The 71,180-nt window shown below is 40.6% G+C and overlaps 4 protein-coding genes and 1 pseudogene across 8 annotated transcripts; 2 read left to right on the plus strand and 3 right to left on the minus strand.

Annotated features, from left to right (window-relative positions):
* Positions 1-8,689: 8,689 nt before the first annotated feature.
* Positions 8,690-18,432, plus strand: LOC103706911 (multiprotein-bridging factor 1a-like; annotated as a pseudogene). The gene is made up of 5 exons (XR_016398114.1): positions 8,690-8,773; positions 8,932-9,132; positions 11,315-11,398; positions 17,940-18,022; positions 18,105-18,432. The product of XR_016398114.1 is annotated as a multiprotein-bridging factor 1a-like (transcript).
* A 2,976-nt stretch (positions 18,433-21,408) lies between these two features.
* On the minus strand, positions 21,409-27,173 carry LOC103706886 (tubby-like F-box protein 1). 2 transcript variants are annotated; one of them, XM_088706197.2, is made up of 5 exons: positions 26,678-27,173; positions 26,281-26,368; positions 24,346-24,399; positions 23,239-23,368; positions 21,409-22,170 (listed from the first exon to the last, which is right to left on the minus strand). In XM_088706197.2, the coding sequence occupies exons 1-5, from the start codon at positions 27,029-27,031 to the stop codon at positions 21,609-21,611; spliced, it is 1,188 nt and encodes a 395-aa protein (XP_088562323.2). In that variant the 5' UTR covers positions 27,032-27,173; the 3' UTR covers positions 21,409-21,608. The 2 variants fall into 2 exon arrangements, with proteins under 2 accessions (XP_088562323.2, XP_008789372.4); XM_008791150.5 differs by lacking the exon at positions 24,346-24,399 and having other exon boundaries at positions 26,678-27,171.
* A 4,574-nt stretch (positions 27,174-31,747) lies between these two features.
* On the plus strand, positions 31,748-41,188 carry LOC103706885 (protein MALE DISCOVERER 2-like). Of its 2 annotated transcripts, none has more exons than XM_008791149.5 (14): positions 31,748-32,188; positions 32,387-32,773; positions 32,882-33,014; positions 34,129-34,200; positions 35,653-35,796; positions 35,881-36,021; positions 37,865-37,960; positions 38,044-38,141; positions 38,244-38,690; positions 39,422-39,612; positions 39,723-39,855; positions 39,950-40,104; positions 40,172-40,360; positions 40,522-41,188. In XM_008791149.5, the coding sequence occupies exons 2-14, from the start codon at positions 32,668-32,670 to the stop codon at positions 40,780-40,782; spliced, it is 2,166 nt and encodes a 721-aa protein (XP_008789371.4). In that variant the 5' UTR covers positions 31,748-32,188; positions 32,387-32,667; the 3' UTR covers positions 40,783-41,188. The 2 variants fall into 2 exon arrangements, with proteins under 2 accessions (XP_008789371.4, XP_017698210.4); XM_017842721.5 differs by having other exon boundaries at positions 32,051-32,188; positions 38,062-38,141.
* Positions 41,189-48,920: 7,732 nt separating this feature from the next.
* LOC103706883 (protein DOG1-like 3) lies at positions 48,921-49,959 on the minus strand. Its single transcript, XM_026804546.4, has one exon. The coding sequence runs from the start codon at positions 49,824-49,826 to the stop codon at positions 49,053-49,055; it is 774 nt and encodes a 257-aa protein (XP_026660347.4). The 5' UTR covers positions 49,827-49,959; the 3' UTR covers positions 48,921-49,052.
* Positions 49,960-57,568: 7,609 nt separating this feature from the next.
* On the minus strand, positions 57,569-60,489 carry LOC103699782 (translocon-associated protein subunit alpha-like). Of its 2 annotated transcripts, XM_039129911.3 has the most exons (5): positions 59,995-60,489; positions 59,299-59,376; positions 58,907-59,110; positions 58,160-58,231; positions 57,569-57,908 (listed from the first exon to the last, which is right to left on the minus strand). In XM_039129911.3, exons 1-5 carry the CDS (start codon positions 60,121-60,123, stop codon positions 57,858-57,860), a joined length of 534 nt encoding a protein of 177 aa, XP_038985839.2. In that variant the 5' UTR covers positions 60,124-60,489; the 3' UTR covers positions 57,569-57,857. The 2 variants fall into 2 exon arrangements, with proteins under 2 accessions (XP_038985839.2, XP_038985840.2); XM_039129912.3 differs by lacking the exon at positions 59,299-59,376.
* Between the last annotated feature and the right edge of the window lie 10,691 nt (positions 60,490-71,180).

The raw sequence follows: 71,180 nt of genomic DNA on the forward strand, positions 1-71,180 counted from the left end.
TAGACCATATTTATTTCCACCTAGGCTTGTTGTTCTAGTTGGTCCGAATAGGTCCATGTGTAATAATTCTAGAGGTCTAGAAGTAGAGACACATTTTATGGATTTAAAGGAGTTCCTAGATTGTTTGCCATATTGACAAGCTTCACATATTTTATTCTTTTCAAATCTTAGTTTTGGCAAACCTATCACGGAATCTCTTTTAACTAGTTTAGAAATTGTGTCCATGCTTGCATGACCTAACTTACGGTGCCATAACCAACTAGCATCATTGTCCTTAGTTTCATTAACAACTAAGCATGGGTTGTGTTTGGCAAGATCCTCAAGATCTACAACATACACATTCCCACGTCTTATTCCTTTAAAAACTAAACTATTATCATTTGGGTTTGTTATGATGCATAGTGATGGTTTAAACATAACGTTATAACCTCTATCGCATAGTTGGCTAATGCTCAATAAGTTATGCTTAAGACCATCAACATATCTAACATTATCAATAAAAGTAGAAGGGGTAATTTGTACTTTACCTATACCAATGATGTGACCTTGGTTGTTGTCTCCAAAAGTCACAGCACCTCCCTTCTTAGCTTCAAGGGTGAAGAATTGATCCTTGTCACCCGTCATATGTCTTGAGCAGCCACTGTCCAAGTACCAGCAATTTTTGTTGACCTTGGCTGCAAGACACTCCTACACAAGCAAATCATATAATCTTAGGTACCCAAGTTTTCTTGGGTCCTTCATGGTTAGTCATGTTGGTTCCTTTTGGAACCCATACCCTTTTAATTTTTCTTTTTGTTTTTTCTTTTCTATAATTGCACACATTTGCTTTATGTCCTAGAGTTCCACAACAAAAGCAGGTTATTTTCTTAGTTTTACTTTCTCCTGCTTTAACAAAGAAGTTACTAAGAAGTTTCTGCTTATTTTTAGGTTTATACCCTAAACCCGCTCTATTAAATACCGCTCGTTGACTATTAAGTATCATATTTAATTTTTCAGAACTATATGTAAATTTTTCTACCAAAGGTTTGTATTTTTCAAGTTCTTTAGTTAGTGTTTGTTTTTCTGCTTTTAGATCATTTAGTTCTTTTGTGAGATCCTTGTTTAAGATTTGTTTATGGCTTTTAAGCTCTAAAATTTCCTTAGTTAATTTTTCATTATCTTTACTTAAGGTATTAGTCTTTTTAGTTAAAAGTTGATTGCTTGTCTTAAGTTCTAAATTTTCTTTGGTGATAGAGTCCTTATCCTTAACTAATTTATCGTATTTATATAAGTAAGATTGATTAGCTAGCTTTAGCTCTTTGTTCTTAAGGTTTATAGCCTTATATTCTATCATTAATTCATTAAATGCATCATAAAGTTCATCAAAAGTAAAATCAAGATGTGTATCGGACGTTACCTCATTCTCATTGGCCATGAAGCAAAAGTTGGCCTTTTCTTCTTGTTCATCATCCGATGATGATGATGATGCGTCGGAGTCCGATAAGGTGGTGACGAGAGCTTTCTTCTTCTTGTATTTGCTTCCCTTCTTTAGTAAGGGACACTCAGCTCGGATGTGCCCCGGTTTCTTGCACTCATAACACCCAATCCCCTCATTTTTCCTTTTCTTACCTTTATCCTTTCGATAGGAATTTGAGGGTCCTCTCCTTTGATGATAGGACTTCTTGTTGTTGATGAATTTTCTGAACTTGCGCACGAGGAGAGCCTCATCATCATCTCCCTCATGATCTTCTTCTTCACTGCTGCTACTGCAAGACAGATCTTTGTTAGATGATGTAGATTTAAGAGCTATTACCTTTTTCTTATGGTAGGACTCTTCTTCGCTGTGCTGCTTCATTGTTAGCTCGTGAGTCATTAGGGATCCAAGGAGCTCTTCAAGTGGGAGCTTGTTCAAGTCCTTAGCTTCTTGGATTGCCGTCACCTTGGCTTCCCATGACCTTGGTAGACAGCGAAGAATTTTCCTGACAAGATCACTGTTAGTATAATTTTTGCCAAGGCTTTTTAGGCCATTGACAATGTCAGTAAACCTAGTGAACATGCATGTGATTGATTCATTAGAATCCATTTTAAATAGTTCATACTTATGAACCAATATATTTATTTTGGATTCTTTGACTTGATTCGTGCCCTCATGGGTCACTTCAAGTCTATCCCAAATCTCTTTTGCAGAATTGCAAGTAGAGACTCTATTGAATTCATTCCTATCTAGTGAACAATAGAGCACATTCATTGCTTTCGCATTGAGTTGTGCCTTCCTAAAGTCATGGTCATCCCAATCCTTTTCTAGTTTGGGTACATTGACACCCTCTACATAGATGGATGGGATGTATGGTCCATTCACTATAATGGTCCACATCTCATAATCTTGGGCTTGGATAAATATTCTCATCCTAGCCTTCCAATATGAGTAGTCGGATCCATTAAAGAAAGGGGGTCTTTGGGTGGACTGACCCTCAATGTGGGAAGATCCAAATGGGGTTGTCATTTTGATCTTTGACTCTAAGGTAGAAGAGTTTAGGCTCTGATACCACTTGTTGCCCAGATAGACAACCCAAGAGGGGGGGTGAATTGGGTTTTAAAATACTTTAGCTATTTAAAAACGTTGAGGATGACTAATTAATGCTTTACCAAGATGATTAATTAATTGCTATATGCTGTGAATGAAATGAGAGTAAAGAAAGAGACAAACAATCACAAACACAAGGCCTTTTATAGTGGTTCGGAGCTAACCCTTGCTCCTACGTCCACTCCCCAAGTCTCACTTGGGAATTCACTATAACCCCTAGGATTACAGCCGGTTGTTTTACAAGCTCACAACCAAACTTGTTGTTTTACGAGCTCACAACGAACTCGGTCGGTTTTTCCTGGCTCACCGACTAGAACCGCCCCGATTGTTTTCCCGGGATCACAATCGAACCCTTACACGTTGGTTTTACACTCGGCTCACCAACAAACCTCTACACCCTTGATTCAATCCCCCGATTGAACCAAGCAAAGACAAGTTGTAAATAAAAGGGACAGACAGAAAACACAGCTTCTCAAAAAGCAGATAAATAACAATATAAACTGAAGAGAAGTTAGAAGCCCTCAAACACGTTTGAGTTGGAGTTGAGTAGGGCTTCTCGAACTTCGGGTCTCCTCTTGAATGTGTGGTCGACTTGAATGCAGGAGGAGGCTCTTTCAATGTTGGAAAGAAGTAGTTGGATGCAGTTAATGCCGCTCTTCCCTCTTTTTCGTTGAAGAACAGGTTGCAGAGATTGAAGGCTTGATTTCTTTGAGTGGAATAGTTGTTCCTGCCTTGCTACAGTCCTCTGTGGCTATTTAAGCCATCCCCTACGGAAACTAGCCGTTAGAGACCTTTTTCTGCCCGTTCTGCACACTCTGCACAGCCTGACAATATGTCCGTTGGTGGGTTGGAGTCGACTCGCGCGATCAGGAGTCGACTCGGCTGTAGCGGGAGTCGACTCATGCTTTTCTGGAGTCGACTCGGCAACTGTTCCAGATTTGAATTAAAGTCGCCTCTTCGACTGGGAGTCGACTCGACTTGACCCGGAGTCGACTCGCCAACTTCTGGAGCTGACTTGGCATTTTCGGAGTCGGCTCATCCCATGGAGTCCGTGGATCTATTTTTGAACTTGGTCCACTCGAGTCGACTCGTTAATCCTGGGAGTCGACTCGGCGCTCAGAGCCCGAACTCCCGATCTTCTGTCTTTTGGCTCGTCCAGTCTTGGAGTCGACTCGAAATTCTCTGGAGTCGACTCGGCTCTCAGTTTCCGAACCTTGGCCTTCTGTCTTTTTGGTGGAGCGCTGCCTTGGAGTCGACTCGTGCTGTCTTGGAGTCGACTCGGCGTTCAGAGACAGTAAATCGGTCCTCTGTCTTTTTGGGGTCGCGATGTCTCGGAGTCGACTCGGGCATTGCGGGAGTCGACTCGAATCTCAGAGTCCGAAAACTGCTCTCTGACTTTTTCTTTGTGTACCACTGAGAGTCGACTCGCGCTTTCTTTGGAGTCGACCTGCCAACCATCGGAGTCGACTCGAATCTCAGGGTCGAAAAACGCTCTCTGACTTTTCTGTCTGTAACTCCTTGGAGTCGACTCATACTACTCCGGAGTCGACTCGGTAAGCATCGGAGTCGACTCGCGCACTTCGGGAGTCGACTCGCTGACAGGTTTTAAGATGTGTCCTTCTGTCCATCTGTCTGTTCTCAGTCGGAGTCGACTCGTAATGGACCGGAGTCGACTCGAGCCCGTGCCAGTGATTCTGATACGCTTGGAGTCGACTCGTAATATCCTGGAGTCGACTCGAGTCTCAGACTTTGGTTCAAACTCACTTCTTAACTTATCCAAAATATCTTGAACCAAATCTAGAGACACTTAGACAAGATTTTCACTGAAACACTCAATTGAATTCATTAGTAAAACATAAGATATACTCAAATGCTTTGAGCTCATCAAAATCAAATAGGGTTTCAATCAATCACTCCACAGTTTAGCCATCAGTTGGTTCCCGTGGACGTCGCCTACCCCTTGGTTGGTAGGGAATCGCACGAGTAGGTGACAAGTTGAGACCACGGCCCGAAGGGCATTTAGCCCTGGTCGTCCGAGGATGGCGTTGTAGGCCGAGGGTAGGCGGACCACAAGGAAGTCCGTCCTTACTGTACTTTCTCGGGGGGCGAGGCCGACCGTCACAAGAAAGCTGATCTCGCCCTCGACCGGGACCGAGTCTCCAGTAAATCCGACCAGCGGGGCATTTATTTTCCAAAGCTGGCTTCCTGTTGACCCCATTTTTTGGTAGGCGTGGTAATACAAAACATTAGCTGAGCTTCCATTGTCAACCAAGACACGTTTTACATCAAATTTGTTTACAATCATAGAGATGACCACAGCGTCATCGTGAGGGGTCTCAACCCCTTCCAGGTCCTCATCCGAGAACGAGATGGCTTCAGAAGTGTGCTGGCGCTTTGGGGGGATTCCTTCCTGGGCGGGCTCTCCAGCCGAGGTCCCTCCAATTACATTGATGGTGCCGGCGATGGGCCTGTTGTCATTCGAATTTTCAGGCGGTATGGCATTTTCCACCGGCCTTCTTTCCCCACGTTGGTTCCTTACGAACCGATTGAGTACTCCGCGGTGAATAAGCGCCTCAATCTCATCTCGGAGCTGAAAACAGTCCTTCGTGTCGTGCCCGTGGTCTCGGTGGAAGCGACAGTACTTCCTGGGATTGCGCGGGACTCCCGTGTCCCGCATAGGAGGCGGGGGTCGGAAAAAATCTCGGCCTTCAATCTCCATCAGAATCTCGGCCCGGGGTGCGTTGATAGGTGTGTAATTTTCGTACCTCCCCAGGTGCATTCGAGGTCGTAATGGGGACCCCGGCCGAGACGAGGACCTCGGTCGAAGCTGTCCCCGCTGTCGAGGTGGGCTTCTCAGCCGGGGGAGGTTCTTCTCTCGGCGGGGGGACCGGCTTCTTTGACAGCCGCGCTCCTCGCGGCGTTTCTTCTGCTTCTTTGAAGCCTGTTCAGTTGTACCCCGCCTGGAGGCGATAGCCTCCTCAGCCTTAGCATACTTCCGAGCTCGGGCCAGCATCTCGGTGAAGTCGGCAGGGAAGCTCTTCTCGATAGAGAAGAGAAATCTGTAGGAACGAGCCCCAGTTTTTAGTGCCGACATGGCTATTGACTGGTCGAGCTCGCAAACCTCCCATGTGGCGGCGGTGAAGCGGTCAAGATACTCCTTGAGAGATTCTCCCTCCTTCTGCTTGATATCTAGGAGGGATTCCGACGTCCGCCGCTGGTGTCGGCTGGCAGCAAAGTTGGTGGCGAACTGTCTGCCGAGCTGCTCGAAAGAGGACACCGTGCTTGGCTTCAGCCCGGAAAACCAGAGCCGAGCTGTCCCTCGGAGGGTCGCTGAGAAGGCCTTGCAGAGCACGGACTCCGAGGAACCTTGCAGTGCCATGAGAGCCTGGTAGCTTTCCAGGTGGTCGAGGGGGTCGGTGGTTCCGCTGTAAGGCTCCACTGGAGGCATCTTGAACCTCGAGGGGATCGGCTCATCCTCAATCTGGCGGGAGAAGGGGGACTTGGTGGTGAATTCAAAGTCCCCCTCATGCCTTGCCTTCCTGCTGCGGAGCGCTTCAATCTGGCGCTCCAGGTTCTCGACTTTCCTGTCGAGCTCCCCAGCCCGGGGAATTGTCACCGTAGTTTGTTCCGGCTCGCGGTGGTCCGGTGCCGACTCAGCTTCGAAGAGCTGGGGTCTTCTGTCTAAAGATTCCCCCGGCAGCTCTCTCCGGGGAGACACTCGCTCTTCGTTGTTGGCTCTGAAAGAGCCGTGAAGGTTCTGGCCTTGGAAAATCGGGCCGTTCGGAGGAAGCACCGGTGGGACCTGGGCCTGCGGGGTAAGCGTATGTAGGGCTTCCTCGCGCCGCAGAACTTGGACGGTGGCGGCTGAGGCCTGGACTTGTTGTACCAGAGCGTTGAACTATTCCGGCAGAACTCGGGGATCCGGATCAGCCGGAGAAGGCGAATTCTGGACAGAGTGTCCAGGACTATGCGGGGGACGCCGGGAAGCATTGGAGGCTCCCTTACTTCTCAACTTCATGACCGCGACTCGGGCCCTTCCTCTAGCGCCAACTGTTGCTGGAAATTGGACCCGGGGGCGGCCGTCGACTGAGGAGGAGGAGCTTCGGCGACCTCCGACGGGCGGCGATCTATCGGCGAGCGGCGTCCTCCGTGGAGGGGGGGACCTGCAAAAAGCCGGTGGCCGGGGTTTCCGGCGCCGGCCCTCCGATGCTTAAGTTAGAGGGGGTTTAAATTTAGGAGAGAGGTAGAGGGAAGAAGCGGTCTGCTTCCTTTCTTCTGTGTCCAACCCCCATTGAGGAGGGGTTCCTCTTTATAGGGGGGTCGGATTACCTATGATGTGATGGGGCGAGGTCGCCGTACGGCTTAGCACGTCGCTCGAGTTGGTGCGCGATCAGGTGAATTAATGCTTCGATGTCGGAGGTGAGGCCGGGATCAGAGAGTTGTCATGGCTGGCTGAATGCTGCCGAGCCGATTTGCCATGGAGGACTGAGGATCCGTAGATAACAGGAGCCATGCGCATTGATTGTTGAGTGAGCCGGCGATACACATTAATTGTTGAGTAAGTCGGAGATACATATTAATTGTTGAGTGAGTCGGGGATACACATTAATTGTTGAGTGAGTCGGGGGTTTGCAGAGGTCATGCGCATTAAATGCCGGAGGCGGTGGCAGGGTATGGCCCCTGACCAGACTTTGACAGGATGCAACCGCGGCAGGTGGGCGGCGAGGGCGGACTTCCAAGGCCGGGAGCTCTTCGGGTCGGATGTTCCGGGGTCGGGCACCGAGCTCGGCCGTCCGAGGTCGGCCGCCATCCGGTCCTCTGACGGCAAGGTTCTCATGCACTCGGGGGGGAAGCTGCGCTCCCCCAATAAGGATGATCTTGGATTTTTGATCTCAAGGATGGTTGAATAATGTTGCTTATGCCTTGAGCGGCTGAGTTAGCTGCATTAAAGCTGGACGAGCAGGCCGGCACTTGTGCTGCACGGACCACGTTGAGACCGCTAAGTCCATGACAGCTAGCAAGTAAGCAGGCAAGCAAGAAATAAAAGCTAGGAAAACGTACTAAAGCGCGCTCTAACGCACAAGGGCGAAAATGGTGGCTCTACAGACCTATTATACTAGGGGAGACAGCATTGCGACTTAACCGCCACTCGCCAAGCTCCTTATGGTGGTGCTGTGAGAGTGAATTCCTAGTCTTCCGGACCAACTTCCAACAGCCGCGAGCCACTGCTTTCTTCCTCTTCGTTCTCCTTTCTTTCACGAGGTGTTATGCGTGATTTGGTTGGTGGTCAGTATCTCTGCTGGGTACTGGAGTGCGATCCCATAGCCAAGGGACCTAGTGACGATCTAATTGCATTTTCCATCGCCCTAAGTGTTCAGTTCCAACGCTACGATCATCCGTGCGCACTGGTTGCATGCGTTAGCTACATAGAGGTGTGTAGCAGAAGAATCGCCATGTGAAGCTTGCAAGCTTGTGATGGGCCGAGCCTAAGGCGTCCCTTCCTACATATGTATGTTGGACAACGCATATTTTCCGGATCTCTTTCGAAACTTGGTACTAGCTTTCTTCTCTATCTTACCTTGTTCTTGAGTTTCCAAGGCTCTTTCCCATCGAAGTCCTTGTTGGGCAGGTGCTATTCAAGCAGATTCAACATCAAACTAGGTTTTGCTGACTTGAAAGTCCAGGTGGAAGTAGCAAGAATTGCTGACAAGCGGAGCTCTATTGAACCTACTTTATAAATGCAATCGCCGGATGATTTCCCATCTTCTGAAAAATATCGTAAGTGAGGTGGACTTTATCCATACTATATTGGCAGGTACGATGAGGTTTCTTAAGAATACCAATTCTTTCGGACCGAAGCGCGCACAATGGCTTTTTGGGGCTTTTCGCGATGCCGAGATAACTAACTACCCCTCCTCCTAATATGAATAGGGGTTACGTCATGTACGAAACTTTCTTTATAGTATACCACTTCTAACTTTACTACTTAATAGTATACCACTTCTGGCTGATTTATGGCATCATCGACTTGCTTTTCAACCCCAACGATTTCATAACCAGAAAGAAAAACCTCTCTTTCGGGATCCCTAGATGTAGTAGTCAATCAGCGGGACATTTAAAGAAGCTATGGATGGGTATCCTATTATCGAATTGGATGGTGATTTGAAAAGTGAAGGTGATTTAGGAACACCATCTCATAGAATCTTCATGGTACAACCAAATACCGTGATCTCATCGTCTTCGTCCACGTCACCGATCACCCCTACCAAATGCCTCCAAAAGGCAACCTTTGGAGCTTCCCAACTTCCGTTTCCCCTGTTTCCCTTATCTCTCGAGTTCCGACCGCCTTCGTCCCCTTCTCTATATAGCCTCGGGTGCGAGCCATCGATCGAAGCGAGGGATCTAGCGATCGATCGGGGAGGGGCGTAAGGGCTGGGATTGGTCCGATCACCCAGGATTGGGAGCCCGTCGTGATCCGCAAGAAGGCCCCAACGCCGCCGCCAAGAAGGACGAGAAGGCTGTCAACGCCGCCCGACGTAGTGGAGCCGAGATCGACACGGTAAAGAAGTGTATGCGATTCTAACCTTCCCTTCTTTTCTATTTGATTGCCATGGATGCTAGGGTTTCTATCTTTCATCTCTTTGTTTTGCATGCCTCTCTCTTTTCTGTTGAAAATAATGGAATATCATTCGGACTTTGATTCCAAGTTTCTAGTTGATGCAATGAGTTCTCCTAGGTTTTGGGTGATTTCTGAGAACAATTTGTATACGAAAAATAGATTCTTCTTTCCCGATATGAGATTTTTTTTTGTTTGATTACTTGCTTTCTTATTCTGTGATTTTGGAGCTTTTTTCCCTTTTTTGGTTTATGCTCTTTTTGGTTGCCAAACAACTGAAAGCAAACAAAGATACATCACCGGAAGAAAAAAGAAAATTAAGAAGAAAGAGAGAAAAAGAAAATTAGGTATTTTATTAAGGAAAATTATGACGAAATTTGAAAGTGGTTATGTGTGAGGATCTGTCCGGGCATGTGTTTTGTCCATCGGTTGTGCACTAGCAGGTTTGCGTACAGGGTAATGAACTAAAATGAGACTTTACGGCTAACTTTCTTGGGTGAAGTATGTGACATTGCAAATTGTATCAAAGGGGATCGGGCCCATTTGGAGCTAACCATGGACCGATTATGATAGGATTTGGTTGGATTTGGATCCTGACGAGGACGTCAAGGTTTAAATGGGGAGTATATAAGAACCAGCGATAGCATATGCTTAGTCCCCACATTAATTATGCATTAGAGAGTTCTTGGTTATATATACAGGCTAACGAGCTCAAATAATACCTAACACTTTCTAGCTAGCACTTTTAGGTGAGGTCCTAATTGTTACATATTATCTTGAACCACTTATTTACCTTTATTTTCTATTAAAATCACTACCTACCTTCTGGAGAAGAAAAATTTCAGGTTTGTTAGTGAAAATTTGGGTTTTATATGTTTCCTTTGATTTTCTCTTTGTGGATTTTCGTTCCAGTACCAAACAACTGAAAAGAGGATAAAATTGCCGATTTTCTCTTGATGGATTTCCTTTGATTTTCTGTTCATGGACTTCTCCAATATAGTTTCTTTTATTTCACTTTCCCAGCAACCAAATAGAGCCTAACTGTTGGCAATGGTTCTCTGTAAAGTAAACAGGCACACAGGAAGAAGATAAAATTGATGGTTCATAGGTTATTGTCAGCATATTACTATGATTTACTCCTCTTAACATTTCTTTCAGTTATGGGTATCGAGTGGGGAAAAAGATTTGACCAAGAGCAGCGCACTAGGATTGAATTTCGGGAGTAAATTCTTCTCTACCCAATCAAAAGTAGCCAATTTTCAGTCTCAACTCTTTGAGAATATTCAAATTCATTCAAAGTGTTATCTTTAATCATGAAGGAAAATGGCTACCCAAATGCAAAGTCAGAGGCTTTCTCTCCTCTAAATTAAAGGGGAAGCTGATCAACCCAGAACTTGCTAAGAATTTAAAGGCAGTTGCTGATTATTTTAATCCATTTATGAAAATGAAGTTTGAATTGGACATATGGAAAATTGTTGTTCTGTATTGTAAACATTTGATTGGGGAGAGTTTCCAACATTTCTCCTGTTTTTTTTCCATCTTAAGTCCCAAAACCTTTTCATCATCATTAATTTATTATTGGAAATGTCATGTTTATTGTTAGCTCTTCAATTTTGTTGTTGGATATCAGCTTTTGCTCATCCTACTGTTGAAGTTCTAACTTTATACCCTCATGAAATTTCACATGTATTTGTCTTTTAAAAGTACTATTGTTTTTCTTAATATCACCATATGCCCCCAGGATTGTTATGCCCTGATTGTTAATACAAGTAAGAAGATTTATACTTTTATCTTGTTAAGAGTTCATGTGAAAGTGTTCTGTTTGGCAGTCAATTCAAGAATTTTGTTTATTCAATTGAGTGTAGTTGCTTATGCACTGGTGCACAAAATTTTATTTTTTGGCAATAATATTGTTAAGATAATATTTCTCCATATTATTTCAAAACTTTCAAATTCTACACACCGAAGATAGTAGCTGTATGCTTATGATAGTTGTGAAATGATTCTCTGTTTTGCTGCTGTGCATTGTCCATTTTCAAATAATGTATTCCTTGATATCCAGAATATCTAATGAGCTAAACTATAACAGGATGTCAGACTTATAGGTTTAATTTTACTCTTCTTTATTCCTGTAGCTAATGCTGGTACAAACAAGGCTGCTTCTAGCAGCACAACTTTAAACACAAGGAAACTGGATGAGGAATCAGATAATCTCTCTCGTAAGTGCTCTTAGCTTAGTGGCAAACATTGTATTTGGTTCTTTATCGCCTTCTTTTTATTATTCTAATTTGCAGATTAATTTTTTGATTTAACTTTCCCATGTCAGAGTTTTGCATCCTAATTAACATGTCTTGCTTTTTTTCCTTCTCTGCCAATCATAATGCGTAATGTTGGTCTAAAAGAGAAGAGGGAAGGAGACTGCAGAATCATGTTAATTAACTTTTCTTTGACATGCTAAAACATTGTCTCTTGTTGCTAGAATTTAGTTTATTTCCTTCATTCCATTCCATATTCCATTATATAGGGATTTTGTGTTATGCTTTCTTTGCAAACATTAATTGTCTCTTCACATTTTTTAGTCCTGCAGGGAGTTATGATTATAATCTGAAGTATTACTTTATAAACAGTCTGAATGACAATGCGGGATTAAATTATGCTCCTAATCAAGTAGTCATTTGTATTATTTCCATATCATGTACTATGCAACATTCTTCTTCACCCTTTTGTTGTTTAATTATTTTGTAGCCCTTCTATCTTTATTTTGTACAAACAAATAACTACCTTGAGTGCAATATCTAGAATCTTAAGTACTACCAATATATAGGAACATATTGGACATTCTAGGGATCTTGATAACTATTGCAAACAGGTGTTCTCAACTCTATGAAACTTGACTTGGCAGTACCTTTTTAATGGAGGCATAAGAAAACATCTTTTTGCTTGTTTCATGACGACCCCGAGCAATGTTTTGGAGTTTTGAGTTCAATCTAGTGAAATACACCTATATAGAGTTTGGAATGTGCATTGTAACAGTACATCTACAAATTGGGCATGTACAAAAAGAAATAAATAGAGGATTTATATTAAAGTTGATCCAGAAGGATCACCATACTTGATGTGGACTACTTTGGCTATTATCGGTAAGGCTGAACAGAGTCTAAGAGTGAAATCTACCACATCGAGAAATCGAATTGCGCGCCAAACTTTCGGAGGCCATAACTTGGTCATACGATCCCCAATTGAGATGATCTTTTTTTTTTTTTTTTTTTTGAAATTCGGTAACTTTTCGAGATCTACAACGTGGTGCCACCTCCTAAGAGGGGTCGTGCCCCTAGCGGTTGACTCAAATTTTATCATTTGGGCTTTGAAACGTGTTGATGAAATCGAAAAATTTCTTAATGGAAAAGATTTTGACTAGGTATATCTTCCAATTCGAGAAAAATTAGGTAGAGCGACAGAATGTAAAGTTGATGCAGGAGTCGAGATCAATTAAGTAGAGGATTTTAGCTTTTTCGTGTTTATTTCTACTGGTATGTTTATTTTTGGAAAGCTATTTCTATTCGAATTAGGAGAGAAATCCCATCCGGATTGTGCAAGGACATACTCCACCATTATAACTAGAGGCAAAAGTACCTCAGTTTTGGGGTTATCAATGATCAATGAAAGAAAATGGCATGTAAACACTACCTTCACTATTTTTTCTACCTTTTTCTAAATTTCTTTTGAGATATTTAAGTTGACCGGGTTGAGGAAATTATTCCTTTCCCCCGATCGAATCAACAGTGGACCATTGTAAATTTCAAAGTAGTGATAGAAAAGGCCTTAAACAAAGACATCTGACTGTTAGTTCCTTTTGAGCTCTAGTTCGAGCTAGTCTTGATCACAGTGACAAGCGTCAGTAATTAGTCCTAGGCCTTAACAAAGACATCTGACTGCAAGTTCCTTTTGAGCTTTAGTTTGAGCTAGTCTTGAAGGGAATATAAGCTGTAATTAGTCCTAGAAAGGTATTACGTTGACCTTTATACAAGTACAGACTTACTGAAGGGAATATAAGCTGTAGAATCTGTTAGTATGCTCGTCCAGATTCATTAGTAGCTGGTTTCTCTCCATCAACAAACGGGTCATCAAATACACCTCTAATATAAGTGAATGGGTGTTGCGTTGTTTCTTCCATGAAATGCTACTAGCGTCTTGCTCAAGGTCCGCCGTACCGGTACCGGTCGGCGTACCGGTGGCCGGCCGGTCCGGTACGGTACCGGTCCGGTCCGGTCCGGTACCGGTCCGGTCCGGCCCGGTCCGGTACCGGTCCGGCCCGGTCCGGTACCGGTCCGGCCGGTCCGGTACCGGTCCGGCCCGTCCGGTACCGGTCCGGCCCGTCCGGTACCGGTCCGGCCCGGACGGTACCGGTCCGGCCCGGACGGTACCGGTCCGGCCCGGACGGTACCGGTCCGGCCGGTCCGGTACGGTACCGATCCGGCCGGTACCGGTACCGGTACCGTACCGGCCGGTACGCGGTGGTTTCAAAAACCACAGCGCGAGGCGCTGTGGTTCTACCAAAAAAAAATCGTACCGATGCGAACCGGCCGGTACCGGCCGGTTCGACTAAAAAACCGGAAAATACCGATTTTTTAGTGGTTTCGGTACCGGCCGGTACGGGCCGGTACGGCATTCCATGGTCTTGCTTTTAGTTCTCATCTGGAAGCTCCATATATCATATCCTACCTTATTTAGTTTCTACTTGTAGTTGGTAATATCTAGCTTTCATTAAGTGTAGGACTCTTGTTTCCATAATCATGATTTTCAAGCAAAGTAATGGATAGATTACTGTTTTCATTCTGTTTATGGCTCTTATGACAAGGATTACAATGCTGAATTATTAACCAGTAATTTAATTGAAATTGTTCACTAAATTTAGCATCTTAGTAGTTTGAGACTGCCAAGGCCATTAATCATCCAAAAGTTGAGACCATGGTTTTCCTCTCACCATCAAATTTGCTGAAACTTTGCTCATATCTAAAGATATTCGACATGGGATATTACTAGTTATTTTTCTAATTACATTTCTTGGAGTTACTAATGATTGATTAATTGCTTTTTACTGTTCATATATGCATTAATAGAATTCTTATGAAAAAAGACCTTAGGGTGTGTTTGGTTGCAAGGAAATGCATGGTGAAGGAAAAGTAGAACTCTTCGATGGGAAAAGAAATGTTTTTTGGAGAACTATTTATAAACTTTTCAAATTTGTTAATTTTTAATTAAAGAAACAAACAAAAAACAAGATTTTCCCAAAAAAAATCCTACTAACTTTCCTTGCAACAAAGCATACCCTTAGATCATGAGGATTCTTCATATTGAACAGCATTTCATAGAAGTTGCATGATATTGCTTGTTAATAAGGTGAAACATGGTTTTAGAGTCCCATCCAAAGTCCATATCTTAGTACTGAGAACCATACTAGTACATTACCAATTCGGTATGGTACAAGTTGGTATAATATGGTATCCATCCTATACCGGAATAGTTCTTGAACCATTTTTTCATTTTTTATCTCGGTATACCTCGATGCAGGTCAGTACACTTCCGTATGGGTCGGTTTGTACTTCAGTCCGTCTCAATACGAGACAGTACACCTTGGTATGAGGCGGTATAGAGCCTGTACCGACCCGAATATGAGTTCTGTATTGGTTCCGATCTGGTACAATATGGTATGGCTCAAATTGGGCAGTTCGAGCGGTACATCAATATGTAGCCCCACCTATTTGGCAATTCCATATTATTCTGAATGTGTAATGTATGAGGTCCATAATGAGGATTTTTTATCATCAAGCCATTGAATCAACAGAAATTGCAACTTCTGTATTTTGCTTTTCGCTATTCAAATGAGTATCACATTTTCACTTGTTGAAGGAAATCTAATCGTTAATTTGTGGGAAAATATTGGACCGATAATTGCGCAAGTTGACAGGTTTGAAAGTCCCAAGTACTAGATTATGTGTGATGTTTTTAAAAGCAGTTATTGATTTGATCGGGTACTGACAGCAATTTTAGATTTGGCTCGCTAATGGTGAATTCAACTTAAAAAAACCGAGAAAAAGGTCTTATGGAAGAAAATCTCCTAGAAGAGGATAAAACTCTAGTCTTAGTGAACTTGTGTGAGGAGTGCCTCATCACTATGTACAGTGTGAACCTTCTACAACAGATAGGCGTGTTCTAGATAAGAACATTCTATATTTCAATAAGTCACATGCTCTTATGGTCATTTCCATTGCTAATGAATGGGCAAAGCAATTCTAATTCCATTAAATACATCCCATAAGTCAGGAAAATGCATGGCTTCCAACCAATGTGTTTTCGAACTTTCACTAGGCATCTCAAGCATGAGAAATGGAATTTTGCTTTCAAATGTCTTAGAATAGACTGCCAATGCATAAGGTTCCATTTTAGAGCCTTTGCCGATTGACATGGGATGAAGAATAACTATGCCTGGCTAAAATATATGTGAGGTTTTTTTGTGATAATACATGTAGTTCTCATCATGCCATTCTGTTGAAGAGGAAATATGCTTTTTATAGTACTCAGTGACAAGTTCACATATGCTATAAGTACAGGTGAAGGTATAGCAGATCCTAAACCAATCTATGCTGGACCTGAATTTGGCTACACACATGGTCAAAATTCTGGGTTGGGTATGGATTTTGCAGATCCTGGTGAAGCTGGACCTGGACCTCATTCAAACCATGTAAAATCCCAGCTACAAGCTGTCTGATCAATTAGAAAACCAGATGACAAGAACAAGAACAGAAGTCTCAGTCCTTATTTTATGAAGAGGTGGCACATAGCAATCCTGGTGCTATCATCCAGTATTGGAACGTGCATAAAGACAGATATCAAGCATATATGAAGCCTTTTAATACATATTTCACCTGCTGAACAATTAGCACTAAATTAACAATCAAACATCTTGAATTCTTAAATTGTTTTTACTTCCTCCGGGCAATTGCATCCCTTATCATTTTCTAGCCTTGGTCACATGATTTTCGGCAACTAGCCTGTTTTCAGCTTCAACTAGTGAAAGATGATGATAACTCCCAATTGCTTAAATTTACTGTTAAGCAATAGTGAGTGACATTCTGCTTACAAACCATATTATTCCTGTTGAGCTCATCCATTTTGGTGGGCTTATCTGGTGTATAAGGCCTACGATGTATGATTCATTACCTATACAACCTGTGTGAGCTGTTCATTATAAAGCAATTGGTTCTACCAGTTGAACAGTTTATTGAATCGATGAAATTCCCATTTCTCCAGCTCCATGACCCAGAGGATTATGTTATTCCTACCTAAGATGCCCAAGATACTCTTGCATCATAACAACACATTAGGTTCAACCAGTGAGTAGAACTACCTTTCGTGTTGCTATAGCCTCTTGAACTATTTGGCTACGTGGAAGCCTGCCACTTATTTTCATATTCTTCTCTATGTTTCTACTGTCTTCTCAGTTTTCATGACAATGGAGTTTTAAAGAACCAATGGAAGCTTATGATTTGAGAAAAGAACCCAATGTCATGTTGCACTGTGGTTGTTATGCAATCATACCTTCTGCCTTACCAGCCAACCACTTTCCTTGTGACCAGTTGCAAAACATTGTAAGTTTGATGTGCTAACGAGTATGATATTCTTGATCAATTAAATACACAAAAAAGAATATTATATGATAGCTGAATTATTTAATGTTCTACCTAAATCATATTCTATAATCTACACTATTGCTTGATGGGGCTGGCCATAAGGAGTACCTTCTGTACACAGCAGACCCATCACCATCACAACATACATGGTCTATGATGGTTGGCCATAAAATGACATGGACCATATATACGAGCACCATAGAAGACCCATGACACGTCAGTCTCATAACCAACATGATTATTTTTTATGGTTAAAGTATTATGATATTTCTAACAATGTTTCACATAGTGGGCAATTTTGCATTTATTGCATATAGAATGGAACTACACTTATTCTGAGTACACATTGACATGTCAACTAAATAGAAAAACAGCAAATCAGTTAGTGGCACCTCAACCTTATTGTTTTTTGTCCAGATGTGGATCTTGGTTTTGGTATGCTATAACTTGTCTTTAGCTTTGTAAAGTTGTTTCTAAAATTATATGGGTGCGGACTGTTGGGCCGTTAGTTTAAATTTAGGTTTGAAATTTGACCTGGGGCAGACCTAAGTATTCATATTGGGGTGAAAATAGGTCGTATCAGGTCAGGATGGTGTTTCGTTCGGATGGGACTTACTTACAACCTACTTACAATTATTCTAACCAGATCAGGTACTGTATTACTTACCAGGCCTAAACTTGGAGCTGGGATTGATTAAAGAGGCTTAGTATTTGCACCTAAACTTTTTTCCAGCAGAAATTACAGAACTGCCTTCTCTTGTCTGTAATAAGAGAAGCAGCAGTTTGCATGCTTGAAGATTCTTACTGAAAGCATACAATGGGTAGATAACGCGGTCATTTTGTATAGGTTACCCTGAGCCTGAGCTTGTGAGAAATTTGAGTTTTACGTTTGAGCAGTTTCTAGCCAGATCATCTTCAGAGTTGAGCTGATCAGTTTTATGTTGTGTTTCATCGCTGTGTGAAGTGCTTCAATTTAACAATTAAATAATAGCTGTTCTTTGATTTCTAATGCTGTGAAAGAGGAGCATACTTTGATGGCAACAGTATCTATGCTTTTCACCTGAATCAGATGAACGAGGGTCAACGGAGCTCAAGAAGAATATCATGCAGGCTCGAATGGATAAAAAGTTGACTCAGGCACAACTTGCACAGGTACCTTTTATACTCCCTTTGTCCCTTAAATTGGAGTTGCTTTGATTTCTTTCACATTCTCTGACAATGTCCGATGTTACAGCGGATCAATGAGAAACCCCAAGTGATTCAAGAATACGAGTCTGGGAAGGCCATTCCAAATCAACAAATAATTACGAAACTTGAAAGAATTCTTGGGGCGAAACTGCAACGTAGAAAATGATGGCAAGCCAGCATGTGCTATTAACCGTCAAGTCTATAGTATGGAATTTCATGTGCAGCATTTGTATCTGTTTTGAGTCTGTGCGGTTTGGTTTTGGTGCATTTGTGAAAACTCTGTTGCTAAGGAAATGTTTTAGCTCTTTTAATTTGTATGTTTAAGCTGTAACTGTGAGATCAACATGCAAGTTGTCCAATCGCCTTTATAAATAGTTCTCCTGGTTTGCAATCAATCTCTTTACGTGCATGTTTTGGTCAGCCAGAGGAGTTAATTAGTAGGGTAAAATCCAACCATCCCATCAATGGCACTCGCATATATCTGGATTTGGCTTTATGATTGGATTCTGTGTCCTACGTCGACTTGAATTGACCTGGTCCTGAACTGGATTGCTCATTTGATCATGCACAAGGCGCACACCCCAAATACAAATAGGATTTCTACAAGCACCCATTGTTGCTTTGACATCCTCGCCGTCGCCAGCCAACTTATCTCGTGTTGAAAAGAATTTCCTATATAAATATCGCCATGCATCTATAGGGCTGATCATGCAGCCGTCAGTGATGTTGCTGTTCGTCATTTCCACCTGACGGTCATGGATGGGGGTGCTTTGGAAGCTAGCTTTATAAAGGTCGCAAAAATCTAAGATTTAGTAGTTGGAGACTCGGTGAAGAAATATTTTTGGATCCTCATGATGTTTATTTGTGATGTAGGCCCACAATTATCGTAGGATTTAAATTTAATTCACGTTGGATGTGATTAGTAATTGAATAATTACTTCTGGCTCGTTGTAATCCCGATTGAGATTGTAATCTCAACTAGTTTCATGGTAATTGGTTGATTCCTCTGGGGTCCTGTGCCTGGAGTAGCCTGGGAGAGCACAGTATTTAGCCTTTTCGGTCTTCTTTTAGAGTTTGTTGCCAGCCCAGTATTTAGCCTTTTCGGCAAAGAATTTCCTGACAGCGTGGAGCAAGGGATTAGAGCAGCCTATCTAGCTTATCATTACTGGTTAGATAGAAATGCCCGAGTTTTTGAGGACAAAGGTGCGCATCCAAGGTTGGTGGTAGACTGGGCCTCACTCATGTGGCGGAGGTCCTTCGCATTGCTGGCTAGGAGAATTTGAGGCTTTCATTCCGCTCTTATAGCACTCAGAACTATATCTGTATCTTGGGCGCCCCCACCCTCTGATTTTCGTAAGGTGAACTTTGACGACGGTGTTAGCAAGATTGGAGGCAACGGAGATGCTAGATATATCATCAGAGATTAGAAGGCCAGATTTGTGGTGGCCGAAGATCGATGGATCTTCGAGCAGACTGTTGTCAAGTGCCGAGGCCAGAGCTGCATAGAAGGGTATCTCATATGCGAGGCGAGTATTTTTTTCAATTTTATGTGCTGTACATATATCCATTGTGTGTGAACCATCGTCGTAAAAAATAAATATATATATAAAAAAGAGAAAAGAGAAAAAAAAAAAGAGTTTGCTGCCAGCAACTAGCGTTGAACCATGTGGTCTCTCTTCACATGTTATTAATCCATGTAGGAGACCGCGAAGGGGAGGATACACGATGTTGTAGGGGGGGAGAGGGCCTTGAATTTAGTCCCACATCGGCTAGTAGCGGAAAGGTTCCTTGCCTTAAATGGGGGGTGGAAATCCTTTCCTCTCGAGGGCCTTTTTGTGGGACAAAACCGTGAGGAGGGCTCTGGGTACGCTCGACCCTCAAAGCGGACAATATCTCGGGAGGAACACGATATCTTCGTTCGCACCATAGATCGGAAGGCTTGGGGCGTTCGTCCCCTTCTCGATGGATATCTCGGAAGTGCGATCCCTAAATTCCCTGGAATTGGCTCTGGAATACCCCCGGTAGGTGTCCTGGCGGCGGCGCCGCTGCCCTTGCCTGCTCCAATGTTAACTGGTTCCTGCGATGGTTCCGGCTCCCGGAGAATGCCGACATGGATGATATCAAGTGCTCGCTGGAACATGATGTGCTCAGCGTCACGGTTCCGAAGAAACTAAGTTACATGGTCAGCTCTTGAAAAAGAAAAAGAAATCAGTGTTGGATTCTCTCCGGCCTTCAATGATCGATATGGACTTGGAACCTTCAGTTCGAACGATGATACAACTCAGTTTTGAGGCAGTTCTTCTATTTCTGTCCTCTAGATCTAATCGATGATTAGCCACTCATGGGCACCTCTCAACAGTTCTATCAATCGCCCTCGTCCTATCTCTTTCGTCAAAGGAAAAGCGCATTCGAGTTCCTACCTTTAGAATTAGATATAGGATTCATTTGGCTCCTGAAAAGAATTTTTTCTCGGATCCCGTTTAGCTTAGTCCGACATGGAAAAATAAATCGCATATCATATTATTATGTTTGGTACGCAAAGTAGATTAAAAATGTAGTAAAATAAATGGTAGGTACTATATGAGAAATTAAAACAAATACGGCCAGGTATTTATTTTTCAATCTAAAAATATTATTTTTTGACGAAAATATTTTTTCTTATAATATATTAATAATTTAAGATAAATGCATGCATTATTTGCACAAAGCTTTTATTGTCCCTTGCTTTTATTTTCACTTTTTTCTAAAAACAACAAATCTTAACTACCAAAAATTTATGATCTTAGAAGTGATTCAAGAAATTAAAATTTTTCACCATATATTGTTCGATCTAGTTTATTTTTATCCTTAAGATTTTGGAAAAAAAAGAGAAGAAAAAAATACCAACTGGCCTTAGATTTTCCATTGCTTTCTTGTAACCAAACCAACCCTAACAGTAAAGTCATATATTCCAAGGAAAAAGAAGAAAAGAATTTCCCGTAACAAGCAAAAACACAAACAAAAAGGCTTTTATTGGGAAAGAAAACTTGCTTTTCCAAAGAACAGAACCGTAGCAGCTACAAAGGAAACCACCAGCGAAAACATATGCCTCCAATAGGAAAGAAACTTGTTTTCCAGGGTTGACCTCGAAGGAGACCACCCCAAAAAAACATAAGCCTCAAACAACACAAAACCAGCTACCAAATCCTCCCTCACCTGGTTCACCAATTTCCTACATGGTTCAAACCAACCACTCGAGACTTGTTTTTTCTTTTCTTTTTTTATTTTTTTGAGTTCATCAGAAAACTAGACTGTTTAAGTTTCCACGGTTGGTGGCACAAGACATTACATTACATATCACAACTAAAAACTAGAAGAAAAGATTCTGAGATTGGATTGGTCTCATTGCCACGCCATAAAGTATACAATACATGACATGCAGATTAAATCCTGCGCAGATATGAATGCTCAAACAAGACTTCCCCATCCCAGCAAGAAAGGAACAAAAAGTCCCAGTCTCTACAGCTACAACACAACCACATACTGCAGGTTAACATATTCAGGGAGGTTTTTATCCACAGGCAAATTTTGTACCAAAGCTGGTAAGGCAGGTGGCAAATGCCAGGAAGGCTGAGAGTGGCTGCCGGTAGTCCATGGTAAACATGTCGTCACCAACCTTCCCAAACTGAAGCAGCACTGTTTCCTCATCTCCAATCCCCCATGGCTGGCTGGGATCTGCCGTTGCTACCAGCTTAAAATTTTTCACTGAAGCAACTGTGACCCGGCCATGGAAATTCAAGCACCAGCACTGCAGATGCTCTTGCCACCTAGGAGCTTTGTTCCTCAAAACTGCAAAACCCCCAGGGCTGTGTGCCTTCGACTTCTCAGAGTCATCCTTTGCAGTTTCTTGAGCTGCAGGGCATTGCAAAGTGCAGTGCATCCTTCTCGGTCCTCTTGATTTTAGTAGGTTGAATTTGTAATGTACCTGTCCAACTTTGAAATTACTGGATGAGACCTGCGGGCTGATTTGCTTGCTAGCAAAACGCCGGCTTGCTCGGCTGCTTGCTGCCTTTGCACCATCGTATGGTGGCCGGCTGTCATAGATTGTAAACTTTGTCCCCAAGAAGTCAGATCTGCAAGGGACATCTGGGCAACAAGTTAAATATAGGAAAAAGGTGTATTTAGTCAGCATGCTCACTCAAACTAGGGTGAATTGGTTGGCATGTAAAAATGGTTTATGTTCTGAGATAGGAAAAGTAATTTACACAGAAAGGAGCAATTTCTTTAGCTCACACTCAGACAAGATGGCAGCTTCTGTTTGCATGTAAAACTGGTCCAACAAACTGATTTAAACATGCCTTAAGAATTCGTACATGGGGCGCAAAAGAGCACACTATTCAGCATGCGTTCAAAAACTAGGCTGCCAAAAAATTTGCAAGTAAAACAGGTAAATAAAGAAATCTTGAGATAAGCTTTGAAATGCAAAGTACAAGCATACAAATAGGTCAATCCTCTACCTTGTCTCTTATTTTAAAGATGAAAACTTGGAATTTTATACAACTTGCAGCATACAGCATAATAAATGCATATGTGTACAAATTTTAGTAGGCTAGAACTGGGCACATACATTTGAATGTGAGAGATAAGATGAGTGGCCGTGATTTTTAAAATTAAGGTCCAGATGTCCACTTTTTTTTTGAAGAAAATATGTAGTCATCAGGACTCTAATGATAAGGCCCATGGGAGAGCTGAAGGCTTGGGGCAAATGTAAGGTGGCTCCGCCAGATATACCACCAGATGTATCAATATATGCATATGGAAATCAATGCCAACTAGCTATGTTTATGTACACATATCTACATGACAGAAAATGAACACATTTTTGTATTTATGTACATGTAATCTGTACATATATTTCCATCTAATTATTAGGCAAACAGTCCATACTGCTTGAACAAATATGAAAATCAGATGCATGTTCCAAGAAGTCGAGTGGAATTGTTAATTAGGGAAACCTCAAAAGAAATGCAGTTTTTAATGCAGTATAATAGATAGAATAAGCAGGCATAGTTCCAGTTGGAGTTTCACCAAAGAACAACTAGAATAGAACTTGTTGAAGCAAAACCCGAATGTTGCTTGATGAGATTACAGATTCTATATAGTGCTTAAAGTAAGCAGACACTAGAATGCTGGAGGCTCACCTCAACTTCCCCATATATGCATTACTTCCTTGGGCCAGGTCATCAGCATCAAGAGAGATAATATACTCAGTGTGGGCACCATGCCTAAATCTTCGAGCTGCCAATAGGAATTTCCCTTTATCCGTGAATGCTGCAACAGATTTTTTTTTTCCATCATTCAAGGTTAACAAAAAGTACAATGTAGCAACACACTACAGGTTGATAAAACATCAAACGATCTTTTACTGCATTCACGAGTGCATAAATGCAGCCTCAAAAAATTCCTACTATAGAATTTGAAAGAATACAGAATATGCAGAAATCAAGTGACAAGATCACCGCACCATGAAACTCTCACATCATCAAGTTAGCATTATTCTACCTTCATCCATGTTTTACTAAGATTATTGATAACTTAAAGTTGGTCTCCAAGAAACATAGGTTGCGGGTGACAGGGTCTTCCATTCCACAACACCATGAACAAGAGTTAGACACCTGCATGGTTTCACATTCCTACCCAGTCAACAGATTGTGTCATGTCACCCTTTAATAAGAAGCATATTCTTGTTGCCAGTTATAGATGGCAAAATGCTTAAAAATGTGGTTGCTTCAAAGATGTGAAGCAATTTTATTTAAAGATCAACCTGTAGAAAAATGCACAGATGTACAAAGCCCACAGATAGGGCACTCCTGTATATTCCTTGTAGGTACCAATAGTCCAAATCCTCCATCAAAGATAATTTATTTTGCATCCCCCCATCCTCACATATATGTATCCAATCCAAAGTAACATACTTCAATTGTTCTTGTGTAGACATGCACACTACCTAGAAACGTGGTCGAGTTTTGGTTAACTTATTTCAAAGCTGGTATCAGCTAAATCACTAGCCATAACAGCATAGTCAACAAGCCCTACATATGGGTTTAGACATGTAGATCTTGAGAAGCCATTAAAACCAAGCTGAAAAACCTTACAATGTGCTATACCAGGCTAGTTGAATTTAACTCAATTGGCAACTTCTCTAAAACCATGAACACAGATGCAGACCCAATCTGACTAGACCTAAATAAATAGGCATGGCAAGAAAGGAACAACAGGAGCAAGGAAGAAGAAGGGAAGTGACTTACCACAAGTAATAGATAGAGAAGCGGTGTAAAGAAACTGATGTGGTAGCACAGAGCCTGATGTGGCAGAACACAAGCCGTTATAGCAGCTCATAAACTGATGTAGCATATTAGGAGTTGATATAACAACTCAGAAACTGATATGACAGACATATGTGTCAAGCTGATGTGACAATACAGAATTTGATATGGCAAAATAGAAGTTGACATAGCAGCTTAGAAACTGATGCGACAAATTAGAAAACTAATGCAGCAAACTGATATGTTTGGTAATACTGACGTAGCTAACTGATGTGGTAGACTAATGCGTCCACCGACATGACTGACTAACACAGCAAATCAGTGTCTGTTGACGTGTTTGACTGATGTGACAAAATGACGTGTCTGCCAATGTGGCTAATTGACCTGTCTGATAATGTGGCAGCGAAAAGACGCATATAAGATAACAGTTGCAACGAGGACGGACAGAACTTAGAGAGAAGACAACTGAAGGTCAATGATCTTCGTAAACGGAGGCACCATTGAAGAGGAGCAAGAGACCTCGAACTAGATGGTGAAGGAGCCAAAGGCAGCAAAATAAAATCGGAGATGGAGAAAAAGGAACTGAGCGACAGTGAGGAGAGACGATCGAAGATCTGAAGCTAAGAAGAAAAGCGGTGGAGAGGAGCTGCGGATCCATAGAAAACAAAAGATCTTCGGATATTAATCCACCAAAAATGGAGAGTATGCAAATCTACTAAGGAATATGAGATTTTTGAATGTTGATTCACTAAGAAATAGAAGATCTGTGGTAAAACAGAAGATCTGTGGATCCAAAAAAAATAAAGGATCTTCGGGTGTTGATTTATTCGAGAATAGAGATCGATAGATCAACAATGGAATCTTCAAAGCTTCTAGACGTGGCAACGACGACCACAACAATGACGGAAGAGATCGTGGCAGTAGATTAGATGATCGGTGGCTCTGATACCATATTAAAATATTTGTAGAAAAAAAATAGAAAAAAATAAAGAGAAAAATGATTTTATTTTTTTGTTTTATCGCATTCGGTATATCTTAGGGGTTATATATACTTGTGTACAGACTCCATATAAGAAAAATAATATAGGTTCATACATGATCACACTAACAAAGAAAAAAATTATGGGTGATACAGGTTGTTATGTGATCCCTAAAATCACTTTAACAAGATCATGCTAACCCAAGAAAATAATATAGATTGATGCCGGATCATACTAATAAAGAAAAATATTATGGGTGATGCAGGTATTACATAATTCCTAAATTATGCTAACAGTAAATAACCAAGAACACAAGATTAAGGACTCCATACAATCCCGCAAGATGAACATATGATTTCAGTACCAACCTAAAACCTTTTTCAAAATAAAACATAAAGAGGTAGTTGAATTCTAGCTATCATATCAGGGTGATATTTTGTGATGAACACGAGAGGCACTTAGAATGGCACTTGTTGGAGAGGGTTACTATAATTGAGTTGAGTTGAAATATTCATTCACATACATTTCACAGAAACCACAATCCATCGCATAGTAACAAACATATCAGCAACCTAAATGAAGGCTATAAATTAGAATTCCTACAAATATAAAAGATATAATACTAATGAAGTAGTCAAGCATCCAACCACCACCTAGAAGTTAAAATTTCCCAAGGACATGCTAAGAAAGCTGGCCCTCAACCATTGCCACCATCATAATAAGGATCATGTTGCATGTAAAGTCCAATATCTAAATGGACCCATCCCATTACCAACCAAATTCAAAGACATAAGAAAACTGAAAGCTTTCTGTTCACAACTAGCCATTGCAAGCGAGCGTGTTCTTTTACCATCAGCCATAGATCAACTATATAGATGAAGAAAATATTGAAATAACACATCATGAGAAGACACATTATGTTCAAATATCTGCTTACTTTGTGTCAAGCTGAGATATAAGTAAAATGTTGAATTCTTCTTGTTCCTTTTGATGAAGCATTGGATTGGCAAGTCCTTTGGCCCCGGCTGCATTTAACCCCACATTTCACATCCAATTAATCTCAACCTTCCACAATTACATAAAATTATGGAAAAGTAAAAAAAAAAACAAGTAATTTAAATGAACAATGGAAATAATCGATCCCCGAGTCGCTCCGAAATCTCCCACAAGATGGGATTTTTCTGAAAAACAAAAATCCCCAACAAGAAGACCCAAGATCACAAGTTTCCACCAGATCCACGCCCAATCCTTGAAGATTTAAGGGGCGAAAAAGAAATCAAGAGCAAAAACCACGCAGGCAAGGAGATAAAATGGGCGAAAAGTTTCGGCTTTACCTGTTTGAGGGAGGAAGGGAAGGTGATCCGCCCGCTTTCCATCGGCGATTGGACGATCCCCTTGGTGATCTCCCTCCACCGACGGCAGACGCAGGCACAGGACACCACGTTCTTCCTGAGCGGCCACCGCTCGCCGCCATCCTCCACCCTCTTCACGATCTCTTCCAGCAGCTCCGGCAGCATTTTCTCCCACCGTCCCTCCTCCTCCCCCGCCGCCACCGGCGGCGCTGCCTCCCCCTCCTCCTCCCCCTCCCGCGGCGGCGAGCTACGCGCCTCCACGAACAGCTCGTCAGACGACACCGACGAGACCGACGACCCTCTCCTCGATTGAATTTCCCTCCGCCGGGATGCCATCTCGCTCTCTCTGCCGAAGAGAGAGATGGGTTTCTTCCTCTCCCGGGGCCTTTTTTCTCTCCTTATTTAATAATTTTTCACTTCTTGGTTGTGGGGAGGACGGGGAAAGGGAAGGAGGGACGCGGAGGGAGTCCGTGAAGATGGGACGGCGTATTTGTAATATAATTAATATTTAATCAAAACTTTTAATATAAGATTTTTTTAATCAATGAGATAGATATATAATTAATTAATATATATTGACTCGGTCGTCGGTAAAGTCCAAGATCTGATAATGTTAAGTTGTTTGCACTCAGGAAGACTATTTTGGCGAGGATCAGGGGTGGCCAATGTAAGTAAATTTTTTATATAATTTATTTTAAAAAATATTAAATTTATATAATATTTTTTTAAAAAAATAATATTTGCATATATATAATATTTGTTTTGCTTGTATATCCTTTATTTTCTTTTTTCTCTTGCATATAAGTCCATACCACCTAACGTCGTTAAAAAGTTAGTGGTTTAAAATTAAAAATAACTAAAATATTCTTAATGGATAATATGAAAAAAAAATATTTATAAGAGTATATATGTAAATAATACTTTACAAGAATATTCATACAATTTTAGATAGGTTTATATGCAAAAAATTCTAATTTTATTTTTTTATTTATAAAATCTTTATATCAATTTGAAGGGCATTTATAAAAAATTCAATATTTAAGAGGGTATTTATGCAAAAATTTAAGAATTTTTTGTGTATGTACCCTCCTAAATATTTGAAATTGTATGGATACCCTCCAAAATTACTATTTGCATGTATACCCTTATAAACATTTCTTTTTGCATGTTTACCCATTAATGGTATTTTCGCCATTTTAATTTTAAACTGCTAATTTCTTAATGGCATTAAATGGCATGGGTACATATGTAAAAAGAAGAAGAAAAAAAAGGGTATACATACAAAACAAGTGTTTGATGAGGCATAAACATGCAAATATAAATTTTGGAAGGGTATTCACACAAATATTAATCTTTAAGAGGATATGTACACAAAAAATTCAATGTAAATTGGATCCACCTCAAGCCAATCTTGGTTAATAATAGGCGCACGGCACCATGAAAGTTCTAGCTAAAACCTTCACTCATGGTTGTGAATGAAAAGCTTTATAGAAGGATAGGTTTGGGGATCATTTTTTTCAAGTAGTTTGGAGGGTAACAACTTGTTTGGCCGGAGAAATCACCCGAAATTAGATATTTTTGGCTTGAATTTAAGTCCTACTTTCATCATACGTTATGATCTCATTGATGTTAACCAACTTCGCCTTTCTTGTTAAAAATGTTTTCTGTCTCCATCTAGAAGCTCGGCTACATAAAATAGCGAGTCGAGCCTTTATTTTTAATAGATGTGATGGCACGTTTTCACTTCCCTTTATTTGGTTAGATCATACCTTCTTGCATCCTCCCTCTATTCTTATCAACCACCTCCTACTTTCTTATGAAAAAAACATATAGCAGACGTGAGACGGATACTGGATGAAGACCATATTATTCTTGAGGACGACTCGATCATAGTAGTTGAGTGGATCCAGAAACAGGGATGGAAACGCATTGCTGATGATCAGTTGCTGATCCTTGAGATTCGTAGGTTGATGGAGGAGTGCGACTCCTACCAAGCTTCACACGTGTTCAAAGAGGCCAATGGGGCGGCCGACTGGATGGTTTTCTATGCGGCCTACCACTTCGGTAGTTTTGTTTGAGTTGGGGTGGGTCTGTTCCAGAGCCATTATGTGGTGTTTTATTTTATGATTTTGTTGGCCGGTAAACCGCCATTGTACTTAAAAAAAAAACACATATAGCATCAGGGACAAAAGCCAAAAGCTTTTTGAACTAATGGTTGTATCATCAATACCACATTATCGCCATTCTCTAGCCAACGACTCATAGGGTCTTCCCTGTAACATTGCCCATTCGTCTTGTATAGCATTATTGCAATCTCTTTTCTTCTACATTTTGGAATAATTCAATGTGCGCTGTTTATCTTGAGGTATGGCCATATGGGTCTCATGATGGCACCCAACCTGACTTCCATGGGAAGGTAGCAGACAAATGGGCGTGCACTGGACTTCTGATGCATTCTTTGGTGGGGAATTGCATCCATAGTTTGCTGTGGGCCACTTGACATTTAAGTGCATGCCCACTGCCATTGGATGTAGCGTTTCTTTTTCTTCCTTTTTTTTTTTTGGCCTTCTCTCCCCTTAAAAGAAATTGGGCAGGGTGGGGAGGGAGTTATAGTTGGTTGATCTGGATAAAGAGGGGCCTAGGATTGGAAAATTTAGATTTGTATATAAGCATGTTGTGAGCTGGATTGGAGACATTCATTTGAGACACTCAATTATTGGATTGCGTCGGATTCCGTTACCACCGAATCTTGTTTTGGACCCATTGAGGGTGTGGATCTATATTTCAAGTCGAACATGATCCATCCAAGCATCGGGTTGGATCCGAATCAATAGAATAAGGCAAATATCACTCAGATTGGATCCAGTAAGTTTGGTTCCAAGGTCGGGTGTGATTGGGATCTAATCTAGGTCAAATACGATTATTTGGAAGTCTCAAGTTCATTCATCTGCTTAAAATTATCCATTATATATTTGCCTCGACGCATACCTAGGAAGTTTTATAAGAAATATGAGGTATAGGGACAAAATTTAATACTGCATATCAAGTAAACTATTGGGTAGGATAAGGTTAGGAGACTCTTTCTAGCGTGATTTGGTTTAAAAATAAAATAATAAAAATTATAATTTATTAAAATAGAATAATGTTATTCTAAGGGATTATCTTTTCTGTTTGCTTGTTTCTGTGGGCTACAAGGACGTCAACTAGGATATAGCCACAGATAAGAAATGCCCTAGTCCACCATAATATAATAAGAGTAGCTATGTGCACATCTCTTGGTCAATCAAAGCAACTATCTTAGCATTATATGTTTTTAGACTAGGTCGACGCCATTTAGAACACTATTTAGATGGTTTTGTGTGCAATAACAAATTAAATCCAGTGATGAACCAAGTTGAGTAAGTTCGAGCTTCACAATATCGAAACTTAATCTATATACAATTTTTTATCATAACATTGAGTGTATACTTGTGATTGATTTTTTTCCCTTGTGATAATAGAGAAAGTACTTAATATGAAAATGGTCAATAGTAGACTGTCACTGATTTATGTCATAAAAGGGATTTGAACCTCCAATCAAGCATGATCCAAACACGAAGGTAAAGGTAATTTTGATTTTGTCATATATGTTACATCCCTTCCAAGAGTAATTAATTTTTCCTATGAGTAGGTAAATGCATGTGATGCGGGATTTGCACCCCGTCACCAGCAGAGCCCACACACCAGCCGAGCAGCAGAAGAAAGAGTGTCCCCCAGAAGGTATTGTCCGCTTTGGGTCCGATTCGGGGGTCGAGCGTACCCGGAGCCCTCCTCACGGCGCCTCACGGTTTTGCCCCACAAAAGGCGCCTCCTAAGGGAAGGGTGATTGAGCCCCCCATTATATGGCACAAACCTTCCCGCTACACGGCCGATGTGGGACTAAATTCGGGGAACCCCCCGTAACAGCATGGATCTCCTAGAATCCATGCAGTGAAGTTTGACTTTTCAAACAAGCATGGTGATATTAAATTACCTATAATGAATTGGAAGCATCCACACAGAGAAGTGCACCAAATGCGGTTACATGGGATTTTGGGGATGATTCCAAATGGCACCAACCTTCACAACATTGATCTTATTCACTTGGATCCAAAGTCCTGCCAAAGGCCAAAGAAGGTCAAGATCATTACAGCTAACAGTATCTTCGAGGAGATGACAAGAAGAGCGACGCAACCTTGATGGTTCAAAGTTGTCAATGAGTAAGCAATATTACTTGCTTACTTCTCAGTTCTTATCACTCATATCATAACCATCTTACTAGGGTACACATAGAGGCTCCATTTAACATAGTTCCAAGGTTTTCATGTCGGTGAAGACATCCATGCATGCTAGTTACATACCCTTACCTATGAGATATATACAAAATCTTAACCTTTATATTTTTAGCCAGTATAAATTTATACTTTCTAAGTTATCAACTGATATGATATCAAAATGATGGATAAGATGATCACTATTTCAGCTTTTAAGAACTTTGACATAGTTCATGCTTAAGGATATTTTTATATATATATATACAAATATGCATGCACGCATCTATGTATGTATGTATTACTTGAGAGATGTGCAGCTGGGTTTTTTTTTTGTTTGGTACATCGGCTCTTCACACCAAACGAATATGAGTGCAACTAACAAAAGAAGTTGTCTAAGTTGGGTGTTTGTTGGAGGGGTTGTTTAAACTTTTTTATAAGAAAACAAAAACTAACCTTGTTTAGCATTCCTTATAACAAATGCTGACACGTGTCATAATCCATCATATATTTTGCTTATTATGATAAACAATGAGATTTTTTTTTTTTTTTTGCCAAAGAGAATGCAATACATCATATTGTTATATTTTAATGACAAATAATTTGATTTCTATTATTAGATGACAGGGGACAAAGAAGGAGGAGAGAGAGCGAGGTCAAATGAGGAAATGGAGGCACGACGTGGACGGAGAGGGAAGAGCTGGTCAAAGTTGGAAAGCCCGTCGATAGGAGGTTGGCGTTCGCGCGTCCGAACCCGACGGTTGCGGCGGGCCCACCCCTCTCCCGCCACGAAATCGCGCAGGAAAAAGCACACACCCACCCAATTCCCCGCCGCCGGCGACTCGTACCCGCCGTCCCAAACTGCCTCATCATAGTGAGAGAAAGAACGAGAGCGGTCTAGGAGATGAAGTTAGAAAACCTTATAACAAAATAATAATAATAATAAGAAAAAACCAAAACTTAACGCGGAATCGGTAAAAAGAAAAAGAGAAAAAAAAAAGAAACAGAGAAAGTGAGACGCTGCCGAGCATTGGGCAAGAAAAGGATAGGCCCAAGGAGAAAAAGAGAGAGAGAGATGGCGTATGGAAGCCGTCGCCTAAAGATGATGAGGATTGGTGGTGGTGGTGGTTGCTATTGAGAGGGACCTCTCCAAAAGAATACAGAAGCAAAGGAAAGAAAAAGAAAAGAAAAGAAAAAAAAGAGGGTAAGTTGTACGTGCTACTTTGATTTCCGAGTGTAGTATCATTTATTATTATTATTATTATTATTATTTGATCCAAAAAGTTTTCCTTTGGAAGTCGAATCGCTTGCAGATAAAGCATACTCAGATTCTCTGAAAAGAAATTATTCTTTCTTGACGACTATTTTTGTTCGATTCTGGTTTGTTTTTCCGTCAATCCAGATGGGCAGATTGCGATCGTAAGAGGAGTTTCTTGGGAATTTTTAGTAGAGGAGATGAGAGATTGGGAATTCGCAACCGCTTTCGCCGTCCCATGCTGAAGTTCTGCCGATTAGGAGGTTATGTATGGTGGAGATAATAACTTTGACAAGAATAGTTGGATTATGAAGCTATTCCCTCGTCGGCTTCGTGTCGGAGAAATCGAAGAGGGGAGTCTTTGTAGGTTTCAAGCATAGGAATTTTATTTTTTTTTGTGGTCAAATTTGAATTTTTGGGCACCAGAGATGGGGGGAAGGTGGAACCTGTTCACTTTCCAGCTGCACAAGGTTTTGTGCGCCGTGTTGTTGATCCATCTCCTAAGCGATGAATGCTTGTCGCTAAATCCTGAAGGTAATATGATAGCTAAGCTATTGATGCTTCTAGTATTAATAGTTGCAGTATTGCTAATGATGTTATTGTCATTCCTCTGATGATGCTTGTGAATTGGCGGGGATGAAGGATTTGCGCTGTTACAGTTCCGCGCAAGAGTGGAAGTCGATCCTTATGGAGTCTTTGAGAATTGGGATCCAAATGACAGCACTCCTTGCAATTGGACTGGCGTTCGTTGCATCGATGGTAATGTAATGATTCTGTAAGTTCATCATCCCTTGTTGTTATGCTTTTTTTTTTCCCGGATCTTTCTGCAACTTGTTATATATCTTTTGATGTTTTAATTTTAACACATCAGTTTGTTACAGTTTAATATTGTTTAAGCTTGAATTTTCAGACTTTCCAAGAATCGTTAGCTCAGGTAATCATTGAACTGCTGTTTAATTCCCAATAAGATACATCACAATCTATTTCGGATTGGGTCGTCTTGACAGGCCTATGTACTTTCGAAACACTATTTTGCTAATCCGCACTTAGCTTGAATCTTTTCTTCCAACTTTCTTCTTGGTGGTTTGAAGTCTTCTCTTCTCGTTCTTTGATTCTTTCTCATAAATTTGTGCCCACTCTTTTGTTAGGTTTACGATATTTGTTATGCTTCATGTGACTACCTGTATTCAGTCTTAAATTTTGATCAGTACCGTGTTGCCAGCCTAATCACTGTCTCAAGAGGTTTCTCTTAAGTTGCTTTAGAATGCGGCAACAACTAGAGAGTGCTCTAAAATCATCCTCATTCTTCACCTTATTCACCCTGCTTGAGTGAAATTGGATAATGGGACTTGGCCTGGTAAATGGAGAGGTGTGGATTGTTGTGGAAGAGCTCGAAAGAAGGGAAAGAGGAAGAGGCATGCTAAACAGAAATGTGAAGACAGAGGAATAAGAGGCCAGAAAAATCTTGGTGGAAGCAAAAACTGCATAAAAGTTGGAGAACAGATTATAAAATGCTTGTATTGATGGGGACTTAGAAAGGTTGATTAAGTGAACACCAGTTATATGGGACAATGCTTGTTGCTTTTGGTTATCCTTATTTACATGGAACCTGGTTCGTGAACTGACAATTCAGTTTTAATGTGTGCCTTTACATGAAGTGCAATCAGAGTTGACTGTTGAGCGATAAAGATGTATCGACTCTATTTTGGTTGCGAGATTTCTCAGCTCTTTCTTTCAGTTTATTAAATTTCAACATATGAAATGGGCATTTCATTGTAATGCTTTTTCTTTTGCAGTTTTTTCTTTCTTTTTTTCCCATGAACTTTTATGATGAGAGATTATCTGAATCATTTGGCTGTTCTGAGGTCTGATAGCACTGCAAATTGCAGGAACCTAAAAGAGTCATCTCTGGAAGGGGTTTTGGCACCTGAGATTGGAAAGCTTAGCCACTTGAGAGCCCTGTAAGTAGTGTTTTATCTGTTTATTTTCACTCAAAATAATAATTGCTACAACTTGACCTATAACTGGATGGGTAGATAACTTCATAAACCATAAATCTTTTCCCCTTTGCCAAATGCTTAGTTTCATAATACCTTTTCAATATAAATCTGATCTCTCTCTCTCATGCGCGTGCGCACATGCATGTGCAAATGGTGGGGTACCCAGCGATTCATTTGGATATCTTTTCAATGGCCTGTCCTTCAATTAATTCAAGGTGGTAGAAAGGTGGAGGATGACATAAAACTATGACCTTTATAACTGTGTTACATGTGAGAGTGATTAAAAATTCAAATTTAGAAGAAGGAAGGGCCAAGAATAGTCTCATCATTCTATTTTGAAGTAATATAAGCATCCCATCTCAAATGAAATATTGATTGAGACTTACTCCTCCATTTTCTCCTCTAATATGGTTGTTGGTCCATCTCTTACTCCAATATCATCTACTAATCTCTGTTGCATCTAAAATTTTCTCATTTTTTCTTGTTTATGTGGCATCAAGGTGTTCAAAAGCACATCTAATATGGGTCTCTTAATGGCCTTTTCCTAGGCATTTGTACCTTGATCTTCATCTCTTTTCCTAGCTAGTCAATCATCTACTTTCATTTCACAGCAAACATAAATAAGCTCAATTTGTGTTTCACTCCATGTTCTCAAGCAGTAACCTCATAAATAACTCGATATGGACTTGACAGTTTCATAAATCAAATTTAATATGCTTCACATAATGGCCCAACACTTAGCATAATAACACTCCAGTTGCTTAATATTGAGAGTTGAGACCATTAAAATTGAACATGAAACATCCAATCTAGTTATGCAATAAACTACATTTCTATACAATTGAAGATAGTGTGCTTTGAATATCTGATATCTGTTAGTGTCTAGAAGATTGCTTTGGTCATCAAAGCCAATCGACTTTTTGGCAACTTTCCATATTTAGCAGGCAAAACGTAATTAAATGCAATAGTAGAGAATTCAAATAGACGCACCAGTTTTGTGCTTATATCTTTGAGTGGTGAGTGCACATATTAAGCAGATTGGAGGCCTTAATACCATGTAAATTTGAGGCAAGAAGCAAGGTTTAGAAACTGTTGCATTCATGCTATAGGCTCAAATGATGCAAGGCCATGTCCCTTCTATAGTATGTCTTTAGTACACTACAGTTCATATTCACATTACAGTTAATGTTGGATCCTCTATAAAACAATTTGTCTAACAGCTATCATATATGTATCAAAAAAAAGCAGCTATCATATAATATGTATATGGCTTACTTACCAAAAGAATATATATACAGTGTTTGGTAAAATCTAGGTCTTTAAAATGCATGATTGCTTAAAATATTTTTTTATCATTTTTTATAGATGCCAATTTTCTTAGTGTATTATTGATTATGTGTATTCTACTGGCAGAGTGCTTTACAAGAACAATTTTTCTGGCATCATACCTAAGGAGATTGGATACCTAAATATGCTGGAGCTCTTGGATCTGAGGAATAATAACTTGAATGGAACAATTCCAATGCAGATAGGAGAAATGCTATCACTTAAGCACCTGTATGTCTATTATCACATACATGTCTTTGCTTCATTTGCCAAGAATACAAATTTATGAGAGATAGTTTCTGTTTTCTGTTACAGTCTGCTTTGCAGTAACAAATTTCAAGGCAGCATACCTTGGGTTGACAAGCCTAACATGCACTCAGATCTGATATATGATGGAAACCTTTCTTGTGATGAGGCTACTAATGTAGGTTGCTTAAACAGAAAATTTGGGCACTGGTAAGGCATTATTCATTGCTCAACATTTCAAGGTTGTGAAGGTTTTTTCGTCCAAGTAAATAGTTCTACCTTCATTAGATATGATCTAAAATTATTTGCTATCCATAGTCAATTTCATCCTTTAGCTTTCTTCTTTTTTTGGTAATTTTGGTTTCCTCTTTTGGCTTTTTTCTGAATAGAGTTCAAATTAGAAAAGTAAATAGGTTGGTATTGAATTAATACCACAAGACACTGTCAAATGGTAACCCACATGTGATCGGGTCATAGAGGTTGATCCAATGAATAATAGTGCAAATATATCTACTATATGAGCTCAGTTGGTTATCAATGAAGCACAATTGTTGAAAAGCTAATATAATAGTGTCAATTTAAAAAAAAGGAAAATATAACCTTATATCTACTCAGGAGAAAGCTGGTCACTTCAGCTTAATGGGTAGAAGTTACTTTACTTCGGCTTCTTCCAGTTCAACAACAAGGGCAAGTCCTGACTCATCAACAATACCATGCCAGGCACGAGCAGTAAGCACAGAGGCCCATTCTACCTTTAGTCTGTCTAGCCGTCTAGGAAAAAGAAGATCAATGCACATCTACTTTCCAAACAGTATTGAAGAGTGTTTGAGATTAAAGATCCGGGCGAGAATAGAAGGCAACAACGCTTAGTGGTCACACTCTTAGATAAGCCACTGGCTTCAGATCTTCCTTGGGACAAGATAGGTAGAGACTTTTGGTGTGGAAAGTCGAACCTCATTTATAAGCTTCAACTTTTGCTGTCTTATTGTCCTGCTGGAGACATGCCAACAATTCTTTGTGAAGAACCACTAGCTTGGATTAAATATGCAATCTGTCAACTTTCTTCTGTTTTTTTATGAAAGAAACAAATGATTATACAAAGAGTAGCAAAAAATAATGACATCCACTTAATGGAATGACTCTTTTAATGCTACTAATAACTCCTCTAAGCCACATCCTGATTGTTAATGACTCAAGAATGCAATCCACTAGTTAAAGAAATCACTCTATAGGAATAAAGTTTGAAACATTTTAGTGCCGTCACCTACCAAAGGTTAGAGTAGTGAGAGTTTGAGATTAAATTGGGTTGAAAATGGATTCTATTTGGATATTTGTGTTTATGACCATATCCATATCCACTTTTCTTGATGGATGTAAATATGGATACGGATATCAATTGAATGTTAGAGCACATTGGGTTGGATGTTATCCAATCCATTTTTGATATGGATTGTGGAAATTAGTGCAATTTCATTTTGAGTTACATAGCAATTTAGAACTGATTCGACTTTTATATCATGAAATTAGTTTATAACGGATGAAGCTATTTGTATTTTTCCTTTTTGTGAGAATAGGCATTTGTGATTATACATTGATGCCAATATGTACTAGTACTTGTCTTGATATTATCTATATATGCATGGTATATTCAACAGTATGTGATGCTAATCTCCTTCTAGATATAAGTATATGATGTTAAATATTAGACAATTTGGGTTTTAATATTACAAAGAAAAGTGACATATTTTGTTTCCTTCTGAAAGCAATTCAATAAGCCATACCATCTATCATCTGACGCTACCAGTTTGATGCGGTCCTTAAATTTTAGATTTTTTTCACTTTTCAGAAGATTTTATTCAATTCATTCGAACACATCTAAACAATTTTAGAAAAAAAAAGAAGAAGAATTGTAAAAGATTCTAGTTAGTTGTATTCATGTTACTTTTCTTTTTGATGCACACACTTGTTGTTCTAAATGTGCATTTTGACATTGTATGCAACTACACATAATTTATCTAATTGCAAATATATGCCAATGTCATCTACATTTCAGCATCTGGCAGAGTGGCTTGCAAAAACTGAAAAAGATTAACTCTTTTTTGACCCATCTCAAAGGAAACATTCTACAAGTTTTGGACATGTTACCCATGTAAGTATCATTCTTGATCCCTTTCCTCTTTGTCCCTCATAGTATTGACTTCTACCATTATACATTCTGAATACAAATTTTAGAAACTTTTTCAACTACAGAAGCCTTTTACTGTCAAACTACGGCTTCAAAGGAGGCTCTATACAGGGATATGAAGAAAGACATGGTGACAATTTTCATGGTGAGTACGAATATGAAGAAAGATATCCATAACAGCAACAAGAATTTTCAGCCTAATAACATTACCAACAAAACTAACTATGATGATCTTTCTTATATGCAGCTGATTTTAGTGAGCCATATTTTGCACGAAGTGTATTTGTGGATACTGTTCGCCGTAGACTGCTTGAAGAAACCAGCAACCTTGCTGCTGCACCTGGAAGCAGTGCAAACCCTAAGGAAATTGTCACGGTTCCCTCTACGGGAAGTGGTTCATTTCCTGCTGTACCGAGTGGAAATGTTAAGAAGAAACCATCTCCAGCATCTACATCACCTGCAAGTCCACCTAATATTCCATCTAGGTCATCAAAGCCTCGAGATTCAGTGGAGAACAAACATGCATCAAGAAAAGGATCACTGAACTGGGTGTATATTCTGGTACTCCCAGTGCTTGCATTACTCCTTATTATCATGGCATGCATGATTTTCGTGTGCCGGCACAAGGGAGTGGCTACAATAGGTCCCTGGAGGACTGGATTAAGTGGTCAGTTACAGAAGGCATTTGTCACAGGTGCGTTCTTTATCCCTGTTCAATGTTATGAAATATCATGTAAGTGATGTGCTCCTTTACTGACATATGTAGGAGCAATGGTGAAACCTTTGTCAGAAGGCCATTTACTATTGTAGTTATAGTCCATATTTTATTAGAAATAGGTCAAGGGTCATCTCATTTTGCAAAACATATGTAGTTTAATATGGGAGCAGGCTGAGAAGAAGAGAAGGGGAAAACAATTGTAGTCAGTATAAGTGATGGCATTAGCCCCCGTTGAACACTATATATGACCGGTAATCATCAATATATACAGAGATGATCTTTCTTAATAAATTCTGTCTAGGGGTCAGCCCCATCCCGTTTCCAACTATGGTATCTAAATCTTAACCAAGAAACCTCAATCTAGTCAAGTGGTTTGTCTTAAAATGAATCACACATTCTGCATGGTAGATGTAGTTTTTCAAGACAGAGTGGACAATACGGTGTTTTATGGAATGAAGTCCAATTATATGCTCGTAGGTTTTATCTATTGCACACACTATTTAATCCTCAACTGATGAGGTATTAGAATATCAATTAGCAGAATCAACAGTTAATTCAAAGAATATGCTGTTTAATGCCCTAATGGCATGGTTTCCAGCATTTCTGCTAATGATACATAATGGTATAGTTTTTTAGTGCCGCTACTGTTTTTTTTCTTTTAATTTCCCATTAAATGCAAGCATTTGGCTTTCTTTGAACATCTACAGGTGTACCAAAACTAAATCGTGCAGAACTAGAAGCTGCTTGTGAGGATTTTAGCAATATTGTCATCTCTTATCCAGATTACACTGTGTTTAAGGGAACATTGTCAAGCGGAGTCGAAATTGCAGTTGCATCCACTGCAGTTCCCTCTGCCAAAGAGTGGTCAAAGCGCTCTGAAATGCATTTCAGAAAAAAGGTTTTTCATTCTTGGTGTCTTCGTAAAGCATATTGCCTTCTCTACATGTTAATATCCCGTGTATGGCATGCCAAATAACTAACATTTTTTGGGGGTTCTTGGATCTACAGATAGACACATTATCACGAATAAACCACAAAAATTTTGTCAATCTTATTGGTTACTGTGAGGAAGATGAGCCTTTTATGAGGATGATGGTGTTTGAATACTCACCCAATGGGTCACTTTATGAGCATCTTCATGGTAAGAAAAATGAATGAGTGAAATTGATGAATGTTTTTATTTGAAGGCAATCATGGACAGAAGGAACATACAGCTGGAAGTTTCTGTTTTGCAGATGAACAATTTGATCATCTTGATTGGAGTGCTAGAATGAGGATCGTGATGGGGATTGCATACTGTCTTCAGCACATGCATGAGCTTAATCCACCTATCGCACACCCTGACCTACAGTCAACTTCTATCTTCATCGCAGATGATTATGCTGCTAAGGTCAGCAATTTTTTTTCTTGCAGTGCTTTCACATATTTGGTTTATATGCTCATGTAATTTTGTGCAGGTTGCGGATATCAATATTTGGAAAGAAGTTGCTGCTAAAGGAAAGATACTTGGAGATGATGATGCTGATTTCTCTGAATCTCCATCTTCAGATCTTGCAAGCAATGTTTACAGCTTTGGAACTATTTTATTAGAAATAATCTCTGGAAAAGTTCCATATTCTGAAGAACAAGGCTCCCTCATAAACTTGGTAACCTGATATGATATCCTTCTGTCAATACTGGAAATTCATATGCAAATATTTCTCGATTCTTTTTCTTTTCAGCTGTGTCAATGTTGTTGCAGTTTCCTCACTGAAGGATACTATGATGTGTCAACGAATCTAAGATTTCTACTTTGCTGAAATAACAGGCTGTGGAATGCTTGAACAATAACCGTGGTATTCGCTCTATGATTGATCTTTCATTGAAGTCCCATAAAGAAGAGGAGCTAGATATCATTTGTGATGTCATCCAAGATTGCATTCATGAGGATCCAAAGAAGAGGCCAATGATGAAGGAAGTTTCATCCAGATTGAGGAACGTGCTTGGGATTTCACCTGAAGCAGCAAACCCAAGACTTTCCCCGCTTTGGTGGGCTGAACTTGAGATCCTTTCAGTGGAAGCTAGTTGATTGGAAGGTCATTGCTCGCTCCAACCTGAGATCTCTTTGAAGATCTAATGCAACACCCCTGTATATTTCTTACCCTTCATGTCTTGTGGATTCTCAGTACTTGCCTACCCCTCCCTCCTCCTCTCCCTCCCTCTCTCTCTCTCTCTCTCTCCCCTTCCTCGGCATCACTATTTACTCCATCAGATCCCACATTTTCTTCTTTCTGAGCCATCACAGTTAATTGTGATCGAGAGTGTCTTGTTATAGAATATATACTTTATCTGAGAGACCAAGGTACAAGAAAATAGGATGCGTAAAGATCTCATGACGTTTTAATGACCTATGTTTCAAAAGTGCAACTTGATGCAGAATTGCACAAACAAGATGCAGTTATACAATAGATATATGGACTGTAAGTTTTCATGAATCCTTGGGTTTCAAGCTTTGAGTTTGGATTGTTCCTATAAACAGTTTACTTGTGTCTGATATGAGGTAGGCAGGGTGTCCAAGGCCATGGTGTTTTGAAAAAGGTTAAACATCCTTTTAAAGTCATGTTTGGTTGCCCTGTGAATGGATAGGGGGAAAACCATGTCAGCCCCAATCTGAATCAAATTCCAAGCTCTTGCCCAGATAGCAAGAGGTGATACCATCCAAGCAGATGCTCGGTGGTTGAAGCATATAATATTATTCCTACTTTATTGTGGCAAGCCCTTTCCTTAAGGCACTATTATACCATAAACCCCGGTTATTAGTTACATGGTCATTACTTCAAATTTGTTAAAATGCTTCTGTTGGGACCTAGTATGGGCCATCAATGCATTACCATTACGCTTCAGCTAGGTTAATCTATTTCACCTGTTATAAAAAAAAGAACTTAAAAGCAAAATACTTAATAATACGGCGATACATTTATACAAAACTTTTATCATGAGCACGCACAATGGAGCCGTAGATTTAAGAAAAGGAATGTCCATTCATTATTTTTCGAGGTCTTAAAAAAAAGGTGTGGAAACACAAAACTTTAGAATAGAAATTGAAAAGAAATATAGCTCTAGTTCATTCGGAAATGTAAGATCTTTGGCTTTCATTTGGAAGTACTGAATATATCCATAATTCTGAGTTTCATGTTACTTTTTCCAAAACACATGTTAGAGCCAAGACATCCCATTCAATTTGATTGGGACGATAGTTTCTCAGTCCAAATCTATAATGAAATGGACAAATTTCTTTTCTCAGGAATACATAAAAAAATTATCCCATGGAGACATGTATACTTATTGGGTTTATACCAATGAACAAAAAAAAATATAACTTCGAGCATCTTCTTTCGGTCATTCTTTACCCTCCGTCAATTAATAACAAAACAGATTAGTCCAACATATAAAATATAAATTCTAATAGCTTTTGCTACTATGACTTTCCTCAACCACGATTTTTTATTCCTTCTAGGCATTTCATCTAGAAATAGGAAATTTTAACAATACCATTACAAATATCAAGACTGGAATAACACTTGTGACCAAATCTCAAAACCAATTCAACTCATAGAATATAGAAGAAGTGGGTGAACCAAAAAATTTTGGGTAGAGCTGGATCCAAGTGTTGGCTGAGTAAACATCCTGCAGTATGAATAGCAGCAAGAGGAGTAGCATGGGGCAAGAGGAGTAGCATGGGGGCGGTGAAGATAGAACCCAGTTGGTAGGGAATTGCTAGTTATACCTCATAAAAAAAAAGACTTTTATGGAATTAACCATTTACTGACCTGGTTTACGAATTTATTCCAATTATCTATGAATTCTGAAGATTTTAGGTAGAATGATCGAAAGATGGTCGAAAGAAAAAAATCTCTAATCCGCGTATTGGGAGTTATAAAGGCGTCGCGGGGGCACATATTGTTTTTTCTGGCTTGTACTTCTTGGTAGCTATCTGGCATTGGGCATCATGGTAAATGGAAGTTAGCAGTCTCGTGTCTTGATATTTCGAGCATGTTGAGAATTTCATAGTTAATTAAAGAACGTCCACAGATGTGTGATATTTGATCGACAACAAGAATCATTTCAGATATAGACCTCAAGAGGTCTGTGATCAAGCACAGGATTAGTGAACCATGAAATAGGATTTCTTGGCTCCTCAGCACATCAGCCTTACCATCGGATAAACCAGGAACAACATATACTGTCTAATCCTGTATTTGAGCATTGATGTTGGAGATGGTCTGCTATAGAACCTCGTTTACGATTTCAATTAAAGGTCTTCTTGATATCTCTCTTGGTGGTGTCGCTGCATTGATAAGAGATGTCTCATTTGTTTCATTTAGAGCAAATTAAATAGCTCGCATATCGTCGAACCAACTTGTACCCTCCGTGAAAGGAGTATATATCTAGCACGTAGCCAGCTGAAACTTGGTCCAGTGGATGTCTCCTTTGTCTTGGGCAGGAGAGTTTGGTTCAAATCCTTATTATACTCTAGGTGATACATATTAGCACTAGGAATGCAAATGGGTCGGGTTGAGCCATGACCCGACCTGGCCCAATTAAATTCGATCCGACTCATTTTAAAGGACCAGTGAGACCGGGTTGGGTTTTAAAATTGGACCCATTCCATTTTAGGGGCTAGATCTGATTTTCTGAATTCTAGCCCAATCCGACTCAACCTGATCCGATCCATTTGAAATTTGAGTAATTTTGGATTTTTAATCCTACAACCCGCCCCGCCTCGATCCGAACCTATAAAGCTATTCGGGCCAAAATTAGAATCCGAACAAAGAACCAAATTGGGTCGGGTCACTCATGACCTGGTCCGATCCGATCCATTTGCACCCACAATGAACTAAGTTCCACGTTACTAAGTAGACAACCCATTACGAAGTAAATGTTTCTTAATTTATTAATCAACCAATTACTTGGTCACCCTTATGCGCGGGGTATCTAAATAGACGATCACGAAATTTACTGTCAGCATTCCATTAAAAATAAGAAAAGAAAGAAAGAAAGAAAGAAAGAAAGAAATCAGCACTTTTTGATAACTATAACGGTCGTTTAAATTAGAAATTATCAAGACACATCCCCTTCATCTTGTAGCATATTATAGGCAGCAAAGGATATGTTTCAATAACAATTCTTTATTTTTATTCACCAAAAGAAAAGGATATGCTTTAATATTAATTCCGTTTAACTAATTTTTATCAGAATTGAGCAGCGCAAGGCCTTGAAGTTTGAGAAGAGTTGGAGCATCCATGCTACTTTTTTCCACCCCAAAAAAAGGAAGAAGAAGAAGGTGAACTGGACTTTTCGGTTCTCAAGTGGAGTCAAGAAGATCTGAAATCAATGCAAATTCCCGGGGTTGTAGGTATTATTTACAATGAGAACATATGGTGGAGATTGATTAGTTATGCAATTTAAACCTGCATCTAAATATGAGAAATATGATTAATTTTAACCTTTAAATCTATCAAAAATTACCATATATTTAAATTATAAAATTTTCTGCAATGTTGGTATATTGGAAAAGATTTGTCGTTTTGAACACTTGACATCAAAGTGCAAGCAAGATTTTAAATAATGCATAACAATGGACCCCACCATAACCATTATGGATTATTATAACCAGGTTGTAATGACTATTATTTATCTTAAGTAACTTTTAAACTTTTCATAGAATAATCATTTTTTTAATTTTTACTAGATAAGATTATTATCTTAGATTATACAATCATTTTTGTTACAGAATTTTGAGATAAAAATTAGATTTTGAAAATAATATTATTTTTTCTTTGATATGGCTGGATGTACTCAAGTTAGAGCTATATGAAATGCCGTTTTTATCAAAAAAAAAAAAAATAATATTATTTTTTAAGAGGTGGCAGACCAAGCCTCCATTACGTGACAGCTGCCTAACATGCAATGGTCCTTTTGCCTTCAGAAGAAAACGGAGAGATCAGCATGGGACGCGCTAGGTTGTTCAATTAGGAGTTTATTCTCCTCCACCTGTGTTGATCCTATGCAACCAACTACAGATGGGTCAAGTTGCCGTGTGATCTAACCTGGTCCCGACCTAATTAAACCCGGCCTGATCCAGGTACGAAGACTCATGACCTAGGTTGAGTTTAAAAATTAGAATCAGTCTAAATTACATTTTGGGTATACATCTCGTATTTTTTAATCAAACCTGTTCTGACTCAATCCTATATATCATCCGAGTCTAATTTGTGCCAATAAAAAATGAACCTAACCAAACATGAACTAATTCCATCCGTCCGAAAATCCGAATCATATAAATTTACTTCTCTGCAACTTTACTCTTTTTCAATTTATTGAATGAACTCTTGTTTAAACTAATTTTCTTTTCAATCTCAGCAACTACTATTTTGGTAAAATCTTATTTATAATACCCTCAAGTTTATTAATATTGATGGGGAGCGAAATGGATCGTCCAGCCCACAGCTAAAAGGCCGTCTAGTTTTGGCCCAATAAACACCAACACCGACCGGTTGAATCCTCGGTCCGGCCCAGAATCAACTCGGCCTCGGACTCTGCCCAAAAGTTCCATCGGCTTCGGATATTCGCTGACTCTCCCGACCAAGTTCGGGGCGCCTCCAATACTCGCCAACCCGCCCCGACAAAGCTCGGAGTACTCGCTTCAGTAGTACGCCCCAACCTTCGAGCTCGGGGCGCTCCACCGAGCACACCTCGGAATCCGGGGAGCCGAGCTACCCTCAGCACCCGTCAAACTGACCTCGCCAAATGTATGACCGACCTCTCAACGGGTTCGGCCTCGCCAACAACCGCACCCACGTGCGTGCCCACGCCCTCCTACGTGGTCGTACATTACAACACCACCGTTCCATGCTTCGATAGCTGGCCCTCGATAGTCAAAGAACGGCACCATGACTACTCCGGCCAAACCCTGTTGTGACTGTCCATACCCAACCGTTCTCAAGAATGAACAACACCATACGCCACTAGCCAGCCTTAGCTACGAGCCATTCGGCTCAAAGCCACGCTTCCGCTCATGATGAGGGCAAACAGTGCCTCTGCCACCTGGGCCTCTCCACCGAGACTATAAATAGCCCGGTCCAGTAACTTCTAAGGGACTTTTTGGCTGGACCAAATTTACCTTACTCTAACTTAATCGTCGGAGAGCCCTCACCGGAAACACCGTGAGGCTTTATGCAAGTTCGTTGCTGCCATCGCACAGGAGGTGGCCCCCGTCTTCTTCTTCCAACCACGCCTCCCTCGACTCCTCCGGCGTTGTCACCCTCGGGCCAAATTTGAACCACAACAAATATATATATTAAAAATCATAGCTTTTAAATTCAAGAATGATCAAGTAATTTGATGAAATTAAAAGTTTTTGAATAAAAAATTCAAGTCTATGTTGGCTTCTTTTAATTCTATTATTTTCTTATAATTTTATATCAAATTATGCTCAACTCAAACTATAGATCCGATCTGATCGGATCCAATTTAGATTCAAATATATTGGGTTGAATCCAAGTTATATCAGACCTTGATTTTATCTGAATGACCAGCTAGGTCTCAAATCCTTTCCATGAATTTGACACAACCTAACCGATCAACTAATGCATTGTGTCTAGGTTCAAAATTATAATCCAAACATGAAATCAGATTAGGTTAAAGATCAAGCATACTCTAATCTGACCTAACCTATTTGCATCCCTAGCTTAAGCTACTACTTTCATTTGCTTATACCAATTAATCATGTCTAATAAATATGAGGAAGCAACAAAGCCATAAACTGACATAACGGGCTCTCAAAATTCATGGCCGCCATTCTTTTATATGAACTTCACTAGGTTCAACTTTTCTCCTTTTATTTAAAAAAAAGAAGGCTTATACAGCTACAATTTTATATTTTTAAACTATGAAAACAATTTACGTCGTAAGACAAAATGCGATACAAGATATACAGAAATATCATTTACGGTTTATCTTCTCTCTCTAAATATAAACAGCAGCCTAGCTTTAATAGTCTTTGATGGATCCCAAAACGGATGACCTCACCGAATCTCAGAATTTCCAGGAGGGTGCGGCAGTGACTTTCCACCAGGGTCAAGTCTAAAGCCTCCATCATGGCTGACGATGCATCTCATACCTTTATTCATAGACCGTAGGCAATAGTTTCCATTCTATTTCTTTTCTTCTCTTGATGTACACAAGAATTGGTCATGGGTCAGATATAAGCACCAAAAATAGTAAATTTTAAATAAATTTGATTTAAAGCCCGACTAATAATGAATATAGATGAGGCCAATCTGACCCATAGCCAGCTCTGATGTATATGGACCGACCTAAGTGATATGTAGTCATCTACCCATGCCACAAGTTTTTTTTGGGCTACTTACTCGTTTGGTTCGCAGGAAAAGAAGAGGAGAATATATGGTCAATGGAAAAATAATGAGATGCCTTTTATTTGGTTGGAGTTTTCAAAGGAGAGAGATGGAAAAGTTGTATTCCCATGAGAATATGATTCCCACATTTCATGGAAAAGTCTTTCCTATTAAAAACATGGAAAAGTTACTTTCCCATGAGGCGGAAATCCCTAAATCTTTATTTTTTCCTAAAAAAGTCCTTCAGCATTAAAGAAGTATTAAAAACCTAATTTTTATTAAAGATATAATAGGAATTACACAACTTTTCCAGAAAAGTGGATGGTCAACCAAACATAAACACTCTGAAAATCTGTCACTCTTTCATGTTTAACCAAACATGTCAAAAATACATTCTCAGACATTCTCTTTCTAGGAATCTTCTTTCCAAGAATCATATTTCTATGAGGAAAAATGCTTCCCGAAAACCAAACGAGCCCATAACTTAATTACAAGCCTAGATAATCTAGCTAATACTTAACAGTTGTTGGGCTCATCAATGCATTGTGTAGAACAAAATATTGGAATTAATATTTGGCGCCTACCTCTCCAAGACGAGCAATCTCAAATTCAAACTTGTATGGTAATAAATAATTCTAATATTCTTAAAAATAATATAAAATATTACAATTGGAACAACTAATAATTCTTTCTCACACTCAACTTTCTTGGGGACAAAATGTCTAGCCGAACCCGAATATGGTAATGATATTAGAAATATTAGGCGGAACCTTAGTTTGGGCGATAGAATATGGTCTTCAAATCTTAGAAGCACTATGCACCGAGAGAGAGAGAGAGAAAAAAAAAATCTTTTAAGCACCCGAAAGTGGGCAGTAAAAGGTGCATGACGTTTGGTGTCGGGAGATCAAAGCTAACTAGGCGTTTAAAGCAGCGTAAGGGTAGAGTTGTCTGCAACCAAAATGAGGGGAGGCGTCTCCACCACGTGTCACGCTTGCAACCCACAAACGGCTGAACGAGACACTTGCCGCTAACGCCGACCAACGGAGCAAAGCCCCTTTTAAAGGCAGCAGTGCTGCTGATAGTCTCGGACACCGACGTCAAAAATAACCCAACTTCCACGAGCCACGTGTAATGATTACTTGGTGGAGCGCAGTCGGCTCATCATGGGTACAAGCAGCATCAGCGGATCATCGTGTTTGCTGCTCTCCACCACACACGCCAAAATTCTCCTTGCTTCCGCCTGGAGGAGCTCGCCGCTCTCCTCTTTAAGCGGCAGGTGGCAGCGCTGCATGGGAGTTTAGAAGGTCATACACCGAGCACGAAGCTACCCAACGACCGCTCACCACGTGCTCCCTCGATATCCTTGTTGCATCCCCCCAAACCATACGTGGGAATGCGCTCGCTCCTGCCTCGGTCGTCGTCGTCGAACCTGGCCGCAAAGAATGCGTTTGTTGTTCGTCACCAAACACCACGCTATCGCATCCCCGCAGCTTTATCCGCGGCCTCTGCGACGGAGGCTCGGGCAAACCAAACCATACTCCCATACTCACAAAAAAACAAAAAGAAACCAAAAGAAAGAAAAAAAATAAGCCATCACACTTGTGATTAAATCAAAATAGTTATTTCTCTTCTACTAGTACTACAATGGACAAACTATTTTTTTCACATTAAAGTTGTCACGCCATCATCTCTCGCTCTCCATCCCTTGCTAGTATTATAAAACTACTGAGATCAATCATTCTTTTGCGCGAAAGATACGACCGGAACCAACTCGCAGTAGTCATACCAACTTTCTCTCTCTCTCTCTCTCTCTCTCTCACACACACACACACAGAGGATATATATAGCCTTTCCATTTCAGTAGCATATAGCATATGACATCTTATACGTATTCACCCCTACGACGTACGGTATATAGTAGTAATAATACACGAGGCTCGGCTCAGCCTCGTTGGCGGCGGTGGAGGTCCCTCCGCTGGCCCCACTGGCGAACGGAGAGGTGGAGCTGCTTCGCTGCCACCAGGAGCTCCACAGCCTGCAGCGGGGTCAGTATCTCCACCACCAGAGTCCTCAGAGTCGCCACCCTCAGCATGTCCGCCTCCTCCACCATCCCCGCCAGCTTCTCTGCGTACACATTCATCGCCGCCTCTACCACCCCGTGCCCTCCGTTCCCTTCGGCCCTCTCCGCTCTCCTGCTTGCTCGATCCGTCGCGATGGGCAGCAGCGGCTTGTCCGCCACATCCTCCTGCAGCGTGGCCATCTTGGAGGACAGCCTGTCCTCTTCCTTCAAAGTTTGGCAATGGAGGTCGTTGACCGTGGTCAGCTGGGCTGGGGAGAGACCCACCAGGCCTCTCCGGATGGAGGCGGCGGCGCCGCCGGGGGCGAGGAGGTCGTCGAGGTGGGCCTCGAGCTCGTAGCCGGAGATGGCGTAGAGGAGGCGGATGGACAGGGTTGGGCGGCAGCCGCCGAGCCAGAGGAAGGAATTCTCGAAGGCGGTGCACCACGGCGGGCAGAAGATGGTAGGCCCGTCCTCCCTCGCCAGCAGGCGCCGCTTGTCGGAGTACTCCTTGTAGTGCCTCATGCTCTTCTCCACCAACTCCCTCAGCTGTGCATCATTCTCCCTTCTCTCGCTTTGCATGACCTCCTGCAGCTCATTCAGGTCCGACTCCTGCTCTCGGACCCACTCCTCGAAGCAAGAATGAAACCGACTGTCCATTTCTCGACTTCTCTAGCAGTGTCTTTGATGGATATGTTATGGAGACCCAGTTTGGAATTGATGGGAGAGGAAGATGGCAGAGAATTTATAGGGAGTGGAGGTGGGGGCCGGGGTTCGTGGTTGGTATGGGGGAGTGAAGGAAAGAGAGCGAGGAGAAGACGACGGAAAAGGATGATATGTAAAGGGGCCCGGATCGGAACCGGAGGATTAGGGAGAAGGACAACCGGAGGTTCGACTTTCGAACTCTCCACTTTTTCTCTCTTCTCTATTTTATCGGTTTGTACTTTGTGTTCTTTTCTCGTCCTCGCGTTTGATTCCATCCAGACACTGTGTTTACACTTTTTCTTTTGGGTGAATACTGCGTTTAGACTTGCCACCCAGAGATGCATGCAAGGCAGGAGGCTTAACACGTACTATGTTTCCACTGGACCATAAACAATAATTACCGTCCGTCATTAAGATTTAAACTATTTACTAGTTGGGAAGGTTAATATTAGTGCTTAAATTAGAAGACTTTTCTATTAGTAGAGACATGATGGTGTCTGGAAGAAATTATATCCTACACCCGGTGTATTATGTTATCAGTATACTGGGCCAGTAATATACCACCATGTTGACTTTTTGGCCACCTCAGCATAAAGCCAAAAAACAAAAAAGGGCCAAGCACCCCTTCCCCTCCTCCGAGCGCTCTTCCTCTCATCTCCCTAGCGAGTGAAACATACACATAGAGCGGCTTCCAGAGTCATGAGGATCTGGAGCTTTCCGATTCCGACACCAAAGAAAAAAAATATCAAAGAAGAAATACAAAGCACTCCTCATGATCCCCGCCGACCGAAGCCAATCCAAAATCTTAGCCTCGACTCCAACCTCCCTCGACGCCACTGACGAGAAGCTCCGATCCCTCCACATCGGCGGCAGCACCCGCACCGCCTACTCGATCACCTTCGAGAAGCTGATCACCTCCTCCTTCTCCTTCGCTTGCTCCTCCGACGACGTCAGCCCGGGGAGGTCCCCGAAGTTTTACGACGCGCGAGCATCAGAACTGTCTCTGATTACAGCTACGGCCTCAAAGCGATGGAGGAGAACAAGGGGAAGATCTCCGGAATAATTTCTTTCTTTCTTTTGTAATCTTATGCCGTGGTCACCAGCAAGTCCACGCGGCGGCATATTATTGCGTCGGTGTACCACCGAGCTGGTAAACTAGGCGGAGAATATAATTTCTCCAGTATCGACTTGTTGTTGACGTGATTTGAGGGAAGTAAGACAGATAACTGGGGCAATCTGAGGGGATGGTGTCTTGGACGAGCGGAGCGGAAAGAAGCAATGGGCCCAAATGGGGATGCCAATCTGGACGCTTGCGGGACAGGTGTCATCGTGCATGGTAATAGTGCCGCCAGCTGGAGCGCTTTGGCCTATTCTCGTTGGAGTTTCCCCGGTAATCACGTGATTATGGCGGGTAGCGCAGCCAGCCGTTGCATGCATGAAATGCGAACCTGTTCTTGTATTATATAAGCAACTGATAAATTTAGTACGAATCCATGCATCTCGAGTGCCGGCACGTATCCAAACCAAGGTTTTCAATGGACTATCTGTAAGTGGGTCCAGCCCACTTGAGGAGGCCCAATAGCCCATTGGGGCTTCATCTTTGTTTTTTCTTTGTAGGACTGCATGGGGGAGCGCGTGATGAAATAAAAAGGAACGCGTAAACTTGGGGGCTGGTGGCTGAGAAACAAAAGAAAAAAAAAAAAAAAAGGGAGCCAAGGGGTGCTATGACAAAAGGACAGAAGGGCAACTTGCACCAGCAGTGAATGAGATTTGCACACCGAACGGAGAAGAAGAAAGGAACTCAAAATAGGTTTTTTTTCTTTGCCTTTCTTGGGTGTGGTCTTTCACACAATGATTTAACAAATTAGGTTTCTATCTAAGAGTTGTATTGGATGCTATAGAAAATTGTAGTATTCATTGTTAGGGATCTCATTACATTATTCGGTTCATCACATTCAGGGGCGGCCCAATACATTTGGGGGCCTAAGGCGAGTCCAATGAATGAGGCCTTTTTTTTAATAATAAATTTTTTTAATAAATATAAAATGTTTAAAAAAATGATATAAAAATGGATAGCTATCAAGTACACTATTTCAACAAAGATACATGAATCTAGCAAAGATAGGCAAGAAATCTTTTTAATTTAATATTATTTTTGAATGGAAGTGCAGAAAAGTAATTATCCTAAAAAAGGGCCATAAAACTGATTAAATAACTGAGATAATGCTTGGCAATATTGTTTATCATGTCAAGCAAGAGCGGAATAGGAAAAGGTCATCTCATGGCACTTCTTGGTCAAGGTAAAGAAAAGTATTTGTCCAGATAAGAGAAAGTAGGGGCATTATGGGAAATTGACTCCATCTAATTAATAAAAGTCCCATCCCCCCATCTCCCCTTCAAGTGAGTACCCAAGCAGCAACCGCAACATCACAGCACAGCAGCCATTCAACCCCCTCCCTCCTTCTCTCTCTACCACCCAAGAGGGGAGAAGAAACCGAGAGGAGAAAATTAAAAGAATCTCCACCCTCCAAGAAGTCCATTTCCAATCCCCCTTTCTTCCTGATGGCCTAGCTGGATCAGGAGTAATGTGAGGGAAGGAAAACCAAGACCAAAACCAAACAAGAGAAGGGATGAAAGATAAGAGTGGCTTCAGGCGTGTATCAAGCCAACCAAATCCCTCCTCTCTCTCTCTCTCTCTCCATCCAAAACAAAACTACCGTCCCCAACTTCCTAAATTTCTCCTCTGCAGGTCAAGAAACTCTCCACCTCCCTTCCATCAAGGGGGAAGACTCGATATGGGGCCTTTGCTTCCCTTTGGTCACGCTCAGACCGACCCTCTCTCTCTCTCTCCACCTCCCGGGGGCCTTCCATTGGCCCGGGGCCTTAGGCGACCGCCTCGGTCGCCTAAGGCTCGGGCCGGCCCTGATCACATTATGGTGGTTTGGATGAGATCATTTTTACTCTTAGGGATGTGATATTGGAGTTTTCCCAATTTGTTGTGAACTCAAGTTTTGGACATAAACTTAAGGATTTTGTAAACTCTATATTTATTATAATGGATTGATTGGATTTGCCCCGTGGTTTTTTTCTCTACCCTAGAGGGTTTTCCACATAAATTTGGTGTGCTTTCTTTCTGCTCTTCAGGTGTTTGATATATTGCCTGTGTGAATATTGCTTCTAGTTGGCTTTGGTTTTGGCCTAGTTTATTCCATAATATCTCTGTTTTTAACCCAACAAGTGGTATCAGAGTTGAGGTTGTGTGGGTGTAGAGATGTTGTGGGAGTAGATGGAGAATTCTTCTGGTACCATAATGAAACTTAGTGCTTCTAATTATTCTATTTGGAAACCTATGATAGAGGATATCCTTTACTGTAAGGATTTATATGAGCCTATTGAAGGTGCTAATACTAAGCCAAAGGATATTAGTGATAATGACTGGAAGAAGATGCACAGAAAAGCTATTAGGTATATCAGACAGTGAATTGATCTCAATGTGTTCCATCACGTATCTTAAGAGACAGATGCCTACAATTTTTGGATGAAGTTAGAGGGTCTCTATGAGAGGAAGACAGCCCAAAACAAAGCCTTTGCAATTAGAAGGCTTGTGAATTTGAAGCTGAAAGAGGGAAGATCTGTTGCTGAGCATTTGAGTAAGTTCCAAGACTTGGTGAATTAGTTGACCATAATGAAGATAGTGCTAGATGATGAGTTGCAGGCATTATTACTGTTGAGTTTATTGCCTGACAGTTGGAAGACTTTGGTGGTGTCACTTAGCAACTCTGCTCCTGATGGGGTGCTACAATTTACTTTGGTGAAAGATAGCTTGTTTAATGAAGAAACAAGAATAAGAGACATGGGTAAGGACAGTGCACAGGCTCTCGTTACAGAAAAAAGGAGAAGAGGTAAGAGCAGAGATTTTAAGGGGCGCGGTACTTTCAAACGTCAGTCTAGTACAAGAGGAAAAGTCAAGTGCTACTACTGTAATAAAGGGGGTCATATGAAGAAACACTGCGAGGCTTGGAAATTGAAATTGAATGAGGAAAAAAAATCAGAAGAAGGTCAACAATGAAGACACCACTGCTTGTATTTCAGATGAAGCAGTATCAGTTCTCTATGTGAGAGAGGACCAGTTTTGTCATGTTGCAGATTCCGATGTGAAGTAGGTAATTGACTCAGCATGTTCCTGTCATATCACTCCAAGGAGAGAGCTCTTCATTACTTACAGAGCAGGTAAATTTGGCAGGGTGAAGATGGAAAATGACAGTTATGCTGATATTGTGAGAATTGGTGATATCTATTTTGTTACCAATGTTGGATGCTCCTTTGCACTCAAGGATATGCGACATGTTCCAGATATGCATCTGGATCTAATCTCTACTAATGCTCTTGATATAGCTAGGTATGATAATTATTTTAGCAATAGGAGATGGAAACTATCAAGGGGGTCAACGGTATTTGCTAGAGGAAAGCTTTGTTGCACACTCTATAAAACACAAGTAAAGTTGTACGGTGGTACAGTGAATATGACTAAAGACGATGCTTTACCAGATCTGTGGCATAGACATCTGGCTCACATGAGTGAGAAGGGATTGTAGATTTTGGGAAGGAAGTCCTTCATTCTTTTTCATACAAGTATGTCATTGAATCCCTTTGATTACTATTTACTTGGCAAGCATCATAGAATTTATTTTCAGAAAGCCTCTAGTAGAAAACTCAATATATTAGATTTGATATATTCTGATGTGTGTGGTCCCATTGAAGTGGAGTCCTTAGGTGGCCGCAAATATTTTGTTACCTTTATTGATGATACTTCACGAAAAGTGTGGGTTTATGTTTTAAAAACAAAAGACCATGTATTTCAGTGCTTCAAGCAGTTTCATACCTTGGTGGAAAGAGAAACAGAGAAGCCATTGAACTGTCTTTGTATAGATAATGGAGGTGAGTACACATCTAATAAGTTTGAGAATTACCGCTCAGAGCATGGTATTAGACATGAGAAGATAGTTCCCGGTACCCCACAGCATAATAGTGTTGCAGAGAGGATGAATCACACCATTATAGAAAAAGTCAGATGTATGTTGAGGATGGCTAAACTGCCTAAGTCATTCTAGGGTGAAGCTGTACTTACTGCGTGCTACTTAATCAATCGGTCTCCATCTGTTCCTTTAAGTTTTGATATTCCTGAAAAAGTGTGGATAAGGAAGGATGTTTCCTACTCTCATTTGAAGGTATTTGGGTGCAAGGCATTTGCACATGTGCCTAAGGAACAACGAGCAAAGCTTGATGATAAGGCTATTCCTTGCATATTTGTTGGTTATGGAGATGCAAAATTTGGTTACAAGCTATGGGATCTAGAGAAGAAAAAAATCGACAGAAGTAGAGATGTAGTTTTTCATGAAGACTAGACCTTGGCAGACTTTGAAAAGGTAGAGAAGCCCAGTCAAACAGTTGAAGGTGTTCCTGACTTTACATCTATCTCTTTGCCTCCAGAAAGTACCACTGATAGAGAAGAGATGCAAGTTGAAGACCAAGGTGATGAGCCAGTTGTTGATGAGGACGATTTGTTTGAGCAAGGGGAGCTGTCTACTCTGCCAGAGAGTGTTGAGCAGGGGGAGCAGCCTACTGCGGTAGAGCCTCAGGTTGGGAGGTCTACCAAGGAGCGTCTTCCATTAACTAGATACCCTGAATCAGAGTTTGTTTTGCTTACTAAAGAGGGGGAGCAAGAGAGCTTTTAGAAAGTGCAGACTCATAAGGACAAGCAGAGCTAGGTGAAGGCTATGCAGGAAAAGATGAGTTCTCTACCGAAGAATGACACTTATGAATTGGTAGAGCTTTCTAAAGGTAAAGAGCTCTAGGAAACAAATGGGTGTTCAAGCTAAAGATGGATGGTGAAAAGCTAGTGAAGTACAAAGCTCGATTGGTGATAAAAGGCTTCAAGCAGAAGAAAGGTATTGACTTTGATGAGTTCCAGTTATCAAGATAAGTTCCATTCGAGTTATTCTGGGTTTGGCAGCTAGCTTGGATCTTGAACTTGAGCAATTAGATATGAAGACTGCTTTTTTTTCATGATGATTTGGAGGAAGAGATCTACATGGTTTAGCCAGAAAGATTTGAAGTAAAGGAAAAAGAGCACATAGTTTGCAGGTTGAAGAAGAGTCTGTATGGGTTAAAGCAGGCTCCAAGGCAATGGTATAAGAAGTTTGATTCATTCATGGTGGGTCATGGCTATACCAAGACAGAGGCATATCATTGTGTGTATGTCAGAAAATTTTCTAATTGTAATTCATTATTCTTTTTTTATATATAGATGACATGTTGATAGTAGGATCAAATGTTCCGTTGATTCGCAGTTTGAAGATAGAGTTGTCCAAGTACTTTAACATGAAAGACCTTGGTGCAGCACAACAGATTTTGGGTATGCAGATTTTTCGTGATGGAAAAGCCAAGAAGTTGTGGTTATCACAAGAGAAGTATATTGAGCGGGTACTTGAAAGGTTTAACATGAAGCAGGCTAAACCAGTCAGTACATCTTTTGGTAGTCACTTCAGACTGAGTAAGAAGACTTGTCCTTCTACAGAGGAAGAGAAAGATAGCATGACAGTAGTTTCTTACTCCTCTGCAGTCGGAAGTTTCACTACAAGAAAACTCATCTTTCCCGGCGCTTTTTATAACCTTTCCCGACGCTTATAAGCGTCGGTTAAAGTCCCCGCAACGCAAATAGAAGCGTCGCAAAAGCGTTGGCGATACCGGAGTGGCAAAAGTTTTTGCCGACGCTAGGAGAAAGCGTCGGCAAAAAAGGGGCTTTCCCGACGCTAATGAAAGCGTCGGCAAAAACTACATTCGCCGACGCTTTAAAGCGTCAGGAAAGCCCAAAGAATGCCCAGTTTACAGAAATCAAAAGGTTTTCACCGACGCTTTAAAGCGTCGGTAAATCTATTTTTGCCGACGCTTTTTAGCGTCGGCGTAGGCATATAGTTTCCCGACGCTTTAAAGCGTCGGCGAAGGCGTGCAACCACTTTTTTTACCAACGCTTTAAAGCGTCGGGATTTCCATTTTTTTAAAAAAATAAAAATACGAGAAAACAGAGCTAAAGCCATGTTCCCAGATCCATTCGCAGCACGCACAAAGATACCAAAAAACATGCATTATAGATTCATGGACGCCCTGCATCACGAGCAGAGTCGGATAAAAGCAGCTGGGAATTGCCAAATACAAGAGCAAAAATACTGGGGAAAATTTTTGCAAGTCGAGAAACAACAGTGAACATCCAAAATCATCTATTTCACTTGGATATGTTGAAACAGATAAACCTCATCTATTTCACTTGGATATGTTGAATTGCCAAATACAATTGCGAGTTTCTGATACCAAATCTCCAAGCGAATGAGCCACCAATAAGATGCTACGGGCTCTTATACATCTGCCAGGTAAAAGCATGTTTCTTTCGTCACCACCTCTATCCCAATTTCCATAAATTCTCTGTGGATGGTAATCTTTTCCTAATTTACTCTTCAGTATTTTCCTGCTAAGCAAAATACAAAGAGATACATGATAACTTCTGTAACTAGCAGATTTGGCAATTAGGAGCTCACTATATTCTGGTGGACAGAACTTTTTCATTGATCATGAGACAACCAAGAATTAGTCCGGCGTGCATATACAGCATTTCCCAAACAGACACATCACCGTTATGCAGCTGAAGAAAGTAACGTTAATTCATTTTTACCATTAAGAATGCATAATGCATAAACAACAGTTTTCACCAAAATTGAATTTTCCCAAAATATTTTTTCCTTGTAGTACACACAAAAAAATCAGTTTACTAAACACACTAGATGCTGACATTAAAGCTACATGGACATAACATTTGTGTCCAAGTTTCTCACCTACAGCCTTGAAAACTACCATGTTGTCAGAATCTCTCTCATCTTCCTGCTCTATAAAACTGGATTAAAGGATAGAAACCACCCTGAAGAACATGGAAATCTACTTCTTCTTCTTCGACTTGTTTGAAAGTGACTGAGCATATGCAGTTCCCTGGACAACAAATATAAACACACACAAAAAAGAGAAAAGGTTTCATTTCTCTCGGGATGTAGTGGATCTGATCAGGCTTAAAACCAAAGAGTATGGAGCAAACAGCAAACATGAACCATTAATACCAATATTCTGTCAGAAAAGTAGCAGGTGTTGATATGTGTGAGGAAGAGAAAAAAAATGATAAGCTAAGCACAAGATGGTCACAAAAAAGGAATGTTGATTTGATACTGCAGCAGCTAATAACTCACCTGCAACCATTCATCCATGTTAGCATCAGCCGCTCGAGTACCTACTTCCACCTTAGGCATGCTCTTGGTTTTCTAAGAAGAATTATACATGAACATAAGAACAATTTAATTGTATGCGACTACACTAAATGAGCAAGAACTCAATTTTCGCAAGTCGATATCTTTATCCATTATTAAATTTTTGAAAAAAAAAGACGTGTACTAACAGTAATTAAACAGTCAACAAGTCTGTCATTAGCAATTGTTTAATACAAGTAGATTTAGTTTGTTTTTAAATACAAGTTAATAGCTCAAGTCTGACTTATACTGAAAATATGGTTTCTTAAGCCTCCTGCAGGAATTTTTGAGACCTGTACCACATCTTGACTCTGATAAGGTTCACACCAAAGAACAACAATAATGACATGAAAAACACCAGAAGCAAAATATGGATACTAATTTTGACAAATATATAGCACATGCACCAAAGGTTCAACAATGTCGCAGCTCATACATCAGTCTAAAAGCACAGGCTTCAGCCAATAATGATCAAGTGGTAAACAGCAACTAATACCATCTGGCAGAGATTTTGACTTGTAGAACTAATATATATCAAGTACACCAAAATGAATAACAAATTTGCCTATCTGAAATCCTTGTCAACATCTACTCTTGAGGAGCATAAAGTATATGATTCCTTTATTCAAACAGTCTGAGATCACAACCAATATTTTATAGAATATGAAGGAATTCATTAAAGTAGCTTACCTTTGAAAATCGTTGTATTTGACCATATGCCCACAATCCAAAAAGGCCAATGAAGGCAGCTCCAAGAGTAACAAGGAAGACAGACTCTATGCTGAGGAAACCTCCAGTCTCCACAACTTCAATGGTACCGTTATAAAACACACTCTGATATCGTCGATGATCAATCTCATAAACTATGGTACCCACTAAATCAAATAAGCCAGGCTGCAGTACGAACACATTAGTAGAGTCTCAAAACTATAGCATAATCTCTTACTATATGAATATATATGCAACTTAACTGAATATAGCCATGCTCGTTCAAAAAAAGACTAGTTGCCAATCCAAAGGAGGATGTTTCCACAGGGCAAGATATCATGAGAAAAATGCAGGTGCTATATACAGGCAGCTACCTGCAAGAATTTGCTGGCAGCAAATTTATGAGGGAATGTCGCTTGAGCAGAAAACGGCACCGATGCATTGAAAAACTCCTGTGATATTACATATGACCACTCTACTTCAAAGTACCAGTTAATACCCAAGGAGACTATATATCATAAACACGGTACCAGTAGCTCTGTGTAGAGCCTCCATGTTTCGGAGTCACAATCTTGGCCTCTGTCAACCCATATCAGATTGGTCATTGGCACAGATACAGACAGTGCTTATATATTTCTGAATCAAACCTATCCGAAACTCATTTATTGTCATCCCATAGGTTTAGAACACCCAATAACAGTGCTCGCAAGAATATTGAAACAGGGCAAGAATTCGATCAAGATCCCAGAGCCAAACCCATAATCTAGAAAGAAGTTTCGGATAATTAATCTACCGACAGTTTATAATTTCTGGAACACTTCATCCACAGTTACTTAGGCTAACATCTTCTTTCTAAGAGGAAGCTTTTCCACACCTAATTCCAGGAATGACTCTAGGTCAAGAATGCTGACTTGAAAATATAAAATTTCAAGATATTGTCACCAAGAATGCAATCAAGATTTCGTGTATTCCAATCAAGAACTTACAAGACATTCTTACCAAGAAGCCAACCAGAATTCCAAAAACTTGAGAACTACAACAAAGGAGAGAAGGAAAGGAGGAGGGGATACCTGGATCATGGGATTGCCGAGGAAGAGGCGAAGCGAACGGGGATGATCACCACCACCCGGCTCCGGAACTTCACCAACCGCTGCCGCGGCGACTGTGGAGCCGACCAACAGCCCTTGGCCTTGGACCATCCACGCCCTGGAGCCCGTCCCGGGTATTTCCGGCCACGACGAAGAGAACCACCACGAGGGCGGTGGGAGAGACCGAAACGAGAAGTATGGATCAAGGAAGGCATTTTATTTGAATCGTCGGGGAAGCCTGGTGCCTTCCATCGTCTCGCCTCCCTGGTTCGGGGCTCGGTCGTTCGGCGCCGGAGACGAGAGAGGAGGATGCGGACGGTCGCTCGGCGCCGGAGAGGAGAGAGGACGAGAGGAGCTTGGCGTCGGACGTCGCTCGGCGCCGGAGAGGACAAGGGTCGGTCGGTCGCTCGTCGTCGGAGAGGAGGAAGGAGAAGCCAGAGGAGCTAGGATTTGATCGATTGGGATGCTAAATGAGGGGGGGGGTTTTGACGACGCTTATAAGCGTCGTTTTAGGCCCGAAAATACAACGCTCAAAGCGTCGGCAAATGTATGAGCGGTGAAATTTTTCCCAACGCTTCCTCCTAGCTTCGGTAAAAATGCGTCGGGAAAGGCCCATTTTCCTGTAGTGTTTGATGTATGCTATAGTTTGCACATGCCTAGACATTGCTCATGCTGTTGGAGTTGTTAGCAGGTTCCTTGTTAATTCTAAAAAAGATAACTGGCAAGCAATGAAGTGGATCTTCAGATACTTGAGAGGTAGCTCCAAGATGTGTTTGACTTTTGGGGGCTCAAATCCAATTTTGGAGGGTTATACAGATTCAGATATGGCGGGTGACTTTAATGGAAGAAAATCAATTTCAGAGCATTTGTTTACTTTTGCAGGGGGAGCTGTATCTTGGTAGTCAAAACTGCAGAAGTGTGTTGCCTTATCTACCACTGAGGCTGAGTATATTGCAGCTACTGAAGCAGGGAAAGAGATGCTTTGGATGAGACGGTTTCTTCAAGATTTGGGTTTGAAGCAAGATGAGTACGTAGTTCATTGTGACAGTCAAAGTGCATTGGACTTGAGCAAGAATGCTACATATCATTCACACACGAAGCACATAGATGTAAGATACCATTGGCTACGTCAGGTAGTTGCAGAACAGTTAGTACAACTACAGAAAATTCACACTAACAAGAACCAAGCTGACATGATGACAAAAGTTGTGACAAGAGAAAAGTTGAAACTTTGTGCCAGATTGGATGGCATGGATTCTAACTAGCAAGTTAGAGTTCAGTCTCCTTCCTCTATGGGCTGGAGGGAGAGATTGTAAGTGGGTCCAGCCCACTTGGAGGAGGCCCAATAGCCCATTAGGGCTTGATCTTTGTTTTTTTTTAAGGACCGCATGGGAGAGCGCGTGATGAAATAAAAAGGGACGCGTGAACTGGGGGCTGGTGGCTGAGAAACAAAAGAAAAAAAAGGGAGCCAAGGGGTGCTGTGACAAAAGGACAGAAGGGTAACTTGCTGCAGTAGTGAATGAGATTTGCACGCCGAACGGAGAAGAAGAAAGGAACCCAAAATAGGTTTTTTTTCTTTGCCTTTCTTGGGTGTGGTTTTTCACACAGTAATTTAACAAATTGGGTTTCTATCTGTTGCCCAGAGATGGTCACCCAAGAGGGGGGGCGAATTGGGTGTTTTAAAACTTTTCGCCTAATTAAAAATAAAACACACAAATGTATGAACTAAAGTAAAGAAAGAGGAATGAGAAAGGTCAATCGCAAACACAAGGTTTTATAGTGGTCGGAGCTTCCACTGCTCCTACATCCACTCCCCAAAGCACCTTTGGGAATTTCCACTATAATCCAAGATTACAGTCCGGTAGTTTTGCGAGTGCACTACCCAACTCGTTGTTTTACACCGGGCTAACAACAAACCCTATAACCCCCAATTTCACTTAGGCTTGGGACGCCTTTCCCTTGTTCCAAGTCCCTTGACTGGAACAAGCACCACAATGAAAGGTTTTACAAAGGATTGAAAAGCTCTAAATAAGCAAATATGACAATGATAAACAATAGAACCCGGAAGAATCCTTTTGCCGTTGGAAGCGTGGGAAATGATGATTCTTCCGATGTGGATCGCGTAGGCTTGAGTATGAGCTTTGAATCCCGAGCGGAAGAGAGTGGTTGAGCTTGAAATCACTTGGGAAGCTTGAAAGCACTTGATTTCTTCACTTGAATGCACTCACTCCCTTGAACTTCTCTCTCTTGCTTCTCTCTTAAATGATCTAGCTTTGGGTTGGTGAAGAGTTGTTGAGAAGCACTTAAGAGGTCCCTTTTATAGCCCAAAAAGCAAATATAGCCGTTAGAGATAAAGTAAAAGAGATTTGAAATTCAAACCAAACCTGCAAAAGTTGTCAGTCGCGTCCCAGGCGCTCCGGAGACGTCTCCGCTTCAACGCGAGACGTCTCGGCTGTATAAATTTACTTTTCACTTTGTTTGGGGTCGACTCGGCACTTTACGGGGACGACTCTGGAATTGTATCGTTTGAATCCTTGTTTTTCTGTTTTTCTGAGAGGGTCGTCTCTGTACTTTACGGGGACGTCTCGGCTTGTTTGCACTTTTTGCATGGGGACGACTTCGCTGCCTTGGGGACGACTCCGCTGTTATAACTCCGGAAAACATGTCTTCTGGAATTCTCTGAGAGAGTCGACTCCGCTCTTTCAGGGGACGTCTCCGCTGCCTTATCACCGAAAATGACATCCTCTGGAAAACCCTGAGAGAGCCGACTCCGCTACCTCGGGGACGACTCGGGAAGTCTGCTTTTTACTTGCGGGGACGACTCCGCGTACGGTGGGGACGTCTCGCGCATATCTCTTGAAAACTGCCTTTCTGCCGCCACTGAGAGAGTCGACTCCGCTACTGAGAGAGTCGACTCCGCTATCGCGGGGACGACTCGGCAGGTGCCGGGGACGTCTCCAGACGTGCCAATTCTTCCTGTTTGTGCCAGAGACGTCTCTGAGACAACCCGGAGACGTCTCGGCTGTCCCTGAACTTTTTCTTTCATCTCAAAAATTCTTCTCCTTAAAAAATCATGGGAACTTGCCTAGACATTTCTTAACAATATTCTTAATAAAATACATGAAATCCTCAATTAAATTGTTAAGATAAATGGAATTATACTCTAGTATTTTGTATTCATCAAAATCCATTAGGGGGTCAACAATCTCTCCCTTTTTGATGATGACAAAACACTGAGTATATGCAAAATTCGAATTTTAAACATATACACAGTATTTGATCAGATGTACAAGCATAATGTTTTGATTAGAGCTAGATACAGTGTGCATAATTCAAAATAGTCAATTTTCAGTTCTATCATTATGCATAAGATTGATCTTTATAGCTCTTAAGCAATTTTAGCATATCAACTGAATTTGAATTAAGTTAAAATTTGAAAGCTAAGTTCTTTTTGACTCCCCCTTTCTTTTCCAGAAGGGCAATTATCTAAAAGCCAATATTTTTCTATTTTATCTTTTCTAATTCAACTTTGGAGTATGAATTTCGTATTTTCCATTCCAATGTATCCAATATCCATATTGGTTCTACTCTTGGTTCTACTCCCCCTTCTATATATCTACTCCCCCTTTTTGTCATCAATAATGAAAGGGACAAATTATCCTTCTATGAACTACTCAAGGAGATTCAAGTTGTGCTCCCCCTGTCCAAGTTAATTCTATTAAAGAATTTTAGTCATTCATATCACTCTCCCTTTATTTTGGAATTCATTTCAGACTCCTCTTTTTGTTTAACATAGTTATCACAAGATGTGCTCCCCCTGTGTCATATGCATGGATAAGTTGTGTTGAATTTGAATACTTAAGGTATGTTATGAGATTTTTATGGCACATCACAAGAAACACATACACAGTCACAGAATCACATACACAGTAGCACATACACAAGGTTTCAAAAGAAATTGTATTCATGTATCATTGTAAACCTTTGAAGTCAGTACATAGTTAAAAGAAGAAATCATTACAAGTATTGATTTCTACTACAAAAAGTGTTTCAAAATAGCCTAGGGTATACAAAAAGAAGATCCCTAGATGTCTACAAAAAGTCCCTTATCGGCGACGTTGCTCATAAGCCCTACAAGCTGCATCTATAAATGCATTGATTGAATCCATTAGGGTCTTGAACTGATCTCCCTGTGACTTATGGAAGGCTGCCACGAGTGCTTCAAATTCTATGGTTGCCATTTCAATTCTTCCGCTAAGTTGGGCAACCAAGGTGCCCACATTTCCTCCTGGGCTTGTCAACTCTTTAAGACTCTTTGAAATGGTCTTCAAGCTGTCCTTTAGCTCAATTGATCTGATTGTTTGGGTGGCACCCACACCAACTATTTCTTGCGTTGTAGCTTCAATTTGAGCTCTAATTTCCTTCAGCTCTTGTAGAAGCCCTTCATGTGAAGCTCTGATGGGGGCCAACTCAGTAGAGATCATGGATCTCATTTCCTCCCTCATCTGCTGGCAAATGACAGATGCTAAGGTACGCATCTGGTCTTCTGATAGGAAGGAGGGCCCACTGACTGGAGGAGGTGGTGGCATGGATGTGGAAGGTCCAGCTGAGCTGGAGGGTATATCAGGGAAATCCATGTGGCTGGGTGGAGGAGAGTGGTGGTCAGACTCCTGATGTGGGATCTCAGGCTCTAGGGTTTGAGCTTTTTTTTTTGGTACCTTGACCCAAGACCCATCTACCTTTTGAAACTCCATTCTTCGCATTGTGCCCTCATTATAGTAGTCGGTGTTTCTCAAGGGTTTTGCAGGTTCATTTTCGGGAATGTGAACCTTAAAGTGTTTAAATACTAGGGTAAATATCATGCCATAGGGTATACTAAACCTAGAATACCTATGACATAGAGCAATGTAGTTTAACATGAGTCTAGGGAGGTTTAGAGGAATCCCTAGTAGGATATGGTGCATGATAACTAAATCTCGCTCCGAAACAAAATCGAAGCGACCGGTTTTAGAAAACAAGACCCGGTTGACAATACTTAAAAGTAATCTCATCTCGGCATTTAGGTCTTGTGAGTTCACTACATCAAGAGGGCCGCAGTCCTCTCGTCCTAAAAGTAAGTTTAGGGCTATTTCCCTTTGGGGATGTGAGGTTGGAGCCTCACCGTCCTTAGGGATTTGCAAAACAGTGGATAAGATGTCCTCATTGATTTCTACTAATGTCCCCCGGACATATGCAGTGTACCCTAAGTCCCCTAAAGCCATATTACTAAACATTTCTCTAACAAGGCCGGGGTAGGTCGAGGTATTGAGGGTACAAAGGTGCTCCCACCCTTGGGCTCGGAGTCTCTCTCCAATAGAGAACCCCTCATTATCTAGAAAATAAAAATCTATGTACCTCCCGGTTGTCACTGTGTGATTTGCACAGAAAATGGTTGTGGTCGGCGAAGCAACCGGAGGAGACGGCGCGGAAGGTTCTTCCCTCCGTTCCTCACCGTCGGCCGCTGCCCTAGGACGCCTCCCACCAGTCCTCCTAGCTCTTTTGGGTGCCATTGAATGGAAATCCTAGGGAAATGAGGAGAAAGAGGCTAGGGTTTGTGTTGGAGAAAAATGGAGGCTAGGGTTTTTGTTTTTGTCGGGGATGAAAGGGAAAGCTCGGGTCGGCTCGAGCTATTTCGACCTATTTTAAAAACCCTCGTTCGGTCCTCGAGACGTCTCCGCGACTAAGGCGAGACGTCTCGCCTGGGGGGACGTCTCTGCGATTTGCCAGAGACGTCTCCGGCACTGAAAAATTTCAGACTGAATTCTATCTTTTCCCAATTTTTTATTTAATCACCCTAATCAACATGATTTCTTTTGATAAACACAGAGTGAATTTGTTTGTGATCCTCCCCCTTAATAATACATCCTATAATAATTTGATAATGATTTTTGAATTATTAATATTGAAATGAGGAATGTTTGACCAAATTTCGAATACCTATGAAATAGGCTCTGAAAATATCTCCATGAAGAGTCCAAGGGAGGGTAACCATCCTCCGGAAAGTCAAACAGTTCGTCATTTAGCTTAGATGAATTCATGCTTTCACTTATGTTTACCTTGAGGTGGATTACTAGTTTGAGTAGCAAAGCAATGCAATACAAGTTCAATTTATTTGCTAGGATCATACAAGCTCAAAGCATTCCTTAAGAAGTTGAATCTATCTTTACAAAGGGGCTTTGTAAAGATATCGGCCAATTGATTTTCAGTACATACATATTCAATCATCACATCATTTTTCAGCACATGATCCCTAATAAAATGATGCCTAATCTCTATATGCTTTGACTTAGAGTGTTGGACAGGATTTTTTGTTAAATTAATTGCACTTGTATTATCACATTTAATTGGTATATTATCCATTTTGATACCGAAGTCTTCAAGTTGTTGCTTAATCCAAAGAACTTGGGCACAACAGCTTCCAACTGCAATGTACTTAGCCTCAGCTGTGGACAAGGCAACTGAATTTTGTTTCTTGCTAAACCAGGAAACCAAATTAGCACCTAAGAATTGACATGTGCCACTTATGCTTTTTCTGTCGAGTTTGCACCTGGCAAAATCAGCATCGGAATAAGCAATTAAATTTATGTCAGATTGTTTAGAATACCATAAGCCTACATTAGATGTCCCTACCAGATATCTAAAAATTCTTTTAACAGCTTGCAAGTGTGATTCCTTAGGACATGCTTGGTATCTAGCACACATACAAACACTGAATAATATATCTGGTCTACTAGCAGTAAGGTAAAGTAATGAGCCTATCATACCTCTGTACAATTTGCAGTCTATATTTTTACCTTTTTCATCTTTGTCAAGCTTGCAACTTGAGCCCATGGGTGTGCTGATTTCCTTTGCATCCTTCATCTTGAATTTTTCCAACATTTCCTTGATGTATTTGGACTGACTGATGAAGATGCCTTCCTCTGATTGTTTTATTTGTAGCCCAAGGAAGAAGTTGAGCTCACCCATCATGCTCATTTCAAATTCTTCCTGCATAAGCTTGGCAAACTCTTGACAAAGACTATCGTTAGTAGCACCAAAAATTATACCATCCACATAAATTTGCACAAGCAATAAGTCATTTTCTTTTCTTTTAATGAAGAGGGTTTTGTCTACATTTCCTCTCTTAAATTTATTTTCAATTAGAAAATTACTTAATCTTTCATACCATGCCCTAGGAGCTTGCTTAAGTCCATACAATGCTTTATGCAATTTATAAACGTAATCTGGATGTAAGTGGTTTTCAAAGCCTGGAGGTTGTCCTACATAAACTTCCTCCATTATATAACCATTTAAAAATGCACTTTTTACATCCATTTGATAGAGTTTAAAATCCATGAAGCATGCATATGCCAAAAGTAGTCTATATAGCTTCTAATCTAGCAACAGGAGCAAAAGTTTCATCAAAGTCTATTCCTTCCTCCTGATTATAACCTTTGGCAACTAGTCTAGCTTTGTTTTTTATGACTATTCCATTTTCATCTAGTTTATTTCTATACACCCACTTGGTGCCTATAATTGTAACATTAGGGGGTCTTTTCATTAGAGTCCAAACTTCATTTCTTTCAAATTGGTTTAATTCCTCTTGCATAGCATTCATCCAATTATCATCTTTTTCGGCTTCTTCTAGTGATTTAGGTTCTATTTGTAAAACGAAAGCAAGATAATTACTGGTATTTCTTAGAGAGGATCTTGTCCTTACCCCTTGCGAAGGATCACCAAGGATTAGATCCCTTGAATGACCATGTGCATACCTCCATTCCTTAGGAAGATCTTGATTTCTTGATGGAGGTTGATCTTCTTCATCTTGCTGAATTGTATCTTCTTTGATCTCTCTTGTATGGAGAATTCCTTCATTCGGTCTTCAAGTATACCTGCATCACCATCTTCTTCTTTTCTAGAAGAATCTCCGTTAGCTTCATCAAAAACAACATGAATGGATTCTTCAACAACAAGAGTTCTCTTGTTGAAGACCCTGTATGCTCTACTAGATGAGGAATAACCTAAGAAGATCCCCTCATCTGATTTAGCACTAAATTTGCTTAGATTGTCCTTTCCATTATTTAAAATAAAGCATCGACAACCGAAAACATGAAAATAGCTTATATTTGGTTTCTTACCTTTTATTAACTCATAAGGTGTTTTCTTCAAGATGGATCTAACTAATGCACGGTTTAAAATGTGACATGCAGTATTTATTACTTCAGCCCAAAAATATTTTGGTAGATCCGATTCGCACAACATGGTACGAGCCATATCTGCTAGTGTGCGATTCTTCCTTTCTACCACCCCATTTTGTTGGGGTGTCCTAGGTGCCGAGAAATTGTGATTGATACCATTTTCGTCACAAAACTTTTTAAAGTGCTGATTTTCAAACTCGGTACCATGATCACTCCTAATTGCTTTTAGTTTAAGATTGAGTTCATTCGAAACTCTATTATGAAACTTGATAAAAGCGGGAAAGGACTCATCTTTATGTGCAAGAAATGAAACCCATGTAAAACGTGAAAAATCATCAACAATTACAAGACCAAATTTCTTACCCCCTAGACTAGCAGTTCTAGTGGGTCCAAACAAATCCATGTGGATTAGTTCTAAGGGTTTTGTTGTTGAGACTATGTTTTTAGACTTGAAAGAGCTTCTCGTTTGTTTCCCTAATTGACATGCAGCACAAATTTTGTTCTTTTCAAAATCTATCTTTGGTAGTCCTTTGACTAGATCTTTTGTAATCAATTTAGAAATTAAATCCATGCTAGCATGTCCTAACCTACGATGCCATAACCAACTAGTCTCATTGACTTTGGGACTCATGGCTACAAGACATTGGCCATCCTTCATGGTGAGATCATCAAGATCAACCATGTAAACATTTCCATGCCTATGTCCTGTGAGTATGATCTCATTGTCAATTGGACTACTAATTATGCATAGTGATGATTCAAATGACACTTTAAATCCCTTGTCACAAAATTGACTTATACTTAATAGATTATGTTTTAGTCCATTAACTAACAATACATTGTCAATAAAAGAGGAGGGTGAAATGGAGATTTTACCAACACCAATGATTTGACCTTTAGCATTGTCTCCAAATGTGACTACTCCTCCTTCTTTTGATTTCAAAGTGACGAAGAGACTCTTGTCACCGGTCATATGCCTTGAGCAACTACTATCAAGATACCACATTCTCTTTTTGTTTCCGGCTGCAAGGCATACCTGCAAAATGATCATGTGAAGCTCTTAGGTACCCAAGTTTTCTTGGGTCCTTCGTGGTTAGTGTAGTTGGTTCCCTTAGGCACCCATACTTTAGTTATGTTTTTAGCTTTTACAAATGTACTCTTGTTAATTTGGATCTTTCTTTGAATACAAGAGTAGGCTTTATGTCCATTCTTTCCACAATGAAAGCATGTAGGTTTTTCAGTTTTGACATCTTTTGCTTTCACAAAGAAATTCTTTAGATATTTTTGTTGCTTGTTAGTTTTATATCCTAATCCGGCTTTATTAAAAACAGCTCTTTGATTTGAAAGAATAAAATTTAATTTTTCAGAGCTTTGTGTGAATTTTTCAACAATTGGTTTGTACTTATGTACCTCATTCTTAAGATTCAAATTTTCTTTAACTAGTTCTTCCTTATCCTTTTTAAGAGATTCAACATTTTGTGCGAGTGAGGTATTATTATCGAGTAGGGATTTTACTTTTAGATTTAATTCCTTAATTAGTGTTTTTGCCTTTTCATTTTCAATGCTAAGTTTTGAATTTTTGATTTCTAGGTCAATAGTGTTAATATTTTTAATGCTCTCCTTTTCAATTAATAGGTTTTCAATATCTTCCTTCAGTTTTTGATTGGAGGCTTTTAATTCTTTATTCTTTGCTCCTAACATACTACAATCACCCATAAGTTCTTGAAAAGCTTCATATAATTCTTCTAAAGTAAAATTTATAGTTGGATTTTGATATACCTCGTCGTCTTCGAACGCCATGAAGCACAAATTGGCGGTCTCTTCCTTCTCTTCCTCGGAAGATGATGTGTCACTATCATCCCATGTTGCCTTCAATGCCTTCTTCTTCTTCTTTCCAAAATACTTCTTTTGTTGAGGGCATTCGGAACGAATGTGTCCCGGTCTCTTGCAATCATAGCATATGATTGGGTCTCTTTCTTTTTCTTTTTCTTTTTTCCAATCATTTCTCCCTCCAAACTTTTTCCTTGGGAAGGGTTTCTTTTTCCTCATGAATTTTTTAAACTTCCTAACTATCAAACCCAAGTCCTCGTCCTCACTTTCTTCCTCACTCTCACTACTTTCTTCTTCACACACACTCGAAGTAGCCTTGAGTGCAATTGTCTTCTTCTTTGGCAAATCATCTTCATGTTGCTTCATCGTGAGCTCATGCGTCATCAATGAGCCCAAAAGTTGTTCTAGTCCCAAGGTGTTGAGGTCTTTGGCTTCTACGATCGCCGTGACCTTTGCTTCCCATGCTTTCGGCAAAGACCTGAAAATTTTACTTACAAGTTCCGGATTAGTATAAGATTTACCCAAACTCTTTAGACCATTAATTATATCGGTAAAACGTGTAAACATGCATGTGATGGTTTCATTGGGTTCCATCTTAAACAACTCATATTTGTGAACTAGAATGTTCACTTTGGACTCTTTGACTTGATTTGTACCCTCGTGGGTAACTTCAAGCCTATCCCATATTTCCTTAGCGGAACTACATGTGGAGACTCTATTAAACTCATTTACATCTAGGGAACAAAATAATGAGTTCATGGCTCTAGAATTGAGTTGAGCCATCCTATCATCATTCTCATCCCAATCCTCCTCAGGTTTGGGAACTTGAATGCCATTAACCATGTGTGATGGTTCTTGTGGTCCCTTGACTATAACCCTCCACAAGGCATAGTCTTGTGCTTGAATGAAGATCCTCATTCTAGTTTTCCAATAGGTATAATTTGTCCCATTGAAGAGTGGAGGTCTATTGGTTACCTGCCCCTCAGCAGGAACATTGTTAAAGGGTGTTCCCATCTAGATCTTTGGCTAAGACGGTTAGGTCTTCAAGAAATACACAGAGCACCCGCTCTGATACCACTTGTTGCCCAGAGATGGTCACCCAAGAGGGGGGGTGAATTGGGT

Source organism: Phoenix dactylifera, chromosome 1, assembly GCF_051530095.1.
Source record: "Phoenix dactylifera cultivar Ajwa chromosome 1, Ajwa_hap1_PhDact_Kaust_v1.1, whole genome shotgun sequence".
Lineage (NCBI taxonomy): Eukaryota > Viridiplantae > Streptophyta > Magnoliopsida > Arecales > Arecaceae > Phoenix > Phoenix dactylifera.

Coding starts and splice junctions, on each gene's coding strand:
- LOC103706886 (XM_088706197.2), bottom strand. CDS start 27,031: ATGGCATCCCGGCGGAGGGAAATTCAATCGAGGAGAGGGTCGTCGGTC. Junction 26,369..26,677: donor TCCCTTCCTCCCTCAAACAG/GTAAAGCCGAAA, acceptor GGTTAAATGCAG/CCGGGGCCAAAGGACTTGCC. Junction 23,369..24,345: donor TTCTCTATCTATTACTTGTG/GTAAGTCACTTC, acceptor AATCTGTTGCAG/CATTCACGGATAAAGGGAAA.
- LOC103706885 (XM_008791149.5), top strand. CDS start 32,668: ATGGGGGGAAGGTGGAACCTGTTCACTTTCCAGCTGCACAAGGTTTTG. Junction 33,015..34,128: donor GATGGTAATGTAATGATTCT/GTAAGTTCATCA, acceptor TGCAAATTGCAG/GAACCTAAAAGAGTCATCTC. Junction 36,022..37,864: donor AACAGAAAATTTGGGCACTG/GTAAGGCATTAT, acceptor TCTACATTTCAG/CATCTGGCAGAGTGGCTTGC.
- LOC103706883 (XM_026804546.4), bottom strand. CDS start 49,826: ATGGACAGTCGGTTTCATTCTTGCTTCGAGGAGTGGGTCCGAGAGCAG.
- LOC103699782 (XM_039129911.3), bottom strand. CDS start 60,123: ATGGTCCAAGGCCAAGGGCTGTTGGTCGGCTCCACAGTCGCCGCGGCA. Junction 59,377..59,994: donor TCGGCAATCCCATGATCCAG/GTATCCCCTCCT, acceptor GTAATATCACAG/GAGTTTTTCAATGCATCGGT. Junction 58,232..58,906: donor AAATACAACGATTTTCAAAG/GTAAGCTACTTT, acceptor AATTCTTCTTAG/AAAACCAAGAGCATGCCTAA.